The 71,012-nt window shown below is 47.3% G+C and overlaps 3 protein-coding genes across 3 annotated transcripts in view; all 3 read right to left on the bottom strand.

Annotated features, from left to right (window-relative positions):
• The window catches only part of LOC309358617 (acyl-coenzyme A thioesterase THEM4-like), a 13,637-nt gene extending 1,366 nt beyond the window's left edge, over positions 1–12,271 (bottom strand). Inside the window, exons 1-6 of the mRNA XM_081891972.1 lie at positions 12,196–12,271; positions 9,381–9,590; positions 6,526–6,685; positions 5,596–5,761; positions 3,603–3,713; positions 164–288 (exon numbers count right to left, since the gene is read on the bottom strand). Coding sequence (XP_081748098.1) covers positions 164–288; positions 3,603–3,713; positions 5,596–5,761; positions 6,526–6,685; positions 9,381–9,512 — 694 coding nt within the window. The 5' untranslated portion in view covers positions 9,513–9,590; positions 12,196–12,271. The remainder of the gene's footprint in view (positions 1–163; positions 289–3,602; positions 3,714–5,595; positions 5,762–6,525; positions 6,686–9,380; positions 9,591–12,195) is intronic.
• Positions 12,272–22,658: 10,387 nt separating this feature from the next.
• On the bottom strand, positions 22,659–43,232 carry S100A10 (S100 calcium binding protein A10). Its single transcript, XM_081892088.1, has 3 exons — positions 43,088–43,232; positions 25,017–25,179; positions 22,659–23,284 (listed from the first exon to the last, which is right to left on the bottom strand). Exons 2-3 carry the CDS (start codon positions 25,146–25,148, stop codon positions 23,117–23,119), a joined length of 300 nt encoding a protein of 99 aa, XP_081748214.1. The 5' UTR covers positions 25,149–25,179; positions 43,088–43,232; the 3' UTR covers positions 22,659–23,116.
• Positions 43,233–62,326: 19,094 nt separating this feature from the next.
• S100A11 (S100 calcium binding protein A11) lies at positions 62,327–70,830 on the bottom strand. The gene is made up of 3 exons (XM_081892069.1): positions 70,680–70,830; positions 64,062–64,220; positions 62,327–62,667 (listed from the first exon to the last, which is right to left on the bottom strand). Exons 1-3 carry the CDS (start codon positions 70,680–70,682, stop codon positions 62,500–62,502), a joined length of 330 nt encoding a protein of 109 aa, XP_081748195.1. The 5' UTR covers positions 70,683–70,830; the 3' UTR covers positions 62,327–62,499.
• Positions 70,831–71,012: the final 182 nt, after the last annotated feature.

Below are 71,012 nucleotides of genomic sequence, written 5' to 3'. Positions count from 1 at the left end.
AGGGAGCAAAAAATACGGTATATACTGTATATGTATTATTATGTAAAGATTTCATATATGTATTGCAACATTAATAATAAATAAAATAAAATAAAATGCTGTGTGAAAGCTTTGACGTAGCACCAACAACAGCAGCAAACGATAGCAAGAACCAAGCCATTACCTGTGGCCTCTGTGTGAACCGTCTGCCCATCGACACTCTGCACATGCCCAGTCACAAACACCTTCCGGCCCTCTATCCGGTCCAGCTTGCTCTCCACCAAGACTACGGAGCCCAGCGGGATAGGACTAACGGGGGGGGGGGGAGATGTTATTTTATCCCAAAATGGTTAACAACAATAAAACAGCAATAAATATTTTTATACAGATTAATATTCTTCATAGTTAGATCTATACCCAAATATTTTGCTTTCTTAACAATCTGTAAGCCAACCTTTTCCTGAAGTTCTTTTTGCTCTTGTTCTTGCTTATTTTTTACCATAAGTTTTGTCTTTTCCATATTCATTTTAAAGCCAGACACCTTGCCAAAATCATATATTATCTTCTTTGCTTTAGCGATTCTTGCTTCTGGTTCTTCTGTTGCTAACAAAATATCATCCGCAAAGGCCCTGATCTTAAAAACCTCTTTTCCCAATGTTATTCCTATGATCTCTTTGTCTTTCCTTATTTCCGACAACAATATTTGTAATGTCAATATAAAAAGTAAAGCTGAGAGAGGACACCCTTGTCTGGTGCCCTTCTCCACTGGAAAGCGTTCTGTCCTGACACTATTAATTATTAGACTAGCTGCTGCTTCTCGTAAATCACATTTATACCTCTGCATAAATAAATTCAATAAAAACACATATAAAACCATTATATATCTATTAAAATTCAAATCCACAGCCAAAACAGACTGGGATTTTTAAAACCCCTCAACCTATAATCAACCATTTATTGTGTTTGACTAAATGCCATTACAGATCCAGTTACAAAACGAGAAACTGCAATAAAACCTATTAAGGAAGATCCAGAAATAAACAACCATTTACAATAAATCCAATTAATGAGTCCTCTGCACAGTCTACAGCACTGTCTTTTATGCGACTAGCACAAATACTTTTACCGGCTTTTGCAAATAAGTCTGTTTTATATCTGACAAGCACAGTCAGATAATAGTCAACGTACAGTGGTACCTCGGGTTACATACGCTTTAGGTTACAGACTCTGCTAACCCAGAAATATTACCTTGGGTTAAGAACTTTGCTTCAGGATGACAACAGAAATCACGCAGCAGCAGTGGGAGGCCCCATTAGCTAAAGTGGTGCTTCAGGTTAAGAACAGTTTCAGGTTAAGAATGAACTTCCGGAACGAATTAAGTACTTAACCTGAGGTATCACTGTATTTTCACTCCAGGGTTCTGTCCCTGTAGCGGTGCCAACATCTGTTCAAAAAAATCTCTGAGGTTTTGATGGAGCTGGCAATGGAGTATGTAATGGGGAAGGTCTTCTACTTCAGTGTTTCCCAACCTTGGACCTCCAGATGTTTTTGGCCTACAACTCCCATCATCCCTAGCTAGCAAGACCAGTGGTCAGGGATGATGGGAATTGTAGCTCAAAAAGAGCTGGAGGCCCAAGGTTGGGAAACACTGTTCTACTTCACCTACGCCACAAATACTGAATCTTAAATGCCTTGGAACTTTCCTGTATCTTCCATCTAAGACTGACGTGGGCATTGTTTGAAAGCGGGGAGCTCTAAAAGCAGTTATCAGGGAGGCAAAGGTAAGTGTCTGCAAATATTGGGCTCTGCTGTGGTTAGACTTCAGCAAATGGTACCAACGGGAGAATTTAGAGATATAGATTAAAGATGAGTCTTGCCCATTATCCTGCTTATAGATCCAATCCCTGAGCAGTCTTTTAACTCCAGGGAATACAAAAACGTCAGGTTTTTTGAGGCTAGCAAGTCTTGTACTAGCCTGTCCCAACCACCCTTCTTCCACTGTTTCTCCAGGCAGAGTCGGCAAACAGTCCTCTGGCATATCCAGGACCCTTTTATAGTACGAAAGAGCAGCCATCTCCATCTTAGCTTTTACAGACACCACACCTGTCTCTGTCCTAAGGAAAGCAGCTGGGGTACCTGGAGGTACTGCCAACAGACACCTTAGGAACTTACTCTGGCAGACTTCCAGGTCATTATTATTTATTGAATATATATACCACCATATACCCAGAGGACTCAGGGCAGTTCACAGAACAAAATCAAAATATAAAACCACAAAATACATAATCAAAATAAAAGCAACAACCCAATAACCCCTCTCCCAAAAAACCCCCACATTTTAAAAGGCCTGGTTAAAAAGGAACATTTTGCCTGGTGCTGAAAGGTGTATAATGAAGGCAACAGGTGAGCCTCCCTGGAGAGAGCATCCCACAGAAGGGGAGCCACTGCAGAGAAGGCCCCGTTCTTGTGTTGCCACTCTCTGGACCTCTCGGTTGTTGTGATTTATCCCCCAGATCTCAATACTATACTGCATTTGAGCTACTACTTCCCCTAGCTAGACTTTTAGGGCTGGAATTACCAGCCTGCCACCTTTAGAACAGAAAAACTTCAGAGTAGCATAAGCTGACTTCTTTACTGTTGCTAGTTTGCGGCTTAGGTCCCTTGTCTTTACAGGACCGCCTCTCCTGGTCTGCCCTTAGGGTCCTGGGCCCTAAGGAAGTCAGACTATCCTCCACCAGGGCCAGGGCCTTCTCAGTGGTGGCTCCGACCTGATGGAATGCTCTGTCCCACAAGAAGAAGAAGAAGAGTTTGGATTTGATATCCCGCCTTTCACTCCCTTTAAGGAGTCTCAAAGTGGCTAACATTCTCCTTTCCCTTCCTCCCCCACAACAAACACTCTGTGAGGTGAGTGGAGCTAAGAGATTTCAGAGAAGTGTGACTGGCTCAAGGTCACCCAGCAGCTGAATGTGGAGGAGTGGAGACTCGAACCCGGTTCTCCAGATTACGAGACTACCGCTCTTAACCACTACACCACACTGGCTCTACAAGACCAGGGCCCTGCAGGATTTAACCTCCTTCCGCAGGGCCTGTAAGACAGAGCTGTTCTGCCTGGCTTTCAATTTGAATTTAGCCTTTTATTCCTCTCCCTCCCCTTTTTATGAAGATGACCTGCTCTGGGATCCCACAGCTAATTCTCCCCTGGTTTCCTCGCTGGCCAAAATAGGACTAATTTAGCCAGCTAGCCCTGGTGATCATCTTATGTTTATTGGATGGATTTGCCACCTAAATTGATTTTTTAATTCTGAATTTATTGTTATTCATGTTTTATACTGTATTTTATGCTGTCTTTTGTTGCATCAATTAAGTGTTTTAACTTTGTTGTTAGCTGCCCTGAGCCCGGTTTTCTGAACCGGGAAACCAGACAGACCCTTGGAAAAATTTAAATAAGATCCTAGGAGAGTATATGTTCTATTCAAATGTCCAGAATTCTTATTACTGAATGGACTCTTGCTTTGCCAAATGTGTTGAAAGATTTGCAAGGTGCTTAAAATCAAACCCATGACCTATGCTGATCATGCGCCAATTTCCTAAGTTCTTAGTTCTACAAAGGCAGGTTTGCTCACCTCTTGTAGTTTATGGTGAGGTTTGCGGTCAACACCCTGCCAGCGACGAAGATGGCGCATGTGCCAAGGACGCTGTCCAGGATGGTGGCGATGCAGCCGCCGTGTACAAACCTGTAAAAATGAAAAGTTAATTTAAAAATAAAAACCACACAAACTTTGTGGAAAAAAAGAAGACGATGTGCAAAGATGACTTCCACGTGTGGGACTGGAGGCAGGAGAGCGTGGATTCAGGGAGACGCGAGGTCCCAGAGCAGGAGTGGATACCAGGTACTCCTGGACTGCCTGTTTTGCCCACTGTTACAGGAGAAGGGATATTGCCATTATCGCTGGAATAATTATTACTGAATTTATAACCCACCCTTAAGCAACAGGTCCCAGAACGTGGTTATAACAATGCAAGATTCAAGATTCAGAACATTTAAAACAGATCACAGCCACAGGAATAGGGTGGTGAGCAATATAAATAAAAGTTTTAAGATATAATTTCTAATTGTGATGTCCAGTAGTGATGTATGGAAGTGAAAGCTGGACCATAGAGAAGGCTGATCGGTGAAGAATGGATGCTTTTGAATTCTGGTGCTGGAGGAGACTCTTGAGAGTCCCACGGACTGCAAGAAGATCAAACCTCTCCATTCTGAAGGAAATCAGCCCTGAGTGCTCACTGGAAGGACAGATCCTGAAGCTGAGGCTCCAAGACTTTGGCCACCTCATGAGAAGAGAAGACTCCCTGGAAAAGACCCTGAAGTTGGGAAAGATGGAGGGCGCAAGGAGAAGGGGACGACAGAGGATGAGATGGCGGGACAGTGTTCTTGAAGCTAATGGCATGAGTTTGACCAAACTGCAGGAGGCAGTGGAAGACAGGAGGGCCTGGCGTGCTCTGGTCCAGGGGGTCACAAAGAGGCGGACACAACTAAACGACTAAACAACAACAACAATTGTGATGTATTTGTATACAGCAAAGAGAAGTTTAGAGTAATTAGGTATATTTGATTTAGCTAACCATGTATGTTAGGAAATGGATATGGATGCTGAATTTGATGCTTGTAATTTTTCTTTTTCTTGGTTTTGGAAATAAAAAAATAAAAAAGGAATAGGGTGGTGGTCCCTGAAAACACACCTCTCAGGTGTCAAAGGCCAGGTTTGTCAAAGGCCAGAATTTGTCAAAAGCAGTGTGTAATGAGGGTTCCAAGTACATCTACGTGGGGATGAAGTTCCACAACTTAGGAAGGCCCTCTCCCAGGCCACCACACCCCTGAACATCTGCAGGCTCAAATTACTGTATTTTTCGCTCTATAGGACACACTTTTTCCCCTCCAAAAATTAAGGGGAAATGTGTGCGCGTCCTGTGCGCGAATGCAGGCTCCTTGGCTTCAGCGAAAGCAACGCAAAGCCTTGGAAGAGCAGAGGGAGAATGTCCGCGCTCCGGAGGCTTCGTGTTGTTTTCACTGAAGTCTGGAGAGCGAGAGGGGTCGGTGCACACGGGCCCCTCTCGCTCTCCAGGCTTCAGAGATAGCCACCTGAAGCCTTTGGAGCACAGCGGGACCTCGCGCTGTGCTCCAAAGACTTCGGTTCCTTTCGCTAAAGCCAGGAGGGCAAAACTCTCCTGGCTTTAGCAGAGAGGGTGAGCTGCGCAGCCCCCCTTCAGCAAAGCGGGAGGAGAAATGGAAGGGGCTCCATTTCTCCTGCCGCTTCGCTGAAGGGGCGCTGAGCAGAGAGGGGGAGATTTTTTTTTCTTGCTCTCCCCCTATAAAACAAGGTGCGTCCTATGGTCGGGTGTGTCCTATAGAGCGAAAAATACGGTAATTCCACCGGATCCTGCTTTTATCCACATCCCTTGGAAAAGTGAGGCATAAACACGTGCAATTTCTCTATTGGGAGCGCCAGGGAAGGGCACAGAAAAATGGCCAGGTGGATGGTGCCCACCAAACTCAATCAAACACCTCCAAGGGCCCATGGTTTAGAAAACGGGTCACGGTTCTGGTTCAGTCCTTACCCTGGAGGCCCTTCGAGGTAGGGACCAAGCTGGAACATGGACACCATCCTTTTCTCTGACGGGTTGAGAAACATCGCGTATTCAAAGCCCATGCCTTCCTCGTCGAGGTTCCTGAGGAAGAGGCGGCTGGCTCTGTCCTTTAGCTCGTTCCCTTGCCTCATCCTTACTGTGGGAGCAGCATCAAGTCGTGAATGAGCACGGTCTTATTATGGACTCGCCTGCATGCAGTAACAACACCGAGTAACTCTCGGTGCCTGGGAAAAAGGAAGAGGCAGGGACGAGGGCAGGGCTTCATCAATTAGCTTTTAGGTGTCTTCCTTTTAGGTGCTCCTGCCACCGGCCTGCTCAGACAGGCGCCTTATGAATGATTTTTAAGGCGCCCACTAAATATTATTACTTATTAAATAGATATGCCAACCTTCGCCCCAAAATCACAGGGAGGTATACAACAAAATACAAAATGAAAACACAAATACAGAACAACAACAACAACCCCCTTTCAGCCACAACACTAGAAGCCCAATTCCGACATTCTGCAGAACAGAACAAGAGCAATTGGAGTCCACAGAAGGGAACAAATGCAATGAATAAAACAAATAAAAACATCTGTACAACTATTTAAAAATCAATTTCAGCAGAGATACAGACTGGGGAAAATCTCTACTTAAATGGCATCTTGGAAATGGAAGGTCTTCAGTGGGCGCCTGTATAGTAGTATTTAAGAGGAGGGTGATTCCAAGGAAAAGGAGATACAACACTAAAAGCCCAAATTTGACATTGGGCAGAACAGAATGAGAACAATTGGAGTTGGAATCAAAGAACATGCAAAGGACTACCAGTTTGCCATCCCTGATATTCTGGATGAAACAGAGGCTGGTGGCAAAGGTTTTAGCAAGGAGAGAGAGAAAGGAATGAAAAAGAGGTCCTTGCCTGGAACGTGATCTGCAACATTCCTATAAGAAGGCAGCCTTTTCCACGTTCCGTCTTTCGCCATCGCCATGAACCTGTTGAACTGATTCACCATCTCTGGAGTCCAGCTGGCGTTGGGGATGGCATAGTCCTTTGCATGCTCAGACTCATGGAATAGTGCCTGTAAAGAAGGGGAATGTACGTAAGCCAGGGAACTAAAGGTGCGTAGAAAAGAGGGGATAAGGATCCAGGTTATAGCACAGCAAATACATCACCTGTGACTTACTGCATTTTCCACCAGTGACTCAAACAGCTTTCTTTCCCATCCTGCTCTGCTCTCCTACCCTTCAAAGCTCCTAGGTATAGGCCCAGCTCCAGTTTTTGCCCCTGACACTATCACCAGCTGCTGAATGCATTCAATCTAGGGGTAGGGAACCACTTTCAGCTTGAGGGATGCATTCAAACTCTTTGAATCTTCCAGGGCCCAGGTTCGGGGGGGGGGCGGGGGGGCAGAGGCCAAAAGGGGGGGGGCACCTAAGCACGAGGAAGCAACAACAACACCAAAACATTTATCAAAGTTTTTCCCATGAATTCCTGTTCAAGTCCTCCTTTGAATCCACACACACACACACATACACACACATATGAATGTATATATATGAACGTACATACACCTCATGAGTCTAACCCTAGGAAAGTCATGGAAAGTAGGGGGGCAGATGGAAATGATTTGACAGCTGATTTAATTTCATTTTTAATTTGTATACCACCTTTCTATATCACTATTCACAAGGCAGCTTACAGCAACAAAGTATACAACGAAGAACACACACCTAAAACATAACTTTAAATTGGAGTAACTTAAATCAAATAAAGTAACATAATTAGAATATAATAGTACACAGTAAAATCATGATGTTCCATCAGGGGTCAGCAAACTTTTTCAGCAGGGGACCGGTACACTGTCCCTCAGACCTTGTGGGGGGCCGGACTATATTTTTTTGGGGGGGGGGAATGAACAAATTCTTATGCCCCACAAATAACCCAGAGATGCATTTTAAATAAAAGGACACATTCTACTCATGTAAAAACACACTGATTCCCAGACCGTTTGTGGGCCAGATTTAGAAGGCGATTGGGCCGGATCCAGCCTCCAGACCTTAGTTTGTCTACCCAGGTGTTACATGATTGCTGGATGGGTGGGATAGACCTGGGTGTGTGGGTGTGAATCACTACCAAAAGCTGGAGGCTGCTTTCTGCTTTCTGACGTAATGGGCAGACAGCTAAGATGACACTCTGCCTCAGCTAGCTCCGAGCCAGTTTCAGTGGTAATTATTTATTTTATAAAAATTATACTCTACTTGATTGTAAAAAAATACCTCAAAGATAAAACAAGAAAATCAAGAAAACAATAACAGCCATACTCTAAAAAAACGCAAAAATTATAATACTGAAACAGATTTAAATTGCCTCAACGTTATAAGCATTTGAATAGACTTGTCTAAACCAGGGTTTCTCAAACTTGGGTCTCCAGCTGTTGTTGGACTACAGCTCCCATAATCCCTAGCTAGCAGGACCAGCGGCCAGGGATGATGGGAATAGTAGCCCCAAAACAGCTGGAGACCCAAGTTTGGGAAACCCTGGTCTAAACAATAATGTTTTTAGCTGTGGGCTAAACCACAGAGCCTAGGACTTGCCGATCAGAAGGTCCCTGCTCCTGCCAACCTAGCAGTTCGAAAGCACATCAAAGTGCAATTAGATCAATAGGTACCGCTCCGGCGGGAAGGTAAACGGCGTTTCTGTGCACTGCTCTGGTTCGCCAGAAGCGGCTTCGTCATGCTGGCCACATGACCCGGAAGCTGGACGCCGGCTCCCTCGGCCAGTAAAGCGAGATGAGCGCCACAACCCCAGAGTCAGCCACGACTGGACCTAATGGTCAGGGGTCCCTTTACCTTTACATTACTCTTATAGTCACATCCATGCGCAATAACGTGACATGGGCTTCACACTCGATACAGCACCCATCTTGCACAAGAGCGTAATCTCTTTATTTACAACAGGGGTGGGGAATCTTTGGCTCTTCAGATGTTGCTGCATTCCTGCCAGCCCCGTCTAACACTGCCGAAAGCCAGGGAACATGAAAGCTACGAAAGAACTGGCAAAACTTCAGCTCCCCTAATTAACTTCTGTTTTCTGTGAAACTGGTCTCACTGGTGCTCAAAACTGATACCGTATCTGAATACACACCATACGTTCAAAGCACCTGACTTTCCCCAAAGAATGCAGGAAATTGCAGTTTGTTGATGGGGCAGGAAATGGTAATTCTGTGATGGGCAAATTACAGTCCCCAATATTATGTCAAGGGCAGATGCGTGCTTTAAGAGTAGGTTGTGTACACAGCCCCGGGCTGTTGAATTCTGCACTTAGCGAGTCCGAGCACCTATCCTGCTACCAGCACAGTGCTATTAGCACAGTCAGACAAGAGCATAAAGGGTGGTATGTTTGTGACAGATAAGAAGTGCTTCTCCTCAGAACCAGAGAAGGACGTTGGGTGTCATTAAAGGGTAAGGGGCTAGTATTAATAAAATCATAAAAATCAGATTTAAAAGAAAACCAATAAAAACACAGCAAATCAGACAACTGGGCAGCAGTCTCTGTGCCCAAAAGCACAGGCAAAAGGTCAAGCTTTAAGCCGTCATCGAAATAATCCCAAATTTGACCTCATTTGGTGGATCTCGTTTAGATGATGGCTTGAAATGTCAGTGTCCCAGAGCCACAAATAGCATCCACCTCATGTACGCTGTGACTGCAAAGGGTTGGACTGGATCACCCTTGGGATCCCATCCGAATCTACAGCTCTGTGATCCTATACTCACTGCGGCTTTCCACAACGGCATCTGGGAAGAAGGCAAGACTCCTTGAGACGCTGCTTCTGCTCCTGGGAGACCACATCTGGGGCCCCCCCAGCGAGCCAGCCCCTTAGCCAGCCGGGCGAAGCTCCTCAGCATGTCCGACTCGTACACGTCTCAGGGATAAGCGCCAGTCACTCTTCTTGCGGATCAAGATGCGGCCGGAAGGGACAACACCTGCCAAGGGAGAATGGCCCAGTCACAGTTTGGCAAGAGAAATGCAAACCTCGCAGGTTCTCCCGGCATCTGGGCTTCGGAGGGATGCTGGCTTCTGACTAAGGAGGGACAGCGGAGGACTTGGCAGCCTCACCCTCTTAATAATAATCATTATAATATTTTTTTATTTATACCCCACCCTTCCTGGTTTAAAAACTGGGCTCAGGGCGGCTAACAGCAAATATAAAACAATGATAGAAATGGGACTTAAGAACAGCATAAAATACAACATAAAATGCAGCATCAATATCAATGAAATTCAGGGGTCGTTTTGGGAAAAACAAAAGAAAACAAAACCCAGTCAGTAGACATCAAATGATCACCAGGCCTAACTGGCCAAGTTGGTCCTACTAGGGCCAGCAAGGAGACCAGGGAAGAATTTAAATGTGGGGTCCCAGAAAGGGTTTCGTCATAGAAGAGGAAAGGGAAAAGGGGGTAGAGGATCAGGCTAAATCAAATTGAAATTAAGATTTTGTCCTTTCCTGGCCGTCACCGTCTGCAGCGGGAGCAGAGTCCAGCTTTAACTACGCACCGTGCGGAGAAGGCCTCCCTTCTGCCCATCCCGAAACTTATTCAGCTACGTTGGGTGGCAAAGCATTGCAAGCATGGAGCAAAAACTTGCTCATAATTGCATTCCCCACTAACACAGGTCCCCACCCGGCAATTTTTACTAACTGCCAGGAAATAAATGAGAAGCTTGCCTCATCCTGAGTCGGACCATTTATGCATCTGGGTCAGCGCTGCCTACACTATCTGGCAGCTGCTCCTCCAGGGTTTGAGAGCGGCAGGGCCTCTCCCAGCCCTCCCTGGAGAATCTGCCAGGGACTAAGCCAGGGGTTAACTAAGCCATTAGGTCCAGTCGCAGATGACTCTGTGGTTGCACCGCTCATCTCGCTTTACAGGCAGAGGGAGCTGAAGTTTGTCCGCAGAAAGTTTTTCCGGGTCATGTGGCCAGCATGACTAAGCCGCTTCTGGCGAAACCAGAGAAGCGCACACAAATGCCGTTTACCTTCCCGCCAGAGCGGTACCTATTTATCTACTTGCACTTTGACATGTTTTCGAACTGCTAGGTTGGCAGGAGCAGGGACTGAGCAACGGGAGCTCACCCCGTCGCGGGGATTCGAACCAACCTTCCAATTGGCAAGCCCAAGTGGCTCAGTGGTTTAGACCACAGCGCCACCCGCGTCCCTTAATTAAAACCATAGGTAAAGGTAAAGGGACCGCTGACCATTAGGTCCAGTTGCGGATGACTCTGGGGTTGCGGTGCTCATCTCGCTTTATTGGCCGAGGGAGCCGGGGTACAGCTTCCGGGTCATGTGGCCAGCAGGACTAAGCCGCTTCTGGCGAACCAGAGCAGCGCACGGAAACACCGTTTACCTTCCCACCAGAGCTATACCTATTTATCTACTTGCACTTTTTTGTGTGCATTTGAACTGCTAGGTGGGCAGGAGCTGGGACCGAGCAACGGGAGCTCACCCTGTTGTGGGGATTCGAACCTTCTGATTGGCAAGCCCAAGAGGCTCTTTGGTTTAACCCACAGCGCCACCCGCATCCCTTAATTAAATCTATCTATCACCATAAAACATATATAACATACAATTTCAGGAGTGTCTTTATGTATGCTACAGTTTCTAATCACAAAAGGTTTGACGGGAGAGGATACCACATCCTAATCAGACTGGCAAAATAAATTAAGAGAGTATGCTGAACTGGCGAGTCTATCAGCAAGGTTACAGACGAAAAGGTTATCTATCAGAGAGTGGGACATATACAGAGTTTATGGAAAAGAATATCAATCCGTTGGCAGGTTTTGACTGAACCTCTGTGTGTAAATAGGATAATCTTACAAGATTTAAAGCAAGTTAAATAACACGGAGGGAAAAAGAGAGGTGAGTGCGCAGTTAAGGAATTCAATTCAGGAACATAATGGGAAGATCGGAGGTCGTGTTAAACTTAATTACAAACTGATGTGCAAAACAAGTATCGCCTGAGGATACTTATCTTTATTTTGCCTTTAGTATTTGTTGATTATTTCTGTTATACAGTTTGCAACCAGCAATGCATTCATAAAACAAAATAAAAGAAAGAATAAAGCATATAAGTTCATAAAACCAACGAAAACAAAATACAAATAAAAAATAAAACATAAATTCATAAAACCAAAGAAAGTAAAAAAATGAAACATATAAGTTCATAAAACCAAAGAAAATAAAAAATTAAAACATATAAATTAATAAAACCAAAGAAAATAAGAAAATAAAACATATAAGTTCATAAAACCAAAGAAAATAAGAAAATAAAACATATAAGTTCATAAAACCAAAGAAAATAAAAAATAAAATATATAAATTCATAAAACCAAATAAAATAAAATAAAAATTAAAAATAAAACATATAATCTGGTAAACATTAAGTCATGAATATTCATTTTCCCCTTGACTCCAGGAAACTCCACGGTCACCTCTCCCCCTCCTCTGACCTTTGACCCATATTCCCCCCCCCAAAAAAATAAATAAATTCCGGCTACAGAAAACTTTACCTCTTTTCCCTCCTTCTCCGCTCTCACCTTCTTCTGCCTCAGTCAATATCAGGAGCCGGCATCTGACTTCCGCTAACGTCACTTCCGCCCATCCCTCCCGAGGGTGGGGGGAAGAGTGAGTCAGGCTCTGCTTCTGCGCATGCGCCCATGTGCTCCTCTTGCTCTTTCTCTGGGCGAGAGGAATCCAAGCCGAGCCCGCGGCGAGGCGGCGCCATTCTTTGCGGCACTGCGCGTGCGCGAGACACACGCGCGCTTCCCGCCCGTCGGCCCGTCGCTATGACAACGCGGAGAAAGGCGCCCGTTGAGGTGGGGGCGAGAGAGAGAGAGAGAGAGAGAGAGAGAGATAGAACTATAGGTTGGCTGTCTATTGGTGGACTGACGCTACGCGAAATCATTCATTGGCTCTGGGTCCTGTCAATCAACCTGTAAAAGCCAATAAGGCGCCTCCCATCTTTCCCTCCGAGGCTTCGAAATGAGCGGTTGTTCCGCTTTGCCCGCCCTTCCAACTGATACCGGGTGCTGATTGGAGCGCCGGATCATATGTCTTTTATGCTAATTTCCGAGAGGTTCTTAGTTTTCATTGGGCGGAGGAGGGAGACCCGGATGATCAAAGGTTCTGGAAACCAAGCCTGATGAGGAACGGTTGAAGCACCTGGGGGTGTTTAAACTGGAGAAGAGACTGAGAGGAGATAGGATAGGCACCTTCAGATAGAATAATAATAAATAACAACAACAACAACAACAACAATAATACTTATTATTAATTATTAATTATTATTCTATTATTTATATGCCTGTTGTCTTTGCCGACACAGGTCCGTATAGTTAAAACTATGGTTTTCCCAGTAGTGAGGTATGGAAGTGAGAGCTGGACCATAAAGAAGGCTGATCGCCGAAGAATGGATGCTTTTGAATTCTGGTGCTGGAGGAGACTCTGGAGAGTCCCATGGACTGCAAGAAGATCCAACCTCTCCATTCTGAAGGAGATCAGCCCTGAGTGCTCACTGGAAGGACAGATCCTGAAGCTGAGGCTCCAAGACTTTGGCCACCTCATGAGAAGAGAAGACTCCCTGGAAAAAACCCTGATGTTGGGAAAGATGGAGGGCACAAGGAGAAGGAGAGGACAGAGGACGAGATGGTGGGACAGTGTTCTCGAAGGGACCAGCATGAGTTTGACCAAACTGCGGGAGGCAGTGGAAGACAAGAGTGCCTGGCGTGCTCTGGTCCAGGGGGTCACAAAGAGGCAGACACGACTAAATGACTAAACAACAACAACAATTATTTATAATATATACCCTACGCACCCTGGGTGGTAATAATAGAAGATGGAGCAAGCTTGTTTTCTCCTGCTCCCGAGGGTAGGACTCGAATCCATGGCTTCAAGTTACATTGGAGATTCTGACTAAACATACAGAAAAAACTTTCTGACATTCAGAGCTGTTTGATGGTGGAACGGTCTCCCTCTCCTTCCTTGGAGGTTTTTAAGCAAGAGTTTTTATTTTTTTAATTATATATATATATATATAAAATAAATACATTTATGATAAAACACACTGACTAACAAGTAAACAAACATACAATCAAACAAACAAATGACAGAAAAATCAAACAAACCACCACACTAAAAGATTCAACAAGATTAATATAACCATTGTCATATATACTCCTGGGCAGAGTTTTTAGTGGCCGTCTGCCATGAATGCTGTAGCTGAGACTCCTGCGTTGCCGGGGGCTGGACTAGATGGCCTTTGGGGTCTCCTCCCATTCTACAATTCTAGGACATCTACGGATCGGGTTCTGCCCTAGACGAAGTTCTCTCCTCGCTGTGCTTTGTTGCTTTGTCGGCATGCAAACCGCCTTGTGCGAAGCAATATAGAAAGTCAGAATACAAATTCAAAAGTGAGAGGAAATGGAAATTAAATTTGGCTGCTCCTCTTCTAAAGCTGTCCAAGTTGGGTCGGCTGTCCATCCCTGTCTCTTGTGGGAGGGAGTTCCACAGCTGAACTACCTGCTGCTTGAACAAGTCCTTTCTTTTGCCTGCCCCGAATCTTCTGCTTTTTCAGACGCAAGAGGGAGCAATTGGGCTAAACTGCGCATGGCCTGTTCTGCTAACTCCAGGCAGCCTAACAATGGTGCTTTTGCCAACTCTGATCCTGACGTTTTATTTGCAGGGCTTTCAGGGCGGATGGCAAGAAAACTCTTGTCTCTGCTAAGCAACAGGAACGTGATCAAATACTGTACTGGAGGGCGGAGGAAAGAACAAAAAAAAACTACTAGAACACTGTGTAACAGTAAATATATTTTTATATTCTTAATGCTTCATTTGGCAACTTATCCTGCCTGCAGCCCTGGCATTAAATCCACACTGCGTCCCTCGGAAACCCTGTCTGGGCTATGGTGCTTCAGGGATTGCAGCGGGAGTTATGCAGTGTTAGAAACTGAGATATGAAATCTAGGAGCTATATGGCACCTTAAATCGAGGTTATGAGTGCAACAACAGATTGTTTAGGCACTCTTTTTTAATAACGAGAATACAAAGCTAGAATACTGCAGCTAAAATATTACGCTCATTTTTCACATGGTCTAGTCCAGGGGTCAGCAAACTTTTTCAGCAGGGGGCCAATCCACTGTCCCTCAGACCTTGTGGGGGGCTGGACTATATTTTTTGGGGGGTGGGGGAATGAACGAAATCCTGCGCCCCACAAATAACCCAGAGATGCATTTAAATAAAAGGACACAGTCAACTCATGTAAAAACATGCTGATTCCCAGACCATCCGCAGGCCGGATTTAGAAGACTATTGGGCCGGATCCGGCCCCCGGGCCTTAGTTTGCCTACCCATGATCTAGTCCTTCTCCTGCCCAACCCCTAATATTCTTAAGAGGGTCTCTTCTCCAGTCTTCAGAAAGTGACTAGAAGTGGTGACTGGTGACTCCCAGTCCCCAGTCTAGCTGCCGCATTCTGGATTAGTTGCAGTTTCCGGGTCACCTTCAAAGGTAGCCCCACGTAGAGCGCATTGCAGTAGTCCAAGCGGGAGATAACCAGAGCATGCACCACTCTGGCGAGACAGTCCACGGGCAGGTAGGGTCTCATCCTGCGTACCAGATGGAGCTGATAAACAGCTGCCTTGGACACAGAATTGACCTGTGCCTCTATGGACAGCTGTGAGTCCAAAATGACTCCCAGGTGTGCATTTTAGGTAAGGCCCCTGTTCGGTGAGGCTGGGTCCCAATCCATGAGAGGCCTCCCCTTCCCTACTAGAAAATGCTGACCATCAACCCAGATCCTCTTGGGGAAAATAATGTATCCTGGGTGGAGAAAAGAACTGGGGGAGTTGAGCATGTGTGGAATGCGCATGTTAAAAAAATTTCAGGCCTGACTTCCACCTTAGACTGGAATTCAGCTCGCATGCCTGGGAGCGTCCACTTCAGTCTGGCCTCGGTCCATGAGGTGTGCTGATAATGCTCAAAGCTGCATCTGCTCCACGTTTCATTCCAAGGATTGCTCCTTGGCTTCACCCTACTGCTACACCACTGCACATTGTCTGAGACTTTTTGCCACCTTCCCATGAGCCTTTTTTCAGACTAATCTGGGCAAATTTCTTGGGGACTGCTTGCTGGCAGGGGGCGAGGCGCAAGGGACCAGTGGGTGGGGCACTGGGTGCAAATTTCACCCTTGATTTTGATTTGATTACCTCTGATTTAATATTTGCACTGTACTTTTACAGCAGTGGTGTTGTGAGCTTCAAGTGCCTCACAGTGATAACAGCATCGCTGCTATATAATAATATTGTAGGACTGTCATCACGCTGCCAAAAGGCAGCTACGACAACTCCAGTGCAACAGCAGGAGCTTGTGCCTGAGTTTGCTTTCCCCTCCTCCCTCTTGTTCCTCTTTCCTTGTGTGCCATGCCTTCTCAGAATGAAAGCTCGAGGGCAGGGGCTGTTTTTGAATAAATGGTGGGGTAAAAAGGTAAAGGGACCCCTGACCATTAGGTCCAGTCATGGCTGACTCTGGCGTTGCGGCGCTCATCTCGCTTTATTGGCCAAGGGAGCTGGCGTACAGCTTCTGGGTCATGAGACCAGCATGACTAAGCTGTTTCTGGCGAACCAGAGCAGCGCATGGAAACGCCGTTTACCTTCCCGCTGGAGTGGTACCTATCTATCTACTTGCACTTTGACGTGCTTTTGAACTGTTAGGTTGGCAGGAGCAGGGACCGAGCAACAGGAGCTCACCCCGTCGCGGGGATTCGAACCGCTGACCTTCTAATTGGCAAGCCCAAGAGTGGTTTAACCCACAGCGCCAAATGTGTCCCTAATGGTGGGGTACTAATGCCATAAACAAATGATTACGAGGGACGGAGCTGAGCGAGGGCCAGCCCAGAAACCAAGCAGGCTGGGTTGTAGAGGGTGGGAGAGACATGTCCCTCTCCTTCCTCAGTCCTTCCACTCGCCCTTTGTGGAGTTCCTGGTCGCCTATGGCGATCAGATGAGTCGTTAATGGCAACCCTGCTCTAGCTAGTGCACCCTGAAACTCTCCCAGGTCTTGCTGTTCATCATTTGATGCAAAGTCTGAGTCATCAATGTCCTCTCCTCCATTCCCCCAGCTCTCTCTTCTCCACTACAAGACTGCTTGTACAGAGTGACTGTTTCATTCCTTTACGAGCCTCTGTGGTTTGCTGTTCGGCAAGAATGAGTCAGGGGCTTGTGCACAGGAAGGGCGTCTCTTTCCCCTCAATTTTTTTTCTCTCCAAACAAGTAACTTGATTACGGATCCTGTTCTGAGAGCAAGTGGCTCTTCCCCCCTTGGGCTGACTGCCGGAGTTGGATAGTGCAAAGCCCCTGCAATGAGATTTTTTAAAAATATATTTTATGAAAATTCTAGCTGAGCCCTTGCTACTGCTTTTTGTTCCCCTGTTCTCTGGGTGAGTTCACGCAGCCGACACTGAAAAGACATGGAATCCCACATCCCTGCCCTCATGAGATCCTGGGAACTGTAGCTTAGCCCTTTCATTTGTAGATAAGGAGGAACATGGTCAAGAACTGGTGCACACCTTGCAGCCCTAAGTCTTATTTTCCATGCTGTCGTTGTGTTGCTTGCTTAAAGAAGCATGTGTTGAGTTGGAAGGCAAGGGTCGTCTCCATAATAAAATAAGAATAAAAATGATTTACAAAAAGAAAAGTTATCTATTGCCTCATCCCTGGAGATATACCCAGAATTCTGCAGGCAAGGCAAACCCACTTCCTGCGCAACCGTCCCAAGCGAGCTAAGCAGTTGTGAGCAAGCAGGAGCGAAAACAAGAAACCCCACACGGCAACTGCTGTGGGTGGTGGTGCTGTGGCAGGAATTCATCCCCGTCGCCCTGGCAACGTCAAATATTTTTGGCAAAACACACACCCGGGACAGGAACCGTGGTGGGTGACTCACAGCCGCCGTAGTGTGGAGTTTGTGTGTTTGTGGTTAAAGTCTGATAGTGAGTGGTGCGCAGGGAGCTGTTTCTCATTCAGCAGAGAAGTTCGCTTGTGCCAGGCCTGCGGAAGGGCAGACTGACTTTTCGTCTTCCGCGGAGAAGATCCCAGTTAACGGGGGAAATTGAAGACGACGGGCTGAACTTGTGGCTGCTCAGATTGTTAAACCCCTCTGGGGCATTGTTCAGAGACCCCCCTGTTCCCCTCGCAGAGCTACAATTCCCAGAGGGATCTGAGAATCAATCCCAGGGTTGTAGCTATGGGAATTGTAGCTATGCGGGGGCTGCAGTTCAGAGCCGCCTAACAACTCTGAAACTACAGTTCCCGCCCCCCCCAATCCTGCATTGCTGGGGTTGGACTAAAGGTAAAGGACCACTGACAGTTAAGTCCAGTCGTGGTCGACTCTGGGGTTGCGGCGCTCATCTCGCTTTATTGGCCAAGGGAGCCGGCGTACAGCTTCCGGGTCATGTGGCCAGCAGGACTAAGCCGCTTCTGGCGAACCAGAGCAGCGCACGGAAACGCTGTTTACCTTCCCGCTGGAGGGGTACCTATTTATCTACTTGCGCTTTGAGGTGCTTTCAAACTGCTAGGTTGGCAGGAGCTGGGACCGAGCAACAGGAGCTCATCCCGTCGCGGGGATTCGAACCGCCGACCTTCTGATTGGCAAGCCCTAGGCTCTGTGGTTTAACCCACAGCGCCACCCGCATCCCTTCTAACAAAGTGACCCTCCGGCAAATTCTGCAGCTGAGCAGAGTAATAATACTGGGACATCTGCTGGCCTTGCAAAACACGCGATGACAATTCCTCCTTTCTCTTTGCCCAGCTGTGAATTCTTAGCATCCCATCTGTGCCAGTGGAATTCATTCCAGGGGGCTATTTCTGGACTGCTCCACCTCAACAAACCATGCACTGTCCTGCCTCAGTCATGCCTCCGGTATTTCTGTATCCCAGCCCAACCCCGGGGGGTTGTCCTGCTAGCCTCTCAAGCTGGCCAGTGACAACACCGTGAGGCATGAACCGAGGTGTGTGTATGTGTGTGTGGACACAGCAAGCAATCTTGAACGTGTCCGAGTACAAATGCCACAAAATGTCCGTTCTGCAATGCGGAGGAAACAGATCCTTTGGTGTGGAGGCACCTACACTTTGGAACTCCCTGCCCATTGAAATTAGGCAGTGGCTGTTCTCTTCTTGGTGCCTGCCGATAAAGCAAGCCTAGCTGTAAAAATCGGACGTGCATTTCAATGTATGTGTTTTTATAAAGCCTATTTCAGGGTGCTTTACCCATCAATAGGTCTTCCCAAGGAACTCTGGGAGTTGTAGCTCTGTGAAGGGACACCCATAACAAACTACAGCTCCCAGAATTCTTTGCGGGGAGGCAATGACTGTTCGAAGCCGTATGGTACTGCTTTAAATATATAGGGAGGATGAGGACTGAGATGGATGCACTGATGGTCATTGTTATCAGTAAAGTTGACAGGTGTTTTCTTTCTCCTTCCCTTATTTTTAAATCGCTCTTAAAACATAAAGCGATCCCTGATAAAGATGAGCTTGGGAGTGGAAGTTGAGAGGTTGGGAGTGTTTTTGTTTTTCATATTTTGCCTCGGTTCTAGGAGCTGCCTTGATAAAATTCCTCTGAGCTGATTGTTTTGCGCTCGCTCGTGACACACATTCCTATGCCGAATGAACGAGGGGGAATCTGGAAGCGGTCTGTTTCCTGGAGATGAAAAGCTCTTCGGGATTGTGCAGCGTTCGGGGCCGTAATTACACCAAGCCGCCTTGGCGACACATTAATCCGCAGGGGATTCCACCTTTGCCAGCCCTGGTAATGCCATCGCAGACTAAAAGCGAAAGAGGGGGTGATGCCCGTCAACAGTTGAGACAAAACGAAATTGACGGGTTGTAATGTGGATGGGGTTTGAGAGGCCAACCTAAAAAACAGAACAATGGAAAACAGGCCTTGGCCGCCATCTTCCCAAATAGTACTGCCAGACTGAGGTGCCACATAACACATAGTTAAACTATGGAACTCACTGCCACTGGAGTGGGGAGGTATACCACTTTTAAACAGCCACGGCTTCCCCCAGAAGATTTATGGGAACTGTAGTTTCCTAAGGATTATGAGAGTTGTTAGGAGACCCCTATTCCCCCTCACGGAACTACAATTCCCAGAGTCCCCTGGGAAGAGAAATTGTTAATGCACGCTGGGGATTGTAGCTCTGGGACTCCCAGACTGAGAGGAGGATAGGGACTGGAAACTTTCGGCACCCTTAACAAATAAAAGCTCCCATCATGCTTTGGGGGAAGCTGATTGTTTAGAGTGGGACTGCCCATTTAGAATGGCATGAAGGATGCATCTACACCATACATTTAAAGCACATCAACTACCCACAAGCATTCTGGGAACTGTCATTTGCCCCTCGCTGAGCTACAACTCCCAGCACCCTCAACAAAAGACAGTTCTCAGGATCCCTAACCCTATGAGCTTTAAACACACGGCTGAGAACGTCCCAAGTCCCCTCACCGTTTTGGGTGGGAGAAATCCACATGAGCTTTGTGGAGTAGTTCAACCCTAGGCTGGTGCATATTAAGGCCAGTTTACAGGGCACAGGGTCCGTGTTGACAAGATGTTAGAAAAACTATACCTGGTGAGGAACCGTGCTCAACTTGGGTGCTTTGAAGCATTTATTTTCCTTTCCATCAGCAGCTTCCTACCATATATTTAAAGGTAAAGGGACCCCTGACCATTAGGTCCAGTCATGGCCGACTCTGGGGTTGCGGCACTCATCTCGCTTTACTGGCCAAGGGAGCCGGCGTACAGCTTCCGGGTCATGTGGCCAGCATGACTAAGCCGCTTCTGGCGAACCAGAGCAGCGCATGGAAACACTGTTCACCTTCCTGCCAGAGTGGTACCTATTTATCTACTTGCACTTGATGTGCTTTCGAACTGCTAGGGTGGCAAGAGCAGGGACTGAGCAACGGGAGCTCACCCTGTTGTGGGGATTCGAACCGCTGACCTTCCGATCGGCAAGTCCTAGGCTCTGTGGTTTAACCCACAGCGCCACCCGCACCCCTCTTACCATATATTTACCCTGGATCAAAACAAGCATTTGCATGTTTTGAAGCTGTTTTCGTCTAGAGAAAAGGCAAGGAAGGCAAAGGGACATGGCAGAAGAAAGGAAGTTTATGTTTGGCATGGATGACCCAACATTAGGGACATCGAATGTTGGGAGGTTCAGGGCAGGCTAAAGGAAGGACTTCAACACATGCTGCATTGTTAGAACTGTGGAATTTGTACCATGAGATGAAGTGAAGTTGGACGGCTTCAATTCACAGAGGACAAGGCTATCAAGGACTATTGGTCACCAGTGGCTACATCTAGTTTGCCCATGTGGAGACCACCTGGTGGAAACCCTTAGACATACGGTTCTCAATTGTCAACTATATGCTGATCTCCGTCAGCAAGTTCTAGATCAACTCTTTATCCCCCAATGGAAACCAGAGTCGGAGGTCATACACTTTCTATTTGTTGTTGTTTAGTTGTGTCCGCCTCTTTGTGACCCCCTGGACCAGAGCATGCCAGGCACTCCTGTCTTCCACTGCCTCCCGCAGTTTGGTCAAACTCATGCTGGTAGCTTTGAGAACACTGACCCACCATCTCGTCCTCTGTTGTCCCCTTCTCCTTGTGCCCTCCATCTTTCCCAGCATCAGGATCTTTTCCAGGGAGTCTTCTCATGAGGTACCCCTGACCGTTAGGTCCAGTCACGGACGACTCTGGGGTTGCAGCGCTCATCTCGCTCTATAGACTGAGGGAGCTGGCATTTGTCTGCAGACAGCTTCCGGGTCATGTGGCCAGCATGACTAAGCCGCTTCAGGCGAACCAGAGCAGCGCACGGAAATGCCTTTACCTTCCTGCCGGAGTGGTACCTATTTATCTACTTGCACTGGTGTGCTTTTGAACTGCTAGGTGGGCAGGAGCAGGGACCGAGCAACGGGAGCTCACTCAGTCGTGGGGATTCGAACAGCCGACCTTCTGATCAGCAAGCCCAAGAGGCTCAGTGGTTTAGACCACAGCGCCACCCACGTCCCTAATGACCATACTAGCACTGCTCAATCTCTGGGGCATTCATGAAAAAGCTGCAGCTCTGTGGTGGAGCCTCTGCTTTCCATGAAGAAGAACGTGTCCAGAGGAGGGCAACCAAAATGGTCAAAGGCCTGGAAACGATGCCTTATGAGGAACGGCTAAGGGAGCTAGGCATGTTTAGCCTGGAGAAGAGGAGGTTCAGGGGTGATATGATAGCCATGTTCAAATATATAAAAGGATGTCACATAGAGGAGGGAGAAAGGTTGTTTTCTGCTGCTCCAGAGAAGCGGACACGGAGCAATGGATCCAAACTACAAGAAAGAAGATTCCACCTAAACATTAGGAAGAACTTCCTGACAGTAAGAGCTGTTCGACAGTGGAGTTTGCTGCCAAGGAGTGGGGTGGAGTCTCCTTCTTTGGAGGTCTTTAAGCAGAGGCTTGACAACCATATGTCAGGAGTGCTCTGATGGTGTTTCCTGCTTGGCAGGGGGTTGGACTCGATGGCCCTTGGGGTCTCTTCCAACTCTTCTATGATTCTATGATTCTAAGATCCCAGATTCAATCCTTGGAATCTGCTTGCAAGGCAGGGAAGGATCCCGTCTGAGACAGCTGCTGCCAGTCGGTGGAGGCAGTGACTGGTAAATAACTGCCTTTGCCAGATGCCTGACATGCATCAATGTGTGGGAAAGCGCATATTTTCCAAGGGACCCTTCAATCGGAAGAATTCTAAAGGAACGAGCAAGAAACAAACACCTGGGCTGCACACCCGGATTCGAGTCCTGACATCCGTCAGCTGCGACCTGGGGTTGACGGAACCAGTTCTCCTCCCTTTCAAAAGCTAAATCCCTCCAGCTCCACCCTCGCCTCACCAAGATGGGACGAGCTTGAAAGAACACGTTGCTCTTAGGGTATTTATCTTTTCTCGAAAGACAAAAACAGGCCTTCTGGGTTTTAGAAAAATGTTTTATTTCACGGCCAAGGAGAGGGCACGGCTGAGGGAGGAACGGAAAGGGCTGACACATCCCTGGCAACGAAGCTTTGGGATTTCACAGAAGGGGTGGACAGGGAGGACTTTGTTAGGGACTGGATTACTCCGCACGTAAGGCTGTAAACTTTAAAGCGCATCCAAATCGCATTCCCCCGTCAAAGAAACTCCATCGCCCAGAATCCTTTGAGGGAAAGATGCTCTGCGTGTATCAATGGTACTTCAAAGGTACACAGCCACAGTTGTGTTATTATTAAGATCGGAGGCACGACACGACCTTTTATTTTTAAGCAGGAACAGTCGGCTCTGGAAAGGTTAGGCAGGTAAGCTTTTCTGGGGTTATCAGCACCGTGAGCCCGGCTGCGCCAAAGCGCGCCGCCAGTGCTCCGGGTGCGAGATGACGCACGCTATCCCGTCAATACTTCTTGACTCCCGTTGGTTTCATTTTCTTCACGTAATACTCGTTGCATCCATTGGTCAGCCCAGCAATGAGAGAGAGGTAGCCCTCAAAGTTGACTTTCCCATCCCGACACTCTTCTAGGTTCTTCATGATCCGGTCGATGGCCATCGGATCTTTCTGGTTCTGAGAGAAAAGGAGGGGGAAGGCAGGGAAAAACAACAACAGGCCATTATCATTAGGTAAAAGGACCCCTGACCATTAGGGCCAGTCGTGACCGACTCTGGGGTTGCGGTGCTCATCTCACTTTACTGGCCGAGGGAGCCGGCGTACAGCTTCCGGGTCACGTGGCCAGCATGACTAAGCCGCTTCTGGCGAACCAGAGCAGCGCACGGAAACGCCGTTTATCTTCCCGCCGAAGTGGTACCTATTTATCTACTTGCAGTTGGACTTGCTTTTGAACTGCTAGGTTGGCAGGAGCAGGGACCGAGCAATGGGAGCTCACCCCGTCGCGGGGATTCGAACCGCCGACCTTCTGATCGGCAAGTCCTAGGCTCTGTGGTTTAACCCACAGTGCCACCTGTGTCCCTGCCATTATCATTACTGTTACCTAAAGGGCCGTCCCGTGGAAGACGGAAGCAAGCTAGCTTCCTGCTGCTCCCGAGGGCAGGATCCGAACCAAGGGATTCAAATGACAAGGAAGGGGATTCTGAGTAAATGTTGAGAAGAACTAAATGAGGGTAAGAGCCGGCGGACAGTGGAATGGACTCCCTCGGAACGTGGCCTCCTCTTTTTCCTCGGAGGTTTCTAAACAGAGGTTGGGTGTCCATATTTCAAGGGCTATTTTAGCTCCAATTCCTCCTTCTGTAGAAGGAGAAATTACAAAGAGGTAGCGGCCTTGGCCAGTTGCAGGATCGACCTCCCACCAACCCCCGCTGCTGTGCCCCAAATAAAAAAAAAGTAAAGGTAAAGGACCCCTGGACGGTTGAGTCCAGTCAAAGGCGACTCTGGGGTTGTGTCGCTCATCTCGCTTTCAGGCAGAGGGAGCCAGCATTTGTAGACACCTTTCTGGGTCATGTGGCCAGCAGGACTAAACCGCTTCTGGTGCTGTGACACAAACCAGAGCGCACGGAAACTCTGCTTACCTTCCCGTCACAGAGGTGCCTATTTATCTACTTGCACAGGTGTGCTTTTGAACTGCTAGGTTGGCAGGAGCTGGGACAGAGCTCAGCCCGTCACGGTGATTCAAACCGCCAACCTCCTGATCGGCAAGCCCTAGGCTCTGTGGTTTAGACCACAGCACCACCCGCTCCCTTTTCATGTCCTAAACAGCACAATTTAAAGCCAGTGCCCTCCAGACATATTGGACTTCTGCTGTCATCAGCCTCCGTCGGTCAGGGACGATCAGAACAACATCCGGAATGAATTGGGCCCTGTGGTCTAAACCACAGAGGCTAGGGCTTGCCGATCAGAAGGTTGGCAGTTCGAATCCCCGTGACAGGGTGAGCTCCCGTTGCTCGGTCCCTGCTCCTGCCAACTTAGCAGTTTGAAAGCACACCGGAGCAAGTAGATAAATAGGTATCACTCCGGTGGGAAGGTAAACGGCGTTTCCGTGCGCTGCTTAGTCATGCTGGCCACATGACCCGGAAAAACTGTCTACGGACAAATGTTGGCTTCCTCGGCCTGTAAAGCTAGATGAGCGCCGCAACCCACGACTGGACTTAACGGTCAGGAGTCCTTTAGCTTTATTGTCTCTGTCTCTGCCTGTGATTGGCTTTGGTTCCACCTATGGTTGGGTACCCCTGCCTTCCTACACCCTCCTCTGCAAACAATGACATCAACGTCATCATCTGCAGTCTGAAAAGTAATAATAATAATAATAATAATCCTATAACAATCCCATTTCAGCCTTACTCACTTCCATATACCCAGGGACTTCCTTCTCCATCAACTGCCGAAGATCGTCCTTCGTCAGATAGTTCTTGTCACCCGCAAATTTGTGGAAAGTGAACATGATATTCTCCATGGCATGTTCTAGCTGGGATGGCATCTTGGCGCTGGTTTCTGGGGCACAAGGAAGTCTGCGGAGAAATGGGCAAGAGAGAAGGAGATGTTGAGTTTTGCTGTCTTAAATTCCCCTGGTAGTTGATGGAAGAAGCATAGGAAGTGAAGACTACTAGACTGGACCAATTCTCTGTTGCTGCATGGATGCTTAAAAAAAGAAAAAGCAGGGAAAAGGAAAGGAAAGGAAGGAAGCAAATTCTAAGGCCAAGCGATCTCTACTGCCTTGAAACCAGGGGCCGCACTCCCTCCTGGGCAATGTTTCAGGGGCCACATGCCAGGTGGGTGGGACCAGAGGAGCACAAACACCTCCTTCTGTATCCTCCATCCAATGAATGAAAAGGCACGATCAAAATTCGCAGATGCGCTCCAGTCTTGCAAAACCGCACATAGAGTGGAGCCGGGAGACTGTGCGGCATAAGAAGTTTCCTGAGGGCCGAACAGAGATGCTTGGAGGGCCACACTAGTCTCCCAAGCCTGTAGGTTTGCCACCTCTGATCCAAACTGCCAGAACTATGCGAATCACATGCATTGAGCAAAACAGGCATGATTTCTTTCATTTGGTGGAATGTTTCAAAGTGTATTATTATGTTTCCGAGCACAATTCAAAGTGCTGGTGTTGACCTTTAAAGCCCTAAACAGCCTCGGCCCAGTATACCTGAAGGAGCGTCTCCACCCCCATCATTCTGCCCAGACGCTGAGGTCCAGCGCCGAGGGCCTTCTGGCGGTTCCCTCATTGCGAGAAGCAAAGCTACAGGGAACCAGGCAGAGGGCCTTCTCGGTAGAGGCGCCCACCCTGTGGAACGCCCTCCCAGCAGATGTCAAAGCGATAAACAACTACCTGACATTCAGAAGACATCTTAAGGCAGCCCTGTTCAGGGAAGTTTTTAACGTGTGATATTTTACTGTATTTTTGGTTTTTATGGAAGCCGCCAGATGGGCGGGGTATAAATAAATTATTATTATTATTATTATTATTATTATTATTATTATTATTATTATTAACTATTTTGCATAATTTGTACAGTCATACCTCAGGTTACAGACACTTCAGGTTGTGTTTTTATTTGGGTTGCGGACTGCTGAAACCCAGAAGTACCGGAACAGGTTTCTGGGTTTCGGCGGTCACGCATGCGCAGAAGCGCCAAATCGCAACCCGCACGTGCGCAGGCGTGCATTGCGAACGTGCATCCTGCACGGATCACGTTCACAACCCAAGCGTCCACTGTACTGGTTTTCCTCTGTCACGGACAATGTGATGAGGAGCCAACGCAGGACACCTGAGCTCATTCCTCAACCACCGTTCCATCACCTCTTGGGCTTCAGAGCAGACTTAGCCGAGACATAAATATCTTGGCGGCACCAAGGCCTGGAAAGTTTGATTTTTGAAAAAGAGAGTGAAGATTCTCTGTAAGATGAATCCTGTATACCCTTCATAGGAGCCAACTCCCTGGGGCCACAAAATCCCCCATGAAGGGGCCGGGCAACCACAAATTTTGGTGCCAGGGCCAGGCACGCTGCATGGAATTCCTGGCCCTGGGCCCTGGGCACTTGTGGGGCCAAGTTGGCACTTCTGTTTCCCGTGGAGTACCAGCGCAGCTGTGCTGCTCTTAAAATGGCCTTGGTGGTTCTGTTGAGTTTTTTAAAAATTTAAATAGCATATGTTCCTAGTCCTCATGGTCAGACAGAAAAGAACAGCAAAAGAGCAAGTATGGGTCATGGAGCCTGGCTTTCTTTCGCTGGCCATACACTGGAAGACAGGACAAAATTCAACCGGTGCAGCTGTTCTGGGAAGGGCGATTGGTTTCAGTTACCTCTGCAGTCATCCCCCCAGATGAGCAACAATCCCCATATTCTGTGCGTTCATGAAGAAAGGAATATGTTTCTAGCATGTGCAGAAACTGAGTTAGGTGGCAAAATGTACAGACACTATTTTCTGTCGGTGCGAAACTGGCCTGTTTCCCCCAGTCTCTTATTTTACCCTGCCCTCCACTTAGCAAAAGATTCCGGCAGACGCCACAAAAAATGCCAAGCCTCTGGGATGAGTGTGTCGCAATGCTCAGGAGGTCGTCTGAGCATGTGAAAAGTGCACCCCGCCAACAAACACACACTGCGCAACTGGGATGGTGATAGCAGGTCCTGACCTCTTGGGAAATTCCTCCCTAAGGACAGATAGGAAGCAAAGCACCAATCCTGACTGGCTGGTTCTGTGTGGCTCAGTGGAGTTCATTCTCTTTCCTGCTCCCTTCACATTCCTTCCACTAAATGCTCTGTCTTTGATCCCTGGACCCTGCAGGCTGCCAAGAACATCTGGACTGGGGACAGACCATCTGGTTCCTATCTGGGGAGGGCTGCGCCTGGGGCAGGAGGCGTTGGCGGGCGTCCCAGCCAAAGAGTCTCTCCCACCCATCCACCCGCCTTCCTCTTGCTCCTCCTGGCTGGCACTACGAGGAAGAAACACAAGGAAGCAGCACACGCTGACCCCGGATCAGCCTCCTGACTCAGCCTCTTAACCCTTCACCAGCAAAGACTTCCCTTAAGCACATGGCACACTCCTCTCCAGACAAGAAGCTGTGGCGCTTCAGGCTCCCACTGGGAGATTTGCACTTTGTACAAGCACACCAGCCAGCCAAAATGCCACCCTTCCCCCCTTTTTTAAATTTAAATTTTAATAATATATAAATCACATACATATACATTTACACAATACACGTACACAACACACTACCTTATTTTCATAACATATAACATACCTATGTTACTCTATATAATACCTACCTATACTATACATATCAGCAAACCTACACACAGACACCCACCAAGTAACTTGACTTCCAGCCGTTCTCGTTACACTACTTTATTTTTCCAACTAGCTTAAATGCATTTTGTCAATTCTTTAATCTCTTCTTCTGTCTTGACTTTACTCTCCTTTCACGCTAATCATTTTCTGGATTCACTCAATATCTGCCAGAAATTCTACATTTCCCACATAACTTTTGATGTATTCCTTAAAGATAGCCCCCTCCTTATTCACTTTTTGTACCATTTCTCCTCTTATCCTCCCTGTTAGTTCGGCAATATGGAAGTATTCCATCATTTTAGATAACCAGTCTGTTTTAGGTGGGATGCTGCTGCTTTTCCAATTTTTGGCAATCAATAACCTTTCCACCATAGTTGCATACATAAATATTGGTCTGACCGTTCTTTTTATTTCCTCTGACATGACACCTAAGAGAAAGGATTTTGGTTTCCCCCCCCCCAATGAAAATCTAAACATCTTTTTCAGTTCATTATATTTTCCCAGAATCCCACTATCTCTTTGCACTCCCACCACAAATGTAGAAATGTTCCTGCCCCATTGTTGCATCTCTAACAGACATCACTACAGTTTTTATACAAAACACCACCCTTCCCAGTTCACGGGCATTTTCTTTTGACATTTCTATTGATATCTGACAGGCAAGCAAAAATGGCATGCGCCAGAGTCAGAGAGATAGCTCAGTTGGTGAGAGAATGGTGCTGGTAATGCCAAGGTTGCAGGTTCCATCTCCCTGAAGATTCCTGCCGATGTGGGGTTGGGCTAGAGGATCTTCGGGGTTCCCTTCCAATTCTATGAGTCTATGATTTTACAAGACCATACCCGCTAAGAGATGACTATGAGCTCAATTCCCGGCGCAAATTGCAGATGCACAGAAACACCAAACTATCTTGAAGAAAATACACAAGACGGAGAGCCAGCAAAGATCATTTACAGATTTCTAAGCTAAGGAGGAAAACTGTCTGAGTATATAACACATGCCCATCGTGGGTGGCAGAGATTTGGCAGCGGGTGGAGAAGGGCGGTTGTCATAAAACAAACCCAACAAACAGAGGCAAAGCCCCTGAGAAGTAACTCCTCTAAGTTGTCCGTTACCAGCCATGACTTTTTCTACCGCTGCTAAATTGCCAGACCCGACTCCACTGTCCCTTTAAGGTGAAGTGGAAAAGGTACGGCCGATTCTGGACCAGTTCCAACCTGGCTGCTGTAACCAGGTGTGCAATTAGGATAATGAATTAATTCAACAATTAATACATTAATCTGCTGGCATTTTCAGCCGTGAATTGCATCTTTGTCATGCCGGGGCGGTTCCCTCCCTGCGAGAAGCGAAGTTACAGGGAACCAGGCAGAGGGCCTTCTCGGTGGTGGCACCCGCCCTGTGGAACGCTCTCCCAGAAGATGTCAAGGGGATAAACAACTACCTGACGTTTAGAAGACATCTGAAGGCAGCCCTGTTCAGGGAAGTTTTATTCTGTTTTTAGTGTTCTGTTGGTAGCCGCCCAGAGTGGCTGGGGAAACCCTGCCAGATGGATGGGGCAGAAATAATAAAATTATTATTATTATTATTATTATTACTACTACTACAAGGAGAAGCTGGACAGCCCTGCATTCTGGAAGCTCTGTTTCCAGGCTGCCTGCTTCAAATGACTTGGGTTGGTCTAGCAGACCTTACATGGCCCCTCCAACGCTTACCAAGTCTCAACTCCTACTTTCATGTGGTGGCATCTTCCCTCTCTCTTGGGAGGTCAACAAAGAACTGTGTTGAGGATGCCCTAGCTATCTGCTTTGAGCTGGGTGGGCTGTTCTGGGCGACCTTACGGGGGCCACTTCAACTTTTACCAATGCCAAGCTCTCCAAAGTCATGTTGGCATCCTGCCTGAAGGCAAAGACACCATCTGCTCCATCTGGAAACCGGACGCGGCATAGAAAGACTCATGGCACCATTGTTGAGTCTCTCTCTCAGAAATCCCACAACGCTCGAGGTGCTCACATTGCCTCAGTTTCCCCTCCCTTCCTCAGGTAAGGCCCCAGAGGTTTAATAATCGCAAGACAGGAACTGAGCCAAGTCTGAGATAAATGTCAGTGCAAAGAGCAGGGCGGGACGAGAGAGGCAGAAGGAGTCCAAATACCCGAAGGGCGTGGCCCCCAGGTTGTCTTAAGGCCTAAGCCGTCTCCTCTTGGCTCCCGGCCCATTTGCCTGCTCCTAACCTTCTTGCCTGATGCCTGGAGCCTTCTGGAAGGAATCCCATACTGCCAATGGGGCATTGGTTCCCTTACAATTGCAATTCCTCCCCCCCCACCGCATGGTAAATCTTTATTGATTTAAAATACAAACGTACAACGAAGATAAGTATAGAAGAGTTAAATACAGAAGAGGTAAAGGTAAAGGGAACCCTGACCATTAGGTCCAGTCGTGGCCGACTCTGGGGTTGCGGCGCTCATCTCGCTTTATTGGCCGAGGGAGCCGGCGTACAGCTTCCGGGTCATGTGGCCAGCATGACTAAGCCACTTCTGGCGAACCAGAGCTCCGCACGGAAACGCGGTTTACCTTCCCGTCGGAGTGGTACCTATTTATCTACTTGCACTTTGACGTGCTTTTGAACTGCTAGGTTGGCAGGAGCAGGGACCGAGCAACGGGAGCTCACCCTGTCACGGGGATTCGAACCGCCAACCTTCTGATCGGCAAGCCCTAGGCTCTGTGGTGTAACCCACAGTGCCACCCTAAATACAGAAGAAGAAAACATCAAAACATAAAAGAATTTTTTTTAAAAAAAGGAAAAAAGACAAAGAACCAACAATTTATACAAAATCATATCCATCAAATAAAAAATTTCTGCATAAAACTTCCAATCGTTGTCATTATACTGATTCTATTGACATGGTTTTGTCGCAGTTGCAATTCCAGTCGCTGCTGGAAACTGCAGGAGAGGGGAGAGCGCTCTTGAGCTCGAATCCTGCTTGCTGGTTTCTCACAGGGATCTGGTCGGCTGCTGTGAGAACAGGATGCTGGATGGGCCCTTGCCCTGATCCTGCAGCTCTCTTCTGATGTTCTTACTTTGAGAGCCCGGGGATTGAATTTGTTGCACGCCAACAAATGTGCTCAGCTGGGAAAGCAAACCAAGGTGCTAGTCCTCAAGGGTTCTGAACGAAAGGCCAACTCAAATACTTTGTTAGAGTGTTGGGATCCTTCTTGCTAAGTAAAGTTGACACTGACTGGCAGTGGCTCTCCAAGGTTTCAGGCAGGGGAGATTCCCAGCCCTACTTGGAGATGCCAGAGATTGAATTTGGTACCCTCTGAATGCAAAGCATGAGCTTTAAGGCTTAGATATGGCTCCCGCCCAAATAAGAAAGAAAGATTCCAGTCCTCATAGTTCCAAATGAATGAGCTCTGAGACTGGGGACGATTGCCAACCCTTCATGCAGAAGCTGGGGACCAAAGCTAAGACCTTTGGCATGCAATTATTATTATTATTATTATTATTATTATTATTATTATTATTATTATTATTATTGATTTATACCCCGCCCTTCCCAGTTCAAAAACTGGGCTCAGGGCAGCTAACAACAAATTTAAAACACTTTAAAACAATTATAAATGCAGCATAAAATACAGTATAAACATGAATAGCAATAAAAATCAAAAATCAATTAGATAATCCCCAGGGCTAGCAGGCTGAATTGGTCCTACTTGGGCCAGCGAGGAGACCAGGGGAGAATTAGCTGTGGGGTCTCCGAGCGGGTGATCTTCATAAAAGGGGAGGGGGAAGGAAGAGAAGGGAAATAAAAGATCAGGCTGAATTAAAATTAAACGCCAGGTGGAATAGCTCTCTCTTACAGGCCTGACGGAAGGAGGTTAAATCCTGCAGGGCCCTGGTCTCATGGGACAGAGCATTCCACCAGGTCGGAGCCACCACTGAGAAGGCCCTGTTCCTGGCGGAGGATAATCTGACTTCCTTAGGGCCCAGGACCTCTAAACTATGGTTATTCATAGAGAGGAAGCCCCGTAAATACGAGGGCCCCAAGCCACAAAGGGCTTTAAAGGTCAAGACCAGCACCTTGGCAAAGGCTCTGGCCCAGAACTACTGCCTTCCCTCTAAAAACGAGTGCAAGGTTCTGGTCCTCATGGGGCTGGCTGAAGAGGAACACAGAAGTCTGTACACTCCAAGCTATGGCTGCAGAAGACTCTTTCAAAGGGGAAGCGATTTTGCTTAATCACACATGTTTCCTGTCATTGCCCGCTCCCTTCTGGGTGTTCCCCTTGGGTGGGTGTTGGCTGGAGGCTGCTGAGGAGAAGTTGTCTTAGGAGGGGGGCAGAGGGGAGGGGAAGGACTCCTCATCCCTTGGCTGTTAATGCAATGACTAAACAGGGCTTAAGAGATCCTGGCAAACTGCCCAGCTCTGCTGCTGCTGTCTCTGGAGCGGGACAGCTCTCCTATCAGAGACCCAGGTGGATGGGCGAGGCCTGGACTTGGGTGGCATTTGCCAACAGGCGGCCTCGTGGGAAACGACTCTGGGAGAAAGTATCTCCAACACTGGGCAAAAGAGACAGAGGACACAAACTCCGCGAAAACAAGATGAAGCAGAATTGTTGTTGTTTAGTCGTGTCCGCCTCTTCGTGACCCCCTGGACCTGAGCACGCCAGGCACTCCTGTCTTCCACTGCCTCCCGCAGTTTGGTCAGACTCATGCTGGTCTCTTCGAGGACACTGTCCCACCATCTCATCCTCCCCTTCTCCTTGTGCCCTCCATCTTTCCCAACATCAGGGTCTTTTCCAGGGAGTCTTCTCTTCTCCTGAGGTGGCCAAAGTCTTGGAGCCTCAGCTTCAGGATCTGTCCTTCCAGTGAGCCCTCAGGGCTGATTTCCTTCAGAGTGGAGAGGTTGGATCTTCTTGCAGTCCAGGGGACTCTCAAGAGTCTCCTCCAGCACCAGAATTCAAAAGCATCCATTCTTCGGCGATCAGCCTTCTTGATGGTCCAGCTCTCACAGAATAGAGGGAGAGAATTTTGGATGCCCTGTTTTGCAGCTGGCACCATCTTTTTGCGGACCGTAGTCTGGTGAGCAGCTGCTTTGCATACAAAATGTCCCAGGCATCTCCAGGCAGGGTTGGGAAAAACGCCCTACCCAAAACCCTGGAGAGCTGTTGCCGGTCAGTGTTCACAATATAGAACTAGATTGACTGCAAACTTGGCTCCAAGGCTGTCCTTTGCTGGCCTTTTCTCGGCCCGGAATCCATCTCACAAACGCCAAAATCTCAGTCCTGATGTTCTGCAGCTCTGAGATAGTCCCTTGGGGTCAGTGCTGAGAGGTTTTCCAGGCTCCAGCTGCCCCGCGTGGCGTTTGGAGGCCCATCTGCAGACGGGAGCCTCGGCCATGACACAGAGAGAGTGTAAAAGATTTATAAGCAAACGTCAGCCGGTGCTGAAACCCACAAACCCTTTTAACGGCTTCTCGGAAGCGTCTGTGCAATGCAGAGAACATATACTGTACCGGGAAGAATACAAACTGTTTCTCTTTCCCTCTCTCTTTAAAGACACCCACAAATACATATGTTTTAACACCCCTGGACATAAAATGAAGCTGAATGTTGCAAGATTCAAGACAGAAGAAAGAAAGAATATAGAAAAAAAGATAGATAGACCAATGTATCACGATGTCTGAAATGAAGATGTAACTTTGTAGAGGAGAACAGGGTCACGTCCTGGCAACTGTTACTACTAATTAGGTAGGGCTGCCATGTTTCAAAAAGTGAAAATATGAACACAAAAGCTGTTGAGCTTTTTTTTTTTGGGAGGGGGTGGGGTGGCCAAAGTTGCTGAGCTTACGTTTTTGAGCTATTTTTAATGAAATTCGCCAAAATCTACTCTTCCGACGTGGGTTGCCGTAAGTCCAGATTTCCCCGGACATTTCAGTGATTTCCGCCCATAGTTTCCAGCAGGCAAATCTCAGCTATGTCTGGGTAATTCCGGACATATCGCAACCCTAACTTAGGGGTCTAAAACTACCACTCTATTTATTTTACTTACCTTTTATTGCTGCAACTGTTGTTTTATAGTATAGTGGTACCTCAGGTTAAGTAGTTAATTCATTACGGAGGTCTGTTCTTAACCTGAAACTGTTCTTAACCTGAAGCACCACTTTAGTTAATGGGGCCTCCTGCTGCTGCCGCGTCGCTGGAGCCCCATTTCTGTTCTCATCCTGAAGCAAAGTTCTTAACCTGAAGCACTATTTCTGAGTTAGCGGAGTGTGTAACCTGAAGCGTATGTAACCTGAAGCGTATGTAACCCGAGGTGCCACTGTACAGAGCAGAAGGGCAGTGGGAATAATAAGAGAAGCGATGTCTGGCTTCACGGTTTTTCCTACATCATGTCTTTTTTTACATAGCACAGGCACACATCATGATACATTGCCCGGCCCTAATGAGTGTGTGCATGTGCTATGCAAAAGTCACGATGCAAGAAAAACCTTGAAGCCAGATGATGCCTCTTCTAGACAGCGCCATCCTTATTTCAGACATTGTGATATATCAGTACTGTATATCGCGATGTCTAGCTGGCGATAGTATCTTGATCTTGAAAACCAGATACCGCCTTGCCCTAAGCGTGTGGACCAGGAAAGAGGCGTGGCCTGGAAGGGGCGTGGCTTAGCGAGAGGCCACTCCCACAGCATCCATTCAAAGCGCATGGCTTTCTGCAAAGGATCCTGGGAATCTTAGCTCTGTGGTGGGGAAAACCACTTTGGGGGGAAGCCATGACCGTTAAAGGAATAGAAATGTTCTTAAATTGTATGGTGTGGATGTGGGCAGAGAGGCCCAGAGGACGACATCTGGTTCCGGGGCCTGAGGCTTCCCCCCGCCTCTGCTCTAGCCATTGCACGATACTGCCTTCCCTCTTGATACAGGGCAAAGAGAATGATGGTGCTCTGAGTCAAGGGTTAAGAGTCTCTTTGGTTAAGAGTGTGAGCAGCCTCACATTCTCCCCAAGTAACTCAGAGATGGAATTCCATTCATGATGAGTAAGTCTAGCAATGGGGTCCTATGCTTCCGAAGGCATGCGCTCATGCGCCCACACAGTGCCAAACCCTGTTTATTTTAAGGGCTGTCCTTTGTTCAAAGAGCAATCCCTTTCTTACAGACTCCACCCAGAATTCTGCTCAGATCTCGACAGTTGGCCACAGATGCCCTTATTCCATGGTGAGCTTTCTCTCTCTCTGTGTGTGTTTGTGTATTTGCACACACAGAGACATGCACACACTTGCACAAAGCACTGGGCTTACCAGAGTCTTCTAGCACACCGGATCCACCAATATCAAAACAACTATTTCGACAAGCAATAGGATTTAGTTTTCTAGCACACTGGAAAACTGCTTCGACAAGTAATAGAACTTAGCAGCTTTAAATGGAAAGGTATTGGTGCAGATATAAGAGTATATAGGAATAGCCTCCAGAATCAGGCCAATGGCTCACCAATGAGCCCAGGATCCTGTTCTCACAATGGCCAATCAGAGGCCTCTTTTTGGAAAACTTCTCCCTCCTCTGGTTTCCAACAAGTGATGCTCAGGAGCATCGCTGCCTCCAGCCATGTAGGGCAGGGCAGAGCCACCAGGACTAGTAGCCATCGATAGCCCTCCCTTCCTCCAGGAATGGCTGTGTAATCCTCTTCCTAAGCCATCCAAGTGGGTGGACATCCCTGGCTCCTGTGGCAGGGAGTTCCACAGTTCAACTGTGTGCTGCGCGAAGAAGTCCTTCCGTTCGTCGGTCCCAAATCCCCCAACATTTGGCTTCGGTGGATGTCCAGTGTTATGAGGGAGAAAAACATGGATCTGCCCACTTTCCGCAGGCCATGAACCATTTTATAAATTTCTATCATGTGGCCTTTTGCTATCTATCTATCTATCTATCTATCTATCTATCTATCTATCTACTATCTATCTATCTATCTATCTATCATCTATCTATCTATCTATCTATCTATCATCTATCTCTATCTACCAATCATCTATCTATATCTATCTATCTATCTATCTATCTATCTATCTATCTATCTATCATCTATCTATCTATCATCTATCTATCTATCTATCTATCTATCATCTATCTATCATCTATCTATCTATCTATCTATCTATCATCTATCTCTATCTACCAATCATCTATCTATATCTATCTATCTATCTATCTATCTATCTATCTATCTATCTATCTATCTATCTATCATCTATCTATCTATCTATCTATCATCTATCTATCTATCTATCATCTATCTATCATCTATCTATCTATCTATCTATCTATCTATCTATCTATCTATCATCTATCTCTATCTACCAATCATCTATCTATCTATCTATCTATCATCTATCTATCTATCTATCTATCTATCATCTATCTATCTATCTATCTATCATCTATCTCTATCTACCAATCATCTATCTATATCTATCTATCTATCTATCTATCATCTATCTATCTATCTATCTATCTATCTATCTATCTATCTATCTATCATCTATCTATCTATCATCTATCTATCTATCTATCTATCTATCTATCTATCTATCTATCTATCTATCTATCTATCTATCATCTATCTCTATCTACCAATCATCCATCTATCTATCTATCTATCTATCTATCTATCTATCTAGCATCTATCTATCTATCTATCATCTATCTATCTATCTATCTATCTATCTATCTATCTATCTATCTATCTATCTATCTATCATCTATCTCTATCTACCAATCATCTATCTATATCTATCTATCTATCTATCTATCTATCTATCTATCATCTATCTATCTATCATCTATCTATCTATCTATCTATCTATCTATCTATCTATCATCTATCTATCTATCTATCTATCTATCTATCTATCTATCTATCATCTATCTCTATCTACCAATCATCTATCTATCTATATCTATCTATCTATCTATCTATCTATCTATCTATCTATCTATCTATCTATCATCTATCTATCTATCTATCTATCTATCTATCTATCTATCTATCATCTATCTAATCTATCTATCTATCTATCTATCTATCTATCTAATCTGTCTAACACTTTTGAGTGTTCTGGATGCTGGACTGATTGATCTGCCCCTCCCCTTCCTTCCAAGGGGAGAGAAGAGCAGCTAACTAGATCACTTACATGACAATAATAATAATAATTAATAATTATAATAATAATTTATTATTTCTACCCCGCCCATCTGGCTGTGTTTCCTCCCAATAGAATATTAAATACTGTAGCTACCAATAGAATATTAAAAACACAATAAATACATCAAACATTAAAAACGTCCCTGAACAGGGCTGCCTTCAGATGTCTTCTAAAAGTCAGATAGTTGTTTATTTCCTTGACATCTGATGGGAGGGCGTTCCACAGGGCGGGTGCCACCACCGAGAAGGCCCTCTGCCTGGTTCCCTATAACCTCACTTCTCGCAGGGAGGGAACTGCCAGAAGGCCCTCGGAGCTGGACCTCAGTGTCCGGGCCGAACAATGAAACAATGTCCATTTTAATTGCAACGGGTCTCCTCTGAGCAGGACTTTGTTGGGACACCCCCACCCCTTCTCTGACAGCTTGCCACTGTGGGCTGAGATTGGCACTCTTAATTCCATTTACGTATCTCTCCCCCAGGAGGCAGCTCAAAGCATTTTACAAGAAAGCAGTTGCATCGGTTAAAAAACAATCGCATGTAATTGTTTTTTTGTTTTTTAAAAAATGATGAGGCAATTATAAGCATAGAGACGCTTTTCAAAACAACAACTCGTACACAGAATCAATTCAGAATCTGGGACAGGTGCCAAACATCCTAAAAGGGGGCGAGACAAATTTGTGGAGGCTGTTCAACGGCTGCTAGCAGAAATGCCGCTGTCCCCTGTCGGAGGCAGTATGCTTTGCAATGCCAGTTGCTGCGAAATCAGAGTTTGCTGTGAGAACCGGGTTAGGCTTTAGACTTGGATCTAAAGCACATCCAAATCACGTTGGAAGAGCACGCCTTCCCCCAGAGAATTCTGGGAGCTGTGGTTTGTTTATTACTGGCCCGGGTTTGAAACCCGACTTGGCCACATAACGCTCCCTGGGCGTGACCCTGCGGGCCAGTCACTTATCCCTCTGAGCCTACAGCCCTACCTCACAGGGTTGTTGTGGGGGTCGAATGAGGAGACAGAGAAACATGGAACCCTACTTTGAGTTCTTTGGAGGGAGAAAAACGCAGAAAATAAATGGAATATATAAAGAGGAAGCGTTCTTTCCTCGCATGTCATGCTCACAGCCAGAAGGCATTCTGAACTGGCTCGCTTCTTTTCCACTGGGGCAACCAGTTAATTTATGCAGGGTGGATTTAAAGAGAGCAGAGCGCTGGCGTCACCGGAGGAATGCGAGGAGAGGAGGGCTGGGGAATCCTTTCCGCCCCGAGGGCCAGATCCGTAGTCTGCCAGCCCTCCGAGGGCCAAGTGGGTGGGAGCAAGGAGGATGCTTCATCTAACTGTTGCAGCACCGTTGCATCAGTTCCATTGGTCCACCCACCTCCATAATGTCTACACTGACTGGCAGAGGCTCCCCAGGGTTTCTGGCCACGCACCTTCCCAGCGCGACCTGGAGAAGCCACTGGGGACTGAACCTGTGACCTTCTGCATGCAAAGCATATGCTCAAGCCGCTTGGCTATAGCACTTGAATGAAAAAAACTAAAGCAGGTTTCTAGTCCTCATGAATTAAAACCAGAGCAATTTAACAGCGAATCCCTTTTCACAGGGAACTAGAACTCTGAGACAGTTTCCCAAGAGGTCTCAGTGCCCGTAACAAACCACAGCTCCCAAACTACAGCCACGTGCCCCCCCCCAAATAACCCAGGGAACTGTGGTTTGTGAAGGGCACTGCAAAACGTGTGGGGCAAACTACAGTTGATTCCTGGCCATTAAAAGTGGCAGAAAATAATTAAATGTACGGTTTGTGGGCATGGCCTGTGACTGCGAGGAAGTGAACCTCCAGGGACAGGGATAGTCTACCTCGGAGGCTCAGATGGGGGTGACAGGCGTGGCTGTATCACGACCTGCTTGGAGGAACCGAGGGAGGAGGAGAAGGAGGAGGAGCTGGCCTTTGGTCTAATCCAGAACGGCTCCCTGCTTATCATATTATGACCCAGCAAACAGCTTTGCCACCCTGGGAAAACAAATATCCTTTTGAGAAACTTCGGCACCCCACCCACCTCTCTCTCTCCCCATCTCTGGAAAGAGAAATTCTCTTCACCAGGAGACGGATCCAACTCTTGTGACACGGCCAGGGAGGGTCTCCCCTTGCCAACAAACATGTGGTCTGACGCTGCCTTAAGTAGGTCACAGAAACACACAAGGGGAACATCTTCTCCGACTGTGCTGTCTGGTTACAGTTCACTCCGGGTCCTTCCATTTCCTCACCCTGAACCCCCAACACCAGAGTCCCCTTCTGACAACTACGCCCCACAATTTGCCCCCCAGAAACCGCAAGAGTGGCTTTAAAACTCTGTGACGGCAGAGCCTTTCAACAACACACAAGCCCTCGAACTGTTTGCTGGCTTCCTTTGAGATCTCGACAGGGCTGCAACCTTCAGACACATTTTATGGAGTGATGGTTCTGTCTCTACGGTGACGCTTAGCCCCATGTATAGCAAAAGGTCCCTGCATTGCAGAGGACTAGATGACCCTCGCGGTTCCCACCAGGCTCTCCAGATGTTTCTATAGAACCTCCAGTTCCAGGGGCAGTCTATCTAGATACCTAGGCTCCTCAGGGCTTTTGGCTGCTGTAAAAACAGGCTGCTGCATGAGATAGGTCCTCTTTGGCCTAATCCTGCTGCCAGACTCTGTGTGGCATCCCATACAGCAGAAACATCATTTTCCAAGACCACCATCGTCGCAAGCGCGGCAAATCCGAACCGTGAAATAACCCAAATCTTCTTTCTTTTGGCGAAGAAAACACCTCGCTTTTTTCCTTTCGCGACTCGGAGATTCGTTCCCAAACCCATAGGTAACCGAACTTATTTTAACGTGCCTGTTTTGCATTTTGGGGTGTTTTAAAAAACATTTCAGTCTGTTGCTACAATTATCCTCTCTGTGTTTGCTATGAATGAAAAAAACAAACCTTTTACCCAGACACAAAACCGTTTGTTGTTACTTTAAGGGGTCGAAACCGAGGGGAGAGGATGGGAAGATCAGAGAACTGAAATTCAGGGCTCCGTGGAAAGGGCTGTAGATGAGCGGTCTCCCAAATCCAATTCCCAGCCCATCCTAGCAAGGAAGGAAGGAAGAAGAAAAATCCTCTATCCTTGTCCTGTCCTGTAACAGACCCTCCCTGTTAGAAGGCTGCTCCCTGGGTAATCAAGCTGCATGCCACACCCTGGGGGGGGGCAGCTGTAGTGTGAAACAGGGGAAAGCAAATAGGAGCCTTTCTCCCCATAGACTGGAAGCTACATCAAGGACTGCTGGCCAAGTTTCGAATGGATGGATACAAAGCACGACCCTCCAGACCAGGGGTCAGCAAACTTTTTCAGCAGGGGGCCACTGTCCCTCAGACCATGTGGTGGGCTGGACTATATTTTTTTGGGGGGAAACTGAACGAATTCCTATCCCCCACAAATAACCCAGAGATGCACTTTAAATAAAAGAACACATTTTAAACACCATTTTAAATAAAAGGATGCTGATTTAAATAAAAACATGCTGATTCCCGGACCGTCCACGGGCCGGATTGAGAAGGGGATTGTGCCGGATCTGGCCCCCGGGGCCTTAGTTTGCCTACCCATGCTCCAGACTGACGCCCAATGCCAATTCCCATCAGACATAACGGCCCATGGTCACTCACATATCATGCATTCCACACACCCCTTTTAATTTATTCAATCATTTATCAATCATGAACAAAAACCCAAGAAACTGCTCCAGGGGAAAAATCCGCGCCCAGATCACAATATTCCGCAAGAAAACACAACTATTGCAAAATTAAAACATCTCTTCTAAACCTTCAAAAGCAACCTGGATTTGCTTTCACGGGAGGTGGTTATTTTCTCGAAGAGAGCAACCACTTCTCCCAGAATTTATTTCTGAATTCACTTGCAACGCTTCGCCTTAGATATTATTTTTGTCGTTGGAGACAGCTTCCCAAAAAACTTTGTGGGGCCACTCTTTCCAAGCTGGCAGCCATGCTGCTTTCAATTTTTGAGCCACACACCATACATCTAAAGCACATTCTCTCTCCCCAGCACCCCAGAGAATCCTGGGAACCACAGTTTGCCAAGGATGCTGGGAATTGTAGCTCAGTGTGGGAATAAAGTGCAGTTTCCAGGATTCCCCCCCACCCTTTTGGAGTTGTGTGTGTGTGTTTAAAAACGCAGCCAGTGGGGTCAGTCCGACAACATCTGAAGGCAATAGCTTTGGCTGTCTCTGGCCTAGGAACCAAGACTCATTATGAGCAAGATGGACTTTGACCTCAGCTGGAGGGGCTGGGGCCTCTCTGGGTGTGGAATGCAGGTAACCTCATACAGATCCATCACACCTTTGGCACCTTCTTCTGCATGCCCCCGTAGCAAATGCAAGGGATTTCAGTCCCCAAAGGAACAGTCTACGCTAGATTGACAGTGGCGTGGTCTAGTCCCAGAGCTTTTTTAAAGAAGTAGTTAGGCCCTACTCAAGAGTAGACCCACTGGAATGAATGACCCCGAACTAGCCATGTCTATTAATGAGCCTACTATGAGCAGGACATGCATTTGGATCTATAACCCGGTTCATTTCTTTCTCTCAGTGCAGAATAGTCACCCTTGGCTACGGGTCCAGGACACCCCCAAAAGGTGTCCTTACTCAGTGGGAGAGCAGGTGCTTTGAATGCAGAAGGTGGCAGGTTCAAGCCCACCGTCTCCAGCTAGGGGTGGGGAACGAGCCCCATCTGAAACCTCGGGGAGAGTCGCTGCCAGTCAGTGCAGACAACACTGAACTGGATGGACCAATCACCCAACTCGGTCTAAAGAAGCTTCTTCTATTCCTACATATTTCAGAAATGCACCCATTTCATGGATCTGCACTTCCCCGCTCCCCACAACTGGGATTAGTCAGCCACATGGCTGGGTGGGGAACTTGAACTCCAGACATGTCCCTAGTGGGAAGCACACCCTACCCAATGATGGCAGGACACACCCAGCCCCATGTCCCCCAAATTCTGCCTTTGGAACCCCCACATCCTCTAGTTTTAGTTTTGGGGTGTTGATGGTCGGCTCCTCCACCCCTTCAAAGCACTAAACTTGGGGTTACCCCCTTCCACAACCCCCTCCCCCTAAAAAAGTCTTCCTGGGGAACCCAACCTCCCCTATTCTAAATGGGGAGGGGGAAATGAATCACCCTTTTTGCTCAGGACACCAGATTTTAAACTCCCCCTAAAATAAAAATAAATACGCCCCCCAATTTTAGCGATGCTTTTCAGACCCAGAGGTTTTATTTTATTTTATTTCTACTGCAAGCCCGTACGCAAGAATAAGGACGCGGGGTTTCAATCCACTTGGTCCGGTTCACGAGTAGACCCAGTGGAATCAAAGGGACCTAAACCCCCCCCCGTGGCCATTCACGGCAATGGACCTGCTTCTATACTCCAAGCCAGATTAACGCAGGACACACACGAGGACTCTAAAATAAATTCTGAGCGGAGACCGATTGATTCAGGAGAAAGACCCCCTTGCCCCAAGACACCCAACCCACTTTCTCAAGAGGAGACCACCCCGCTCTCATTCCCTAGGGCGGACCACACCCTTTCCCCAGAACTGCAGGCTTTTCCACTGCAGAAAAAACAAACGTTTCCTTGCAAAAAATACCAAACTTATTTGGTTTCCAATAAAACTGCACAGCAACCTCAGTCCAGTTTTCCCCCCTCCCTAGGGTGCAGAAATTTTTGGGTGGGGAGGAGGGTGCTCCATTTCACTGGGGAGAACCCCACTTTTCTGAATGTTTCTTCCAGCCCCCCCCCGCCTCACCCCTTTTCTATCCTCCTCTAGCAAGCGAGCGCGCAAGCGAGGCGCGCGTCTTTTTCTGCGCCTCTCCAAAAAGTCCCCGTTACGCGCGGCTGCAACGCCCCAAAGAGACTCACCGCGGAGGAGCTGCAGAGAGCGCGAGAGGGAACCTGGAGCGACGGCTGGCAGGAGGCAGAGTGAGGCCTCTCGGCCAACGCCTCCGCAACCCTCGCCAGGCTGGGCTGGGCTGGGCAAGAGGGGCGGAGACGGAGGCCGGCAGCTCCAGCCCCGCCGGGGGAGAGCCAGAGAGGACCGGCCTCTTGGAGAGGAGCCACGTGGGGTTTCCAGGAGGAGCCCAGCGCGCCTCAGCCCCACCAGCGAAGGGGATCCGTTTCAAAGGATCCACTGGACATTTCTTGCTTTTTCTCCCTTTTCCAAAAGGGCTTTTCTGCCTCTCTAGAACAAACGCAAGGCAGACATTCAGCAGGTGCAGAGAGAGAGAGAGAGAGAGAGAGAGAGAGAGAGAGAGAGAGAGAGGGAGGGAGGGGAAGGATGCTGGACTAGTTCACTGGCTAACTACAGGGATCTTCTGATATTCTGGTGGAACCTCCAGATCTAGGGGCAGTCTATCTATAGTTTTAGATTCCTTGGGGCATTTGGCCACTGTGATAATTAATAGGGTGGTGTGGGCCTTTGGCCTGATCCAACTCTGATCTGCTACTGATCTTCTGTCCTCTGGCTGCCCTCCAAATGGAGGAATTGCATTTCTTTACCCTGAACTTTAGGAATGCGGGTGACGCTGTGGGTTAAACCACAGAGCTTGGGACTTGCCAATCAGAAGGTCGGCGGTTCCTGCTCCTGCCAACCTAGCAGTTCGAAAGCACATCAAAGTGCAAGTAGATAAATAGGTACCGCTCCGGTGTGAAGGTAAATAGCGTTTCCGTGCGCTGCTCTGGTTCGCCAGAAGCAGCTTAGTCCTGCTGGCCACATGACCCAGAAGCTGTACGCCGGCTCCCTCGGCCAATACAGCGAGATGAGCGCCGCAACCCCAGAGTCGTCCACGACTGGACCTAATGGTCAGGGCTCCCTTTACCTTTACCTTACCGGGAACTTTGAGACCCAAGTTCTACATTCAAGGACTCATCCTGTTCTCTTGACTGTGGTTTGGTGTAAACTGATTTTAATGTGGTGTTTTTAAATAGATCCCACACTCGGACCTTATGGTGAGGTGCAGGTAAGTAATCAAAATATAAGAAAAACACCAACAATGAACCAAAACGGCCTGATCCCTCATATTCCACTGAGATCTCTGGGGGAGTTCCTGCTCCTCACGCACTAGAAGCCACACATTCAGTATAATAGGCTGCAAAGCCTCTGGAACTCCCACCCACCTGACAGCCACCCTCCTTGCTGAACTTCAGAGCATGACTAAGCCTTTTTTGTTCCAGCAGGGATTTTAAGTCAGGGTTCTGTTTTACGATAATTTTTTATTGTTTCCTTTTGCTGCCTGGGTTGCTTTTTAGGCACGCCACTTAGGAATGCCAATTATTCGGTGGCGCATAAATGTCTCCTGTAAAATAAATGACCAATAAATCCACGAGAGCTGGATGCGACAAATGGTCTGGCTTGTTCTCAGCCAGCTTCTTAACACTGCTGTTTAAACCACCCCTTTATTCAGCACCAATGAGGACTGGAATCTTAACCTTTATTTTCAGGGAAAGGGTTGCGTAGCTCAGGGGCAAAGAAGCTGTTGTGGGCCAGTTGAGGATACTATTTGTAGGAGACACACAGGGCGACTTTCTTTGACTTCCGGCAAGCAGGACCTGAGCACAACTATTATTCAATTATTATTAATTTATTATGTGAGTTTCCCCAGCCACTCTGGGTGGCTTCCAATCAAGTGATAAAACAATACAGCATTAAATATTAAAAACTTCCCTGAACAGGGCTGCCTTCAGATGTCTTTTCAAGATAGGATAGCTGCTTATTTCCTTCACATCTGAAGGGAGGGCGTTCCACAGGGCAGGTGCCACCACCGAGAAGGTGGTGTAACCTCTGTAACCTCACTTCTCGCAATGAGGGAACCGCCAGAAGGCCCTTGGCGCTGGACCTCAATGTCTGGGCTGAACGATGGAAACAGCACTCTTTCCCCATCTGATCGCAAGCAACTGGGTCCCCTCCAAACTCAATTGGCTGAGATCCTTTTAGCAGCTTGGAGAGACACAATGCCTTTAAAACACGTAAAGGTAAAGGGACCCCTGACCATTAGGTCCAGTCGTGGCCGACTCTGGGGTTGCGGCGCTCATCGCGCTTTATTGGCCGAGGGAGCCGGCGTACAGCTTCCAGGTCATGTGGCCAGCATGACTAAGCCGCTTCTGGCGAACCAGAGCAGCGCACGGAAACGCCATTTACCTTCCTGCCAGAGTGGTACCTATTTATCTACTTGCACTTTGACGTGCTTTTGAACTGCTAGGTTGGCAGGAGCAGGGACCGAGCAACAGGAGCTCACCCCGTTGCGGGGATTCGAACCGCCAACCTTCGGGTCAGCGAGTCCTAGGCTCTGTGTTTTAACCCACAGTGCCACCCACGTCCCTTAAAATCCATACAGTAGTTTAAATATGACTTTCCTTAGGTAGTCATCCTTGCGGGTGGCTGTAGACTACATATGCTGTTTTAAATGTGCATTTCATACAGTTGTACCTTAGATCCCAAAGTCAAATGTTTTGGCTCCCAAACGCCACAAATCTGGAAATGAGTGTTCCAGTTTGCGAACGTTCTTTGGAACCTGAACACCCTCCACGGCTTCCGATTGGCTGCAGAAGCTTCCTGCAGCCAATCAGAAGCTGTGCCTTGGTTTCCTAAAATTTTGGAAATTGAACGGACTTCTGGAATGGATTCCGTTTGACTTCTGAGGTCCCACTGTATTTGACTTCCTTTTGATTTTGAAACGTTTAAGATTATTTTGATGAGTTTGATTTTGAAATGTTTAAGATTATTTTGTTGCTAACTTTTCTGTGTTCAACGTGACCTCCGTTGCAATGTTTTATTTGGAAACTTTTTAACATAATATTTTAGTTTCCCGTTAATTACGCTGCTTTGAACTTTGTATTCGACTTTCTTTTGGATTGTGATGTTTGATGTTTTAATGTAAACCACTTTGAGATTTTTGGCTTGGAAACAGAATGCGGTACAGAAATGAAATCAAAAATAATGATAATGGCTCCCCATGCACTCACACAAGAATCCCGGGGACTGAGGTTTGTGAAGGGTTCTGGGAATTGTAGTTCTGTGAGGGGTGGAACTATGGTTCCCGGGATGCTTTGAGGGAAGCTACTGTATGTGCTTTAACTGTTCAGCATGGATCTGAGAGAGGAAGAGAGAGGAAGAGGAAGAGAGAAAGAGGAAAATGAGTGTGAAAGAGATGTTGGAGTGGCAGAGAGAGAGAGAGAGAGAGAGAGAGAGAGAGAGAGAGAGAGAGAGATAGAAGGAATGAGAGAGAGAGAGAGAGAGAGAGAGAGAGAGAGAGAGAGAGAGAGAGAGAGAGAGAAGGATGACAGAGAAGGGTTATTTATATTGCCACTACTGCAGTCCATGTTTTGTTAGCCCCAAAATGGAAAACGCGCGAGATTCCCAGCCAAAGAAGAATGGCAACTTAAGCTGACAAAATATGCGCAGCTTGCAGACTTAACATATAGAATAAGAGAACAAGAAGAACATACGTCTAGAGAAGATTGGAAAACGTTGATTGAATATATGGGAAATAACTGTGTACAGGTGGAAACTCTGACAGCATCGAGATTCATCCAACAGTGTAAATAAGTTTTGATGGATGCAATAATGGAACACTGAATGGTTTAGTTCACGCATAGGCAACCTTCGGCTCTCCAGATGTTTTGATACTACAATTCCCATCATCCCTGACCGCTGGTTCTGCTAGCTAGGGATCATGGGAGTTGTAGTCCCAAAACATCTGGAGGGTCGAAGGTTGCCTATGCCTGGTTTGTTGTTGTTTAGTCGTTTCATCGTGTCCACCTCTTCGTGACCCCCTGGACCAGAGCACGCCAGGCCCTCCTGTCTTCCACTGCCTCCCACAGTTTGGTCAAACTCATCCTGGTAGCTTTGAGAACACTGTCCCACCATCTTGTCCTCCGTCGTCCCCTTCTCCTTGTCCCCTCCATCTTTCCCAACATCAGGGTCTTTTCCAGGGAGTCTTCTCTTCTCATGAGGTGGCCAAAGTCTTGGAGCCTCAGCTTCAGGATCTGTCCTTCCAGTGAGCGCTCAGGGCTGATCTCCTTCAGAATGGAGAGGTTGGATCTTCTTGCAGTCCATGGGACTCTCCAGAGTCTCCTCCAGCACCAGAATTCAAAAGCACCCATTCTTCGGCCATCAGCCTTCTTTATGTCTGGTTTAGTTTTTGTAAAAGCGGCAGGGATTTATGACCTGCAAAACGAACCATGGAAAGATAAGAAGGGTAGTTTAAGGATGTTCAAATGAGTGTTTTAAACTGTAAAACAGATAATTTGATAAAAAATATATATTTACAAAAGAGAGAAAATGTGACAAAGTATGTGAAAAGGGAAAGGGTGGCTCCAAGCAGGATCATCTGGGTGCACAGCAAGGACCCCGCCCACTCAGCTGTCGGCCCACCCTGCTGCACTGATGTTTCTTTTTCCATCACTCGATAGATAACCCTGGCCATCTCCCTCTGCCCCCCCACCCTGTTCCCCACCTTTCCCCTCCCCAGTGCTCTTAAAATTCCACTGGCAGAGCGTCAGCAGAAGGCTTGCATGTTGTTCTTGGCTGTCCTCTCCATGTTGCAAACGCCTCCACTCATACGTTGTTGGGTTTTCCCCCCTTCTTTTTGTTTTTGCAGAGGTGGGGAGGGTCTTCCTCAATGGATGGGTGTAGTGAAATTGGGAAATCTTGGCATGCCAAAAGCTGGTTCATGCAGGAGTGAGGCATTATGGGAGAGATAAAATTGTGGCCTTCTGGGGGAATGGGTGTTTGGTCTCTTTAAATGTAAAACTATAGGAGGGTGAGTCAGTTATGTCTTGGCTCTAGGCAGGTTGAGATGTTATCTGATTTACAGACCCTGGCACAGCTGGGGGACTGAGTGTGGATTGGGTTGTAAAAAGGCACAGGAGGCTATCAAGTAATTTACAATTTAGGAGCCTGATGCCTGGGAAGGAAGGAAGAGCCTTTTGGTTTTAAGGTCTCCAAGTCTAAACAAAGTTCAGCTGTGCTGGTCTCCTGACAATCAGGAGATATAGTCATACAACCATTGGTAAATTGGTAATTAACCAATTAAGTATGGTTTTAGCTAGTTATATTTTGCAATGTTTTTATTTTTTGTTTGTAACCTTCTAAGAGGGAGGTGGGTGGCGATGTGGGTTAACCCACAGAGCCTAGGATTTGCCGATCAGAAGGTTGCCAGTTCGAATCCCCGCGACGGGGTGAGCTCCCGTTGCTTGGTCCCTCTTTATTGAATTGAAGATTGGAAGACGTTTATTGAATACAGTGGTACCTCGGATTACATACGGTACGTTTCAGGTTACATACAGACTCCGCTAACCCAGAGATAGTAGTACCTCGGGTTAAGAACTTTGCTTCAGGATCAGAACAGAAATCGTGTTCGCGCGGCGGCAGTGGGAGGCCCCATTAGCTAAAGTGGTGCTTCAGGTTAAGAACAGTTTCAGGTTAAGAACGGACATCCGGAACAAATTAAGTACTTAACCCCATGTACCACTGTATATGGGAAATAACTGTGTACAGCTGGAAACGCTGGCAGCATTGAGATAAATTCAGCAGTGTAAAGAAGTTTTGACGGATGCAATAACTGAATACTGAATGGTGTCGTTTCTGTAAAATATGCAGGGATATGTAAAATGAACCATAGAGAAGAAGGGAAGTCATTTGGTATTTTAAGGATGTAAAAATGAGTGCTTTAAATTGCAAAACAGAAAATATATAAAAATAGAATGACTGTGGAAGCAGAGCCGAGCCATGTTACTGGTAGCTCTCAGTATCCCTTTCCTCCCCGAAATGTTGAGGAGTGCCTTTCAAACTTGATATCTGCCGCCTTGCATTCTTAACTGTTGATTTATGGCTCAAAATTGCTTTGGGAAGAATGCGATCGGTGGTGTTTTTTCCCCTCCCAAATGTGAGCCCCATTGTTCTCCTGAAGGGCGTAGCGCAGCTGCTGCCGCACAGAGGTACGGTGTTTCCTTTGTGGCTTTGCTGCTGAGGTTAGGCTGTGGAGCTTTCCATGCCTCACCTGTTAATCCCATTCCTGTCTGAAAAAGCAGAAAAAAAATGGGAGAGCCATCTTAGAGTAGCCCACCTACTGAACACCGGCGGAACCGCCCCAGCTTGTTCAACTGGATCTTCCCTAGATCAGATGATGCAGGAAGTGGCTTTACCCTGAGTCAGGCCGGGGGGGGGGGGTCCATCAAGCTCAGTATTGTCCCACGGGCTGGCAGCAGCTCCCCCAGGGCGAACCCTCATGGTTCTGGCTGATTTAAATAGGAAGATAGGACACTGCCTTGTTGCAAGTCAGGCTATTGGTCTATCTCACTCAGGATTGTCTCTGCCAGGGGTCAGCAAACTTTTTCAGCAGGGGGCCGGTCCACTGTCCCTCAGACCTTGTGGGGGGCTGGACTATATATTTTTTTGGGGGGGGGGGGGTTGAACAAATTCCTTTAAAAAAAATCATTTTTAATGATTTTCCAATAAGAAACATCCAATTAAATATTGAATCATAATACTTCAATTAAAAATAAAAAACTAAAATAGAAAAATCAAATTATAGTCCAAATTGTGTTTATTAATTTCATGGGTTTCCCCACGGTCTAGATCTCTGGAGCATATCTTCGCAACTTAGTCCTGCTTCTCAAAATGAACAAATTCCTATGCCCCACATATAACCCAGAGATGCATTTTAAATAAAAGCGCACATTCTACTCGTGTAAAAACACGCTGATTCCTGGACTGTCGGCGGGCCGGATTGAGAAGGTGATTGGGCTGCATCTGGCCCCCGGGCCTTAGGTTGCCTACTCATTGTCTGTGCTTTCCAAGATTTCAGGCGGCAGCCATCCAAGCCACGCCTGGACTGAACCAGGGACCTTCTGCCAGGACTCTTCCCACTGAACCTCCTCCCCCATTTTGTGAACAAAATCTGCCCTTCTTCGCTTCTGATTTGATGAAGTGGAGAAGTGGAGGGCTGTGAGGGCCAGCCAAAGTTGTTGACCTTTTTTAAGGGTTGAATTAGTTGAGGTTTTTTTAAGGGTTTTATCCCAGGAGATAAATTGCCGCAAGGGCCGGATTAAATTGACCAGTGGGCCGGATTAGGCCCCCAAAACGTACTTTGGACATTCCTGGTTTAACTACTCTGGGAATTTCATAGTCTGGGAGTAGAAATGCCCTCTGTGTTCTTTCTTGAGCAATACAGTCTGAGTTCCAAAGTGTTCCTGCATCCTCAGTCTAAGTTTAAATTTATGTATTTTTCAACTGTTGCTATATCTGTATTGTCCCTGTTATACCTGATTGCAAATTCAAATGTATCCCTATTGTATTTTATGACTTCCTTGATATTGTATGTGGTCTGGAACTGGTCTGTGACCAAAATGATAAAATTCATTCATTCATACTCTGTTATCTTTGGTCTGTGTCCCTTGATTTCTTTGATTGCTTCTCGGCCTTCCCTCCCTCTCTGGCTCCTTGTCTCTGGTCTGCTTCTACTTTCTTGCTGTGGAAAAGCTGAAGAAAGATCTGGAGGTCCATTGGTTTATAGTTCTGACACCTTCCCAGACCATGGATGCTGGTAGGCTGGAAGGAAGGGAGCCCAGCAGTAGGTGGCGCCAGAGTGCCGATGGCAGACACATTCTGGTTTTGTTCCCACCCTCCTCCCTCTTCAGTCCTAGAAGGGGTCAATGCTGAGTCTGAGGAGGAGGAAACTGATAGCCAGCCCCATCCTTGGGGCTGTTCATCAGTCAGAAGGTAGGCACAGGTTGGTGAGACAATGCCCCATTCGCCCAGAGAGACCAACCGGCGATGAGCCTTCAAAGTAGGACACCTTGCCAAGCTGAGATTAGGCGTTTCAGCGAGAGTGATTGAAAGAGAAAGAGAAGAGTGTGATTAAGCTGTTCTCTGAGTTTCCAACAGGCGGAGAAACCTCAGTATTCTTTGGGAAGCTGCCAAGCGAGCAGGAAATAGGAAGTGATGGCTGGGGCGATAGTGGCTAATGGGCCTTTACTGACGACAGCCCATTGGAGTCCACCTGGAAGAGGGGCCGGAGGAGCCACGCAATGGGAAAGGAGACCAGCTAAGGTGAAGGGTGGACTTTGCTGGGCAGTTAGCTTTGGAGCAAGCAGCCATGCGTTTTCCCAATACTCTGGAAGGACTGCGGTAGACGTAGCAAGTCCCAGGTCCTTAGCCTCTTCAGGTAGCGCTGAGGGAGAGACATCCCTTTGGCCGAAAGCTCAGAAATAATAATAATTTATTACTTATACCCCGCCCATCTGGCTGGGTTTCCCTAGCCACTCTGGGCAGCTTCCAACAAAAGATTAAAAACACATTAAAACATCAGTCATCAAAAACTTCCCTAAACAGGGCTGCCTTCAGATGTCTTCTAAAAGTCAGATAGTTGTTTATTTCCTTGACATCTGGTGGGAGGGCGTTCCACAAGACGGGAGCCACCACCGAGAAGGCCCTCTGCCTGGTTCCCTGTAACTTCACTTCTTGCAGTGAGGGAACCACCAGAAGGCCCTCAGAGCTGGACCTCAGTGTCCGGGCAGAATGATGGGGGTGGAGACGCTCCTTCAGGTCTACTGGGCCGCTGCCAGTCAGTGCATACACTACTAAGCTGCTTGGACAATGGCCTGAGTTGCTGTGAGGCGGCCTCCTCTGATCCTTTTAAAACCAGCCCTTCAGAACCATGAGGACTAGAATAGCGCCCACTCATGCACCCACTTTGCTTGCAAAATGTCCCGGGTTCGATCGCCAGCATGTGCTGGGAGCTCTGGCAATGCCCCCTTCCTGAAATTTCAGGGGGTTGGTCTAGATGACCCTTGGGGTACCTCCTACAATTCTACGATTCTATAAAACGCTGGAGAGCTCCTGGCGACAACTGCAGGCGATACCCAGGTTCCTGCGGGAAACCAGCAAGCAGGTTTGGAGCTGTGGTTTTCAGCAACTGGTATTCAGAAGCTTTGTTGCCTCTGGCTATAGAGGGCAAAGTATAGCCATTGTGGCTAATACAGTGGTATTTAACCTGAAACTGTTCTTGACCTGAAGCACCACTTTAGCTAATGGGGCCTCCTGCTGCCGCCTCGCCGCCGGAGCACGATTTCTGTTCTCATCCTGAACCAAAGTTCTTAACCTGAAGCACTATTTCTGGGTTAGCGGAGTCTGTAACCAGAAGCATATGTAACCTGAAGCGTATGTAACCTGAGGTACCACTGTAGTAGTAGTAATAATAATAATAATAATAATAATAATAATAATAATAATAATAAAATTTTTTAAATTTATATCCTGCCCTCCCTAGACGAAGCTGGGCTCAGAGCAGCTAAGAACAATAAAAGTAACACAGCATTCTAAAATCAATTCAAAATCAAATTACAGTCATACCTCGGGTTAAATATGCTTCGAGTTGAGCGCGTTCGAGTTGCGATCCTCGGCAACCCAGAAGTAGCGGAGCGTGTTACTTCTGGGTTTCGCCACTTGCGCATGCGCAGACGCTCAAAATGACATCACGCGCATGCGCAGTAGCGGCGAAAAGTGACACGCTTGCGCAGACGTGCCGTCACTACTTACGTTTACCTCTAGATGTGAACGGGGCTCCGGAACAGATCCCGTTCGTATCTAGAGGTACCACTGTAATGGCGCTGGCCATTAATAGTCATTGGGCTAAAGTCCTATGAGGATTACCAAAGGAGGGGTCAGACTGTGCCTAATTTCTCTAACGCAGAATCTACACACACATTTTTTTAAAAAACGCTGTGAATTTTTAAGTTTTAAAATATAGATGGAATTTGCCATTAGCTCACCAGCGCCACCTGGTGCCACCTTTATATAAAGCACTTAAAACACACTTAAAACATTATATATGCAGCTGCCTAACTGAGTCCTTGTTGGAGATGCTGCCCGGAGAACATGTCCCCTGATTTCCTCCCTGTTGAAGAGCAGTTCCTTTATTTGAGTTGCATGTACGCTTTCAAAAACTACTCCACCTTCCTTCCCCCACCGACATTTCTGAGAAAACAAGGAACTTTGCAATGCCAACCTTCAAATTGGTTGCACAATTTTGTGGGTTTTCGCGTGTTCCCTGACGGGAGGATGTTGGCGACACACGGTGTGTATCAACAGAGGGTTGTTGCCTCAGAAAAGTTTCCTTCCTTATAAACAAGACCAGTTGAGATCATGTGGGGTTCTTTTTTGGGGGGGGGGAAGGGTTGCCAGATTTACCTGCATCCTAAGTAAGATCTGAATAGATCGAGTTGATCTAAGCAGCACGGTCAAGCTTATAGGGCACATTCGCCCCATACATTTTTTAAAAAATATATTAATATTTTCAACATACAAACTATCAAAACCTATCATATTCATTATTCCCCCCCTTTAAAGTCCCCCCAAGACTGTGGGTCCCCAGATGTTGTTGAACTACAACTCCCATCACCCCTAGCTAGCAAGGCCAGAGCTCAGGGATGATGGGAGTTGTAGTCCAACAACATCTGGGCACCCAACAGGTTGAGAACTGCTGGCCTAGCAACTCTCAGCACCCTTAACAAACCGCAACTCCCAGGATCCTTTGGGGGAAGCCATGACTATTTAAAGAGGTATCCTAGCGCTTTGAGGGCCAGTGGGGTGGGGTGACTAGAGTACTGGATCATGACCTGGGAGAGCAGGGTTCAAATTTCCATTAGGCCATGAGAACCCCCTGGGAGACCTTAATAATAATAATAATTTTTATTTATTCCCTGCCTTCCCCAGCCAAGACCAGGCTCAGGGTGGCTGACACCAGCTATAAAAACAATTGACTGAAATACAACTTAAAAACAAGATTAAAATACGACATTAAAACATTAAAACCTTGGGCCAGCTACACTCTTTGCTTGGCTTTCATGACTTTCCTTCAGCCAGATCAAGCCCTATCTTGTTTGCACAGAGAATTTGCTGCCTCTTTTTTTCTGTTTGATTAAGAACCGCTTCCGTTTACGGCTGCTTTAAGTGTGCTTTAAATAAATACACTAAACCTGGACTTTAAACAAATACCTACTAAAACTAAACAAAGGCACCCAAACTGGCGAGCCTAGATATTTTTCCGCGTCCGGCTTTTGCAGCCTCTACTTCCAGCGGGAGGTGATATTCTGGCTGGGTTGCAACCGTGTGGATCTCACTTGGTGGTTCCCTCATCCTGGCTTGGCAGAGGTGGGTATCTGCTGGAGGGAAGATTTGCCATGCCCTTGGAATAAAGGAGGCTGATTCTTCCAGCCGCTGGCCAGATTGTTGTTGTTGTTGTTTAGTTGTTTAGTCGTGTCCGCCTCTTCGTGACCCCCTGGACCAGAGCACACCAGGCACTTCTGTCCTCCACTGCCTCCCGCAGTTTGGTCAAACTCATGTTAGTAGCTTCAAGAACACTGTCCCACCATCACGTCCTCTGTCGTCCCCTTCTCCTTGTGCCCTCCATCTTTCCCAACATCAGGGTCATTTCCAGGGAGTCTTCTCTTCTCATGAGGTGGCCAAAGTCTTGGAGCCTCAGCTTCAGGATCTGTCCTTCCAGGGAGCACTCAGGGCTGATTTCCTTCAGAATGGAGAGGTTGGATCTTCTTGCAGTCCATGGGACTCTCAAGAGTCTCCTCCAGCACCAGAATTCAAAAGCATCAATTCTTCGGCGATCAGCCTTTATGGTCGAGCTCACTTCTATACATCACTACTGGGAAAACCATGGCTTTAACTATACGGACCTTTGTTGGCAAGGTGATGTCTCTGCTTTTTAAGATGCTGTCTAGGTTTGTCATTGCTTTTCTCCCAAGAAGCAGGTGTCTTTTAATTTCGTGGCTGCTGTCACCATCTGCAGTGATCATGGAGCCCCAGAAAGTAAAATCTCTCACTGCCTCCAGAGCAGCTACTATTCAGCAGCAATAACAAGGCACTCATCATGCAGGGGGGCATGGACAACCGCTTGGCAATGAATCCCACCGGAGTCAGTGTGGGCTTCAGCAGAAGTTTGTGAAACATTGGCCACCTTCACACCAAATGTTCAGAGCACTGTGATACCACTTTATTATTATTATTTTTCATTTTTTTAATTGATTTTCCAAAATTATAACAAACATAACGACAAACAAGAAAAACATTACAATAACAAACAAACAATTATCCTAACTGTTATAGTCCCACTTTTTTATCATTATTAGGTGACTTTCTCAAATCCCCCTAGCTGAGTTTCCATATAGCTCATTCTAACAGTTTCCCAACACTATTTTCCTATAAGATTTACTTGTTCAATTAACATCTTTCTTTTCATTTTGACTTCTATCCATAGTATTATACAATTTCACATATTTAAATCCTAGGCCAATCTGTTACTCACAAGTAATTCTATTTAAGTTATCTTAACATATTTAACTAAATAATCTTTAAATTTCTTCCATTCCTCTTGATACTCCTCCTCCTTCTGGTCGTGCACTCTTCTGGTCAGGTCGGCTAGCTCCCAAAAGTCCATCATCTTCATCTGCCATTCCTCCACTGTTGGTACTTCTTGTGATTTCCAGTTTTTGGCCAGCAAAATTCTAGCTGCGGTTGTGGCATCCAAAAACAACCTGACATCTTTCTTGATACCACTTCAAGCAGTTATGGCTTCCCCCAAAGAATTCTGGGATCTGTAGTTTAAGGGTGCCGAGAGCTGTTAGGACAGTGTTGGCCAAACTTGGCCCTCCGGCTGTTTTGGGACTACAGTTCCCATCATCCCTGACTACTGGTCCTGCAGGCTAGGGGTGATGGGAGTTGTAGTCCCAAAACAGCTGGAGGGCCAAGTTTGGCCATCACTGTGTTAGGAGACACCCCCCCATTCCCCTCCCAGAACTACAAATCCCAGAGTTCCCTGTTACAGATAGGTAGCCGTGTTGGTCTGCCATCGTCAAAACAAAAAAAATTCCTTCCAGTAGCACCTTAAAGACCAACTAAGTTAGTTCTTGGTATGAGCTTTCGTGTGCATGCACACTTCTTCAGATACACTGAAACAGAAGTTTCCAGACCCTTCTATATAGTGAGAAGGTGGGGAGGGGTATTACTCAGAAGGGTGGTGGGAATGGGTGATTGGCAGATAGCTGTGATGAGCCTGTTGACGACTCTTAACGACTGCAATAGGTCTTACAGGAAAAAGCAAGGGGTGAGAAGGTGAAAAATGGCTTTGTCATGTATAATGAGATAAGAATCCAAGGTCTTTGTTCAGACCAGGTCTCTCCATGGTTTTAAGTTTGGTGATAAGTTGCAATTCAGCAGCTTCTCTTTCCAGTCTATTTCTGAAATTCCTTTGTAGTAAAACAGCTACTTTGAGATCTTGTATAGAATGTCCTGGGAGATTGAAGTGTTCTCCTACTGGTTTCTCTGTTCCCAGAGTTCCCTGGGAAGAGTGATTGACCATTAAGCCACTCCAGGCCATGGGCCCGATCCGGCAAGCTCGTTTTATGTTGTTGGAAGCATTTTAGTATGGATTTTCCCAAGGGTGCAATTTTTCTCTGTGGTTTTGCCCAAGTTGCACACTTTTGCAAAGCAATTCCCACTAATATATTGACTTCCTTGTGTGCAATTTTCACTAGCATATGCAATTTTTTATTGCACAGGTTATCCTAGGGCAGTGATGGCCAAACTTGGCCCTCCAGCTGTTTTGGGACTACAACTCCCATCTAACAGGACCAGTGGTCAGGGATGATGGGAACTGTAGTCCCAAAACAGCTGGAGGGCCACGTTTGGCCATCACTGCCCTAGGAGACAACATTTTGCATATCCTTCGCTCACACTGCATTGCAAAATTCAGAGAGGTGCAGGTTTTGAAGGAAGGTAGCTTTTCGGTTCGCATGTTGTGTTGGAAAGTGTGAATTTTGTAGGTCCAAAATTAAATGTGACCTGAATTGAACCCCCGCCATCACTAAAGAAACATGGGAGTTGTAATCCAACAACATTCAGAGGGCCACATGTCCCCCTGCGCGGCCCTAGGAGGACCTGTGGCCCTTCATAGGTTGTTGGACTCCAGTTCCCATCCTCTCCGCTGGCTATAGACTATGCTGGTTTACCGAGGCTGATGGGATCTGTAGTCCAACAACATCTGGTGGGCAAGAAAGAGGCTTCCCTGTGTAAGAAATGAAAATCTGCCCTTATTCCCTTACGGGGGACACAAGAGCCCTTATAGAGTCCTTTGTAGGTTCTCCATCGGTCGGAGAAAATAACAGAGGCCAACCAGAGAATATTGAGAAGCAAAGCAGCTAGTAAGCCTGATCTTTATTGAACTGTTGCAACAGGGTGCTCCCCTCACACGCAGGAGAAGGAGGAGGACCCAGAGCCAAGGTGTGTCCGCCCTTATATAGACATTTTAAATTGCCCACCTTGGAGTCCAAGACCACCCCCAGAAACATCACAGAAGGGGCGGTCTACAGCAGAAATCTGAGTGCATTGTTTACCTCCTGTCTGGCAGGTTACCTGTTAATGCTTACTTGATTGGATACCCTGGGGAGCCTGGCCAGTCTTTTGTAATGACAAATACTTAGTTCCTGAGCCAGATTACCCTATTCATACACAGACGGACATACCCTTAAGACAGGATTTGTGAAGGAAAAGACAATGGGGAGGCTTTTCCATTTGCCTTGACCTTGCAGAGAAATCATTTGGTCAGTTTGGGAGTCAAAATGGTTTCAGGGCTTCAGACATGTGGTTTATATATTTATGTACGTGTTTGCTTGGTACATTTATGAACATTTATTATATATATATAAAAGACCTTAATTTTTTATTTCACCTGAAATGCAGCTCACGCCCTGCGACTCTAAAACTCAAAAGAGAGCCATGGATTCTCTCAGCGCCCCTTGGGAGTTGTCCTTTTGCAAAGGAGCCCAGCATTCCCTATGAATGGTCAGTCCCATCGCTCTGCACCGCAATCTCCCTAAATCCCCGGAGGCTGGGTAGAGGAGAGTCAGCCGGACTGTGTGTGTTAGATCAGATTAGGCAGGAATGCTAATGGCACTTAAGAATTTGGCTGACTAATTTGTAGGCATGGCAGCGCCCCCCAGTGGCTAACCTGCCCACCAATCGCGATGATGGACTTTTCGGAGCTAGCTGACCTGACTGGAAGAATCCGCGACCAGAAAGAAGAGGAGTTCCAAGAGGACCGGAGGAAATTTAAGGACTGTTTGAATAAATATTGTAACATAAAAAATTAGAAATTACTTGAAAGAAGACAAATAGGCCTAGGATTAAATTAAGTTATGATTAAATAAATGGGATTTGGAATGTTAAGAAAAGTGAATAAGATGGACTATAATTGGAAATTGTTTTAGTTTAATGATATCGGAAAGCTGTTACTTTTAACAACAAGGAAACTCAGAAGGGAGGGACTTGAGGAAGTCAACCAAGATGCTTAAAAGGTTGGATTTGTGAAGAATTAAGTTTGTTGTTATTGTTTATCTGTTTATTCTTTTTCTTTTCTTTTCTTTTCTTTCTTTTTCTGTTTTTGTGTATCACTCTGCATTGTGGTTTTTGTATATATATATATACCTGCACATCAATCGCTTTCAGGGTGGCAGATACGGTTGGAACAAGCCTTCTTTGCAGCACCTGAAGTCTTGCTTCAGATTTTGCCTGCGCCTATATTTTGCCGCAAGGGACTGCAGAATGTTCCCTCTAAACCAGCAGTTCTCCACCTGTGGGTCCCCAGATGTTGTTGGACTACAACTCCCATCATCCCTGAGCTCTGGCCTTGCTAGCTAGGGGTGATGGGAGTTGTAGTTCAACAACACCTGGGGACCCACAGGTTGAGAAAGGCTGCTCTAAACTGACCACATATAAGATGTTCTTGAACTAAAACCAGCTTTTTCCCTAACTGGTACAGTGTTACCTTGGTTTTCAAACATAATCCGTTCTGGAAGACCATTCAATTTCTGAAATGTTTGAAAACCGAAGCATTTACTTCCAGAAGCAATTACTTCTGGAAAACTCAGTACAGAAGCCATGTGGTATATTTGACTTCTGAAAAGCATTTGAAAATGAGTTACTTCTTGGGTTTTGGTGTTTGAAAACCGAAAGGTCCGACTTTCAAGACATTTGAAAACTGAGGTACCACTGTGGTACGAAAGGGTAAAAGCACTTGGTCTTTGAAAAAGCGTTGGACAAAGTACCTCACCAAAGATTCCTGAGTAAGCTGGGAATAAGGGGAGAGTGCCTCTTGTGGATCAGGAATTGGTTAGGCAGCAGGAAGCAGAGAGGAGTAAAATAAGTGCACAGTTCTCTGTATGTAAAGGGACCCCTGACCATTAGGTCCAGTCGTGGCCGACTCTGGGGTTGCGGCACTCATCTCGCTTTACTGGCCAAGGGAGCCGGCGTCCAGCTTCCGGGTCATGTGGCCAGCAGGACTAAGCCGCTTCTGGCGAACCAGAGCAGCGCACGGAAACACCATTTACCTTCCCGCTGGAGTGGTACCTCTTTATCTATTTGCACTTTGAGGTGCTTTCGAACTGCTAGGTTGGCAGGAGCAGGGACCGAGCAACGGGAGCTCACCCTGTTGCGGGGATTTGAACCGCCGACCTTCTGATCGGCAAGCCCTAGGCTCTGTGGTTTAACCCACAGTTCCACCCGCGTGCAAAGATGGAGGTCCCCCATGGGTCAGTATTGGGACTTGCGTGTCACTGTGTACATATTTGCAAAGCATTTTGAGGATGAAATCACTTCCACCGGCCAGGACCTTGGCCGCAGTCCAGAGATAGGGGTGAGCAGTCTGGGGCTCACTGTTTGCTAATGAGATTAAATAGCTCAGGGTCTTTTAAATACAAAGAGCTCCAGAAGGACCTCTCTAAGCTGAGTAAAAGGGCAGTAAAATGGCAAATGCAATTTAGTGCAAAGAAGTGCGAAGTGGGCAAGGAAATATTAATTTCACAAATGCACTCAGGAGTTCTGAAATTGGTGGCAATAAGACCTTGGCGTCGTCGTGAACAGTTCGAGGAAAACGCCAACCCAGCCATGAAAATGGCGAATCCCACACTGGCCATCGTTAGGAAAGGAACTGGAAATAAAACGGCCAGTATCATAATAAAGGTAAAGGTGAAGGTACCCCTGCCCGTACGGGCCAGTCGTGTCCAACTCTAGGGTTGTGCACCCATCTCACTTAAGAGGCCGGGGGCCAGCGCTGTCCGAAGACACTTCCGGGTCACGTGGCCAGCGTGACATCGCTGCTCTGGCGAGCCAGCACCAGCGCAGCACACGGAAATGCCGTTTACCTTCCCGCTAGAAAGCGGTCCCTATTTATCTACTTGCACTTAAGAGTGCTTTCGAACTGCTAGGTGGGCAGGAGCATGGACCGAACGACGGGAGCTCACCCCACCGCGGGGATTCAAACCGCCGACCATGTGATCGGCAAGTCCTAGGCACTGAGGTTTTACCCACAGCGCCACCCGCGAGTATTATAATGCTGTTATGCAAATCTGTGATGCCACTGCATTTGGAATACTGTGTGTGGTTCTTGTCAGCTCAGAAAGGATATTGGAGAGTTGGAAAAGTGGCATTGAAGTTGTTGAGCTTTTTTTTATGATTTTACCCCAAAGTTGTTCACCTTTTTTTTTAGGACAGAAGTTGTTGAGGTTATTTTAGGATTTTACCCCAAGAAATAAACTGCCACAGGGGCACATGAAACTAACCACAATTACCTTGAATTTCTGCTTAACCCTCAAGAAAGAAGGGCATTTTCGCTGGCCAGGTTTAATTCACATCCATCAAACCTCCTTTGGGGAAGGTTCTCAGGTAGGGTGGAAGGAGAAAGAATTTGCCCATGTGTAGACCACCTGGTGGAAACCCTCACACATATGGTTCTCAATTGTAAACTATATGCTGAACTCCGCCAGCAATTTCTAGATCAACTCTGTACCCCCAAATGGAAACCAGAGTCAGAGGTCATACATTTTCTATTACTGGGGGAATGATCACGAGCTCAGCAAGTTAGCGGCTAAATATCTCTATTTGGTTTTTTGTTGTCGAAAAGCCCTGCAGATGTCTGATCTCCCTGGAGACCGAGAGATGTGACGACAGACTGCTCTGCCTCCTTTCTTTTAGCAAATGTTTTGTGCCACTGGGGAAGTGGTAATTCCGTACTGATTTGTTTTGGATGTTTGTATATGATGTCAATACAGTGGTACCTCGGGTTACATACACTTCAGGTTACAGATGCTTCAGGTTACAGACTCCGCTAACCCAGAAATAGTACCTCGGGTTAAGAACTTTGCTTCAGGATGAGAGCAGAAATTGTGTTCTGGCGGCGCGGCGGCAGCGCCGGCAACTGGTCAGAGCCGTCTTTCCCATTGGTGTTAGTGGTGCGTTGCGCCAGGGCGCTGGCTTCTCAAGGGTGTCCTAGCGAGCGAGGAAGCTGTTCAGCTTTGCCGGCAACCTCCCCTTTCCCTTCACCCCTGCCAGCTGCGCCCCGCCAACTATATGGCGTGCGGGCGTGCAGCTTCCTTCCCAAGCCTCCTTGGGAGGAGAGCGATCCCCACAGAGGCCTCTGCATCTGCTAAAGACGGCCCTGATCCCGGTTGTTGTCGTCCTCCTGCTTCCTGGCGAAAGGCAATGTGCAGCCTTCCTGGGCGCCTTGACGCCAGAGAGCATGTCCGCCAGCACATTTTCCTGCTTGATCGCCGCCGCCATGCCGGGGATTGGGGCAGTGGAGGAGGCAGAAGACATTTCCTACTGCCCCTCCCTTGTTTTGGAGTTGCCGGGGAGGGGGCACCAGAGGGATCTTGGCAATTGGGCACCGGATATGCTTAAGACGGCCCTGCAACTGTTAGAGCAGAAAGAGGGCCGGATTTAGGTTTGATGCGGCCCTCAGCTCCTGAAGGTATTGGGGCCCTTTCTATGTCCAGCTGTCCTTTGTCAACAACAAATTGTCGCTGTTTTCTGTGTTGAATAGATGCTATATGGCAATTTACAGACCTAATAGCAGTTCGAAAGCATGTCAAAGTGCAAGTAGATAAATAGGTAAAGGACTATAGAGTCTTATTTTTTAATTGTTAAAAAAAGACGAACGTTCAGAAATTTGGGGCAGGGGCCTCACATGGCTAAGTCCTCTGGCAAGAGTGCAGTCAAATGTTTCCTACCGGCTGCTTTGTACAGAAAACAACAAGACCTTTGTGTTTAACCCATCCGTTTTATTGAGAAAAAAATAATATATGAAAAGAGGGTCTATCGCTTTTCCGTGTCGGATGTGGCTTGTGTTTTGGAGACTCACAGAAGTGCTAGATTTTGGAATGTTTGGGAAGACATTGGTCTTGGCTCGGAAAGGCCAAGAAATTGGGGTGTTTCATGGTTTTGGGGGGACACCAGCTGTGGGGGATGCCAGCACCTGGCTGTGGCAGGCCTGGGCCAAGCCCCCAATGAGGTTCAAGAACTCGCCAAAGTCCAGCTGTCCATCGTTGTTCATGTCCAGCTTCTTCATCATGCGATCGAGGACACCTGGGTCTTTCTGATTCTGAAAGGCAGGGAGGAGTTTTAGACGAGGATTCAATCTTCATAAGGCTATGCAACACACACACCATACTTTGAAAGCACCACGATGCCACGATAAACAGTCATGGCTTTCCCCAAGGAATCCTGGGAGCTGTAGTTTGTTATGGGTGCTGAGAGTTGCCAGGAGACTAGAATTCCCCTCCCGGAGCTACAATTCCCAGAGTTCCCCCGTGAAGACGGACTGGTTCTTTAACCCAGTGGTGTCCAAACTTTTGATGGTGATGGGCCATGAGGGCCGGCCAAAAGGCCAACCAAGGTTTAGAAGGCGATTGGGCCGGATCCGACCCCCGGGCTTTAGGTAGCCTACCCATGATCTATGTTTTCCAAGATTTCAGGCGGCAGCCTTCCAAGCCATGCCTAGACTGAACCAGGGACCTTCTGCCAGGACTCTTCCCACTGAACCTCCTTCTCCATGTTGTGAACAAAACCTGCCCTTATTCCCTTCTGCAGTGGTGTCCAAACTTTTTTCAAAGAGGGCCAGATTTGATGAAGTGGAGGGCTGTGAGGGCCAGCCAAAGGGCCAACCAAAGTTTGAAGTTGTTGAGGTTTTTTTTAGGGTTATACCCCAGGAAATAAATTGCCGCAAGGGCCAGATTATACTGACCGGTGGGCCAGATTAGGCCCCTGAAACGGACTTTGGACATGCCTGGTTTAACCACTCTGGGAATTTCATAGTCTGGGAGTAGAAATGACCTCTGTGTTCTGCACCTTTCTTGAGCAATACAGTCTGAGTTCCAGAGTGTTCCTGCATCCTCCGTCTAAGTTTAAATTTATATATTTTTAAACTGTTGCCAAATCTGTATTGTCCCTGTTATACCTAATTGCAAATTCAAATGTATCCCTATCATGTTTTATGACTTCATTGATATTGTATGTGGGCTGGAACTGGTCTGTGACCGAAATAATAAAATTCATTCATCCTCTGTTATCTTTAGTGTGTGTCCCCTGATTTCTTGGATTCCTTCTTGACCTTCCCTCCCTCTCTGGCTCCTTGTCTCCACTCTGGTCTGTTTCTGCTTTCTTGCTGTGGAAAAGCTGAAGAAAGATCTGGAGGTCCATCGGATTATAGTTTTGACACCTTCCCAGACCATGGATGCTGGTAGGCTGGAAGGAAGGGAGCCCAGCAGTAGGTGGCGCCAGAGTGCCGATGGCAGACACATTCTGGTTTTGTTCCCACCCTCCTCCCAGTTCAGTCCTAGAAGGGGTCAATGCTGAGTCTGAGGAGGAGAAAACTGATAGCCAGCCCCATCCTTGGGGCTGTTCATCAGTCAGAAGGTAGGCACAGGTTGTTGAGGCAATGCCCTATTCGCCCAAAGAGACCAACCTTCTCTGCTCCAGAACCTTTGGAAAACATACCTTGCTGAAACTCGCCAGCTCAGTGTTCATGAAGGTCAGGAACTCCCTTTTGGACAGGGTACAGGCGTTGCCATCCCGGCCAGCGTAGCGCTGGAAAACGGCGAGGAGCGATTCGATGCAGCGCTCTGTTTCCGTGGGACCAACGGGGTACTTGGACGACTGGAGGAACGAGAGAGCGATTTGTTTTGTTTTGTTTTTTTCAGAGAAGAATAATACTTTATTTAGAATTCAACAATAACAAAGCAAAAAACCCTGCAGTAATTGTTACATCAATTCATTACAATTCACCGATTTTAACAATATATAAATAGTCATAGAAAATTATGCCACGTCACTTTTGACTTACTGAAGTTTTCGTATTTACACTTTTATCTCCTTCTTAACAAATCAAAAAGAGAAAGACCCAAGAAAGGAGGCACAAAAAAAGAAAAGAGAAAAGGAAGAAGAAAAAGGGGAGGGAAAGGGAAAACCCCCCCAAAAACCCGACAAAACAAAATAATAATAATATAATAATAATTTATTATTTATACCCCGCCCATCTGGCTGGGTTTCCCCAGGCACTCTGGGCAGCTTCCAACAAAACACTAAAATACAATAACCTATTAAAAATTAAAAGCTTCCCTAAACAGGGCTGCCTTCAGATGTCTTCTAAAAGTCTGGTAGTTAACAGTCTTTCTTCCACGGTTGCCGTTATCCCAGTGGCTCCAATTACTTAATGCTCCAGAGCAACCCATAACCTTTTTGCAAGTACAGTAAACTTTTAACTGGGGTTTCCCCCTGCAATTTGGTTGTCTGGTGACTGTTGAAACTGGTAGGGTGGAAGGCAGGGAGCCTGGCAGTAGGGGGCGCCAGAGAGCCAATGGCAGGCGGTGACCACTAATTCTAGTTTTGTCCTTTTGCTTCTCCTTTCTGACGAGTTTGACAAGAGCAACATCAAGGATAAGGAGGAGGAAACAGACAGGCAGGGCTGCTCCCTGGGCTGGTTGGGAGTAAGAAGGCAGGCAGATGGGGGCTGCTGTGGGGCAGTTCCCCATTTGACCTAATGGGAGCAGCCTCTACCGTCAGAGCACCTGTAGACTGGTGGCTAGTTTTTCTCTCTGTGTGTATTCTGCCACTGATGCAACAATAGAGTTTATTAGGCTTTATTAGATATTCTTCAATATAATAATAATAATAGTAATAATGATAATTATTTATTATTTATACCCCGCCCATCTGGCTGAGTTTCATCAGTCACTCTGGGCAGCTCCCAATCGAGTGTTAAAAACAATACAACATCAAATATTAAAAACTTTCCTAAACAGATGTCTTTTAAATAGAGGATAGCTGCTTATTTCCTTCACATCTGAAGGGAGGGTGTTCCACAGGGTGGGCGCCACCACCGAGAAGGCCCTCTGCCTGGTTCCCAGTAGCCTTGCTTCTCACAGTGAGGGAACTGCCAGAAGGCCCTTGGAGCTGGAGCTCAGCGTCCGGGCAGAATGATGGGGGTGGAGACGCTCCTTCAGGTATGCTGGACCGAGGCCATTTAGGGCTTTAAAGGTCAGCACCAACACTTTGAATTGTGCTCGGAAATGTACTGGGAGCCAATGCAGATCTCTCAGGACCATTGTTATGTGGTCTTGGCAGCCACTCCCAGTCACCAGTCTTGCTGCCGCATTCTGGATTAGTTGTAGTTTCCGGGTCACCTTCAAAGGTAGCCCGACGTAGAGCTACAGAAGTCCAAGCGGGAGATAACCAGAGCATGCACCATTCTGGCGAGACAGTCCGCAGGCAGGGATGGTCTCATCCTGCGTACCAGATGGAGCTGGTAGACAGCCACCCTGGATACAGAACGGACCTGTGCCTCCATGGACAGCTGTGAGTCCAAAATGACTCCTAGGCTGCACACCTGGTCCTTCAGGGGCACAGTTACCCCATTCAGGACCAGGGAGTCCTCCACACCCACCCGCCCACTGTCCCCCAAGAACAGTACTTCTGTCTTGTCAGGATTCAACCTCAATCCATTAGCCGCCATCCATCCTCCAGGCGCTCACACAGGACCTTCACTGCCTTCACTGGTTCCGATTTAACAGAGAGGTGGAGCTGGGTGTGATCTGCATACTGATGAACACCCAGCCCAAACCCCCTGATGATCTCTCCCAGCGGAACACTGGAAGACCCTGGCTGGATCAGTCTAAAGGGGGGGGGGGAATCTAATCCAGCTGAGCCCTCTTTGCACCTGATATTCCCAGCATCTGGGAAGCCTTCCTGCTATCAAATAGGACTTTTGGCAGAGCTGGGTTCAGATTCTCGCTCGGCTGTCGACCCTGAGGCCCAGCTGCATCTCTCAGCCTAGCCTACCTCACCCGGTTGTTGTGAGGATGAAATAGGGAGGGGGGAATAATTGTGCATGTCCCCCCCTTGAGCTCCTGGGAGGAAAAAGGTGGAACGGGTACGCAGAGAATAAATTTAGAGCAAATCCAAAGATATATAAACTGCCCTCATTCTGCACCCTCTAGTGGTCTTATGTGTCCTTGCAGCCTCTGAGAGAGAGAGAGAGATGAATGTTAGAAGGATGTTGGAATGATGTTATGTGGTTTTAGCAGAAATGTTATAAAGGATTAGGAAAAAACAGACTGTTAATTGGTGAAAGGAGGGAAAGTAAAGTTACATTACATTAAGATAAATTACAGGACAAAAATTGGAAAAGATGGAAAGGATTTGCTGAAATAGTTAACCGAACTAGAATACAAAAAAGGGAAGTGTGAGGAGGTCAAGGAAACAAGCAAATGAAAGATAAGTTATGGGGAAATTCGCTGTGTTTTCTAATGGATTTTATTTTTCTGTTTTCTTCTTTTTCTTTTTCTTTCTCCCCCCCCCTTATTGTGATGTGTTGTTTTGTTTTTCTTTAATATGGTGTTTTTACTTTTTCTTTTTGTAACTTTTAAAACTTTAATAAATATTATTTTCAAAAGAGAGAGAGAGAGAGAGAGAGAGAGAGAGAGAGAGAGAGAGAGAGGAGCCCTGGGGCAGCGGTGGGGTGTGTGTGTGTGTGTGTCATGGGTGATGAGTCATTTTTGGGAGCTGCTCCCGCTGCCTTTGCCCTGCCAAGAAAGCCTGTGTGAAACGGCCTGTTTGCTCAGAGCAAAGGAATGAGTGGACCGGGTGGGCGGATGAGAAGGTTGGGCGGGTCTGGATGAAAATTGTGGGGGGTTTTGGGGGGGAGGGAGGAGGGGAGGAGAAGGAGGCAAATGATCCATTGGGCCTCCTTTCCAGCCTAGCCACCCCCCCAATTGTGTGACGAAAACCTGGAAGGCAGAACATCGGAATCGGCCTTCTACTGAGTCAGGATCTGCCTAGCTGAGTCTTCTTGGCACTGACTGGTAGCTGCTTTCTAAGGTTTCAGGCAGCCCTACTGGGAGATCCTGGGGGTCGAAGCAGGGACCTTCTTGCGTGCAAAGCGTCAGCCTTAGATATGCCTCTTCTTCCCCCCAAATTGAAGTAAGATTCTAGTCCTCATGGTTCCAGGTAAAAGGGTTTTGAAGGAGGGGCATTAAAGATGCCCAAGTTTATTTGGTTTTTTTTGCAGGGGATGTAAGAAGCTGTCTTATGCTGAGTCAGGGTACTGGCCCATCTTGCTTGATACTGTCTACGCGGGCTGGCAGCATCATTCCAGGGTTCTAGGCAGGGGAGATTCCCAGGTAAAGGGGTTTTGAAGGAGGGGCATTAAAGATGCCCAAGTTTTTATTTTTGCAGGGGATGTAGGAAGCTGCCTTATGCTGAGACAGGGCACTGGCCCATCTAGCTTGATACTGTCTACACAGGCTGGCAGCATCATTCCAGGGTTCCAGGCAGGGGAGATTCCCAGCCCTACTTGGGTCCTCTTGCATGCAAGAGAGAGGCTCTATTGGAGCTGTGAAATTTCTGCAGTTACTAATTTATGACTTGGGGTGTCATGAGGAATTGAATAGGGACTCTTCCCTTCGAACTCTAAAATTCTGTGATTCTTTAAACAGGGGCAATCGAATAGGGGAAAGGGCCGTTCCTCGTGGATTCAGAGCTCAAGGTTCCCCGCCAGGTGAGGAACTCTCTCTGTTGGGTTTCTGCCTGTTGGAAGTGCAGTTAGGCTGCGAGGAAGTTGGCAACCCCTCGGATGAGCCACGCAGAGGGCAGGAACAGTTGGCATCATTGGGGGCGGGGGGGGGGGAGAGCATGTTTGAAAGGGAAGTATGACGAATAAGCATTTCTTCCTCATTCTTCCAGCCGCTATTGTCTCCTAACCCCCATTCCCCGGAAATGCACGGAGCTAAAATAACACGGCCTTTTTCGGCTGAAAGAGGAAAGCTGCCAACTCTTCTCAGCGCTTCTGTAATCCAATATCCTGGTGGCTCAAGAGAACAGCAGGCTAAGATCACAAGAAGAGCCCTGAATTTGGATCAGGCCCCAAGGGGGCCCATTTGGTCCAGCGCCCTGCTTCTGGCAGTGGCCAGATACCCTATAGGAATCCAGATAGACTGCCTATGCACCTGGAGGTTCCATAAGAACGTCAGAAAAGCCCAGCTGCCGGATCAGGTCCAAGGAGACCCAACTAGTCCAGCATCTTGTCCTTGCAGTGGCCAACCAGACACCCCAGCAGGAAGCCTGAATCACAGCAACCCTCCCTACTTGCGAGTCGCACCAACTGGTATTGAGAGGCTTCCTGTCTCTGAAGGTGGAGAGATTTCAGTTTGGGTGCAAAATCTCCACCTCCTTAGCCCTAATAATAATAGTAATAATTGTAAACATTTGAAAACGTTTGTAGGCTTAAACGGAAATGTTTTGTAATGTGAAAGGAAGGACCTGATTTACATATAAAGAGGTAATTATCATAAAAAAGAAGATGCTTTAAGGTAAAAAAGTGATTATAGAAATGCGAGAATTTAGTAAAAGAAGTTTGGAAGTCAGAAAGAGGGGGGGGGAAGGAAGTCAATTCTCAGTATGAGCAATGTTTTGTGTTATAGATTTGTGTAATGAGATGTAATTAAATATGAAAACCCAATAAAAATTATATGAAATACTACTACTACTACTACTACTACTAATACATTTTGGCCGCTCTCCCTGGCCAAAATCGGGCTCAGAGTGGCTAACATCAAGTGTGCAACACATGAACATCAAATCAGGCAATCCATTAAAATACACCCTAAAATCAGATCAGGATCAGAACAAAATCCAATTGGACGGCAACCCGCAGATTAGGGTTAGGAAATTCTCCTGTTCGGGGCCCAGAAAGAGTCTGGAATATATCCATGGCGTTACTGTGCCCGACGCAAAAGCTCTTCTGCTTGCTCAACTCAATTGGGCAATTTTATCTATTTGACTTTTCTTTTTCTGTGGGGAAAGACTACAGCAACAGCCGACCACCGAAAGGAGGCTTGGCCTTCTCTGCGTTTTCAGTAGCAACTTGTTCGAGGTAGAAAACTGAAATATGGCACCCTCCCGGCACATGTGCACCAAGGTGAGAGATGGAGAGCTCAGTGCGCTGGTGTGGGAGATGTTCAACAGGTGAAGCTTTTAGCAGCAAGGCGAAACAGCACCGGGGCAGGATGTACCAGTTGAATACCCCCATTGCACAGATTAAATGGCAGGTTGTCGCCTTCTCCTTCGTGGTAAAGGTGCCCATGCCACGTGGCAGGCAGAAATCCAACAGGCCTTGCTATGCACGCATGCAAGAAAGGAAAGCTTCACCTGTTGAACGGCTGCCAGAGTGGGAATCCTGTTAGATGCTGATGCCTCCCTGCCCTGGGATCTGTGGCATTTTGCTGACCTCAAGATGCTCATTGTCCTCTACAGCGCATAGAGGCACTTAAGCTGATGGGCTGTGCGCTATGGGTGTGTGCATGTCTCGAGGTGGCAAATGCAGCCACGCCCTTACCTAGGGCTCCTGAAACTAGCCAGGAATGATTCCAGAGGTCTTTTCTTGTTATGAAAATAATGCCAATTTTTGACCCTTGCTCTGAGTGGTTATGGTGGGATCCAGCCAGGCCCCCTGTCTGGCCTGCAGCCCTTTGAGGGAAGACATGCATCTCAGACATTGGGTGTGCCCGCCATGTTTCAAAGGGAGGCACACCTCTCTCCAAACACCAGAGCATTTTTTCCCAGCTTGCCAGAACTCTGTTCCAGCACCTCTCATTGCCATTATAAGAGAACGAGGGAGGTGTTCATGGTGAGATGTAGGCAGCTCATTTTTCTAGAAAAACAGCACCGGCAAACACCATGGCCATGCATGGCTCTCTGGCGCATAGCTATGCGCCACCATGCGCCACCATGCGCCTTCCCTCTCCAATTGAAATGCTTGCTGCAGGGAACGAGCGGCGTCTTCCATGCGACAAACACGAACGAATGAGGAAAACTAGAACTGGTGCCCGCAGGGCTCAGCCATGTCTTCCAGGAGCCTCGATTGGAGAGGATGAGCTCCCTGCCAAAGCCCTTTCCACTCCCTGCTTTGCCTCCCCACCAAACGGAAACCAACTTTCTGGGCCTGCTGTCTCATTAGAAAAACTGGAAGAGAGTTCTCCCTTTCCCTGTTCCTGTGCATCACGGCGCATAAATCCCTCTGCCCTCTTGCAACGAGTGCCAAGTGCCGGGGCGTCAACTTACCATAGTGCTGGTAAGTTGTCAGTCGATAGGACGCAGAGACTTGGCTGGCCGGCCGCTGAGTTGGAAAGCTAGCTCTGAGCAAGGGATTTGATGCGCAACGGGTGGCTCTGTGGCCCCTCCCCTCCCAGCCAACGCCCTGCTCCCCCCCCCCGTTAAAAAGACGGCCCCCCCTTCCCCTCCTCGCTTGAGCAATTGCTTTGAGATGACAAAGCCAGACTTGCCTGTTTGGAGAGCATACAAGCCCCACCTTCCTTATTCGCTCAGGAATGTGAGACGAAAGGGGAGGCAGAGAGAGTTTGTTTCTCTTGGCTTCCCTGTTATCTCTCCACACAC

Source organism: Podarcis melisellensis (assembly GCF_964234715.1).
Source record: "Podarcis melisellensis genome assembly, chromosome: 16".
Classification (NCBI taxonomy): domain Eukaryota; kingdom Metazoa; phylum Chordata; class Lepidosauria; order Squamata; family Lacertidae; genus Podarcis; species Podarcis melisellensis.
Note: the sequence above shows the minus strand (reverse complement) of the source record. Positions and strands in the feature narration are given on the sequence as shown.

What these genes read in the sequence shown, in the direction of transcription:
- S100A10 (XM_081892088.1), bottom strand. Translation starts at nt 25,148, where the DNA reads ATGCCATCCCAGCTAGAACATGCCATGGAGAATATCATGTTCACTTTC. An exon ending in AAGTCCCTGGGTATATGGAA is followed by an intron (nt 23,285 to 25,016) that starts GTGAGTAAGGCT and finishes CTTTTCTCTCAG; the next exon opens with AACCAGAAAGATCCGATGGC.
- S100A11 (XM_081892069.1), bottom strand. An exon ending in AGCTGGCGAGTTTCAGCAAG is followed by an intron (nt 62,668 to 64,061) that starts GTATGTTTTCCA and finishes CCTGCCTTTCAG; the next exon opens with AATCAGAAAGACCCAGGTGT.